This window comes from Paralichthys olivaceus, chromosome 21 (assembly GCF_024713975.1).
Source record: "Paralichthys olivaceus isolate ysfri-2021 chromosome 21, ASM2471397v2, whole genome shotgun sequence".
Lineage (NCBI taxonomy): Eukaryota > Metazoa > Chordata > Actinopteri > Pleuronectiformes > Paralichthyidae > Paralichthys > Paralichthys olivaceus.
Genome location: NC_091113.1, coordinates 7,736,234 through 7,808,322, shown reverse-complemented (window position 1 = coordinate 7,808,322; position 72,089 = coordinate 7,736,234). Strand labels below are relative to the sequence as shown.

The following is a 72,089-nucleotide window of genomic DNA, read 5'->3' as shown; positions in this document are numbered from 1 at the left end:
GCAGATTTGAGGCGCAGCCAACAGAGGCGGTCTACGCGGACCGCAGAGTCAGAGGGCACGCCAGCAAACATGTGGTAGGTGCCAAGATGCAGGGTCTGAGAGCTGGACGCCAGGGACGAGAATGATTAGAGATTTATTATAGCTTTTCTGCAATGTCATGCAGTAGGCCATATATGTAGCAAAGGCACGGAGGATCTGTTAGACATCCGAGAATACATAGAGACATGACGCATACACGCAAACTACACCTAAATTCTAACAGGATTAAAATAAACTCGACGACAGCCTTACAGAAGTCCCCCTAGATTGTGTTTGCTTGGCCATCGATTGACCCCCAAGTGAAGGATCTCATCATTCTCTCAGCTGTTCCAACGTTTCATCCAGCTCAATCCATTTACATTTAAGCACAGCTCTGCTCAGCCTAATTAGTTCCACGGCTCCATTAGTCTACATTGTGGTCAATCCATTCATCACTTTGCATGTTAGTTAAAAGCCCATTTCTCTGATCCTGTCACCGTTCTCTGCCTATTACTGTTCTTTTTTCTCTAGAAAGGCAAGTGAGGGGGATTATGGGTAGCTAATTACTAAGAGGACGACATCACTGTATAGGCCCAACCTGACTGGTAACTTGTAGATACTAATAGTATGTCCGATAAAGAGTGTAATTCATTTAATTTACATATAACTGGTTTAAAATTGTTTAGATAACACGCATAAAAAGAAGAAGGGTTCATATAGATTTAAGAAAGAAAGAAAATCAAGAGTTGAATAGAAAATGAGGGAGAGAGAGAGAAAGAGAGAGTGGGGGTGTTAATGATCCCTGCATTGAGAGACTTGGCTCACCCAGTGGCATACTGGCACATATGGTCCACTGGCTCCAAACTTGCTGAGGTCTAAAACTCACATTACGTCTCAAAAAAAGGCAGGCAACCAGGACCTCGACACAATGGAGCTAATTAATTCTCAGACATAATGAGACATTATCATGTTTGATGTATAGTTTACATACTCTCAGGGTGCTCTCTGCTATCAGGACAAAAACACTTTGAGGGAACTTGCTCTGACAAAGAGGAAACAATCTGCTGGAGGTGGATTCCAAAACTCATTTGCAAGATAAAGTTGCTATGTCAAACGATGTGAAAGTGACCTCAGCGAGGAATATGATTTTTTTTTTTTTCCATTTTGTTGTTGACTTGCAAATCCAAGTTCAGAAGCAAAATGGTGCCAGCTTCATTAGGTATAGATTCCTGGAGAGGTTCTCATTGTGTTCCTATGCTGTTTCCTTGGTTGCTGCTTATATCCCATTGCTATTCACTTTACCATTGCCAGGTCACCAAGTCTTTACGTCTGCTATCTTCTGAAGACAAGAGAGAGGAGGATACCTCTCAGGATGGTTCAATGTCTAGTACAGTCCCCGAGAGCAGAACTAATTTCCAGGCCAAGCTACTCCGGAGTCCCAGCAGGGAGACACAAGGCAATCTAAGGCCTGTGATGTCCCCCCACAGAACCCGCTGCCCTTTCACTCCCACATCCTTCTCTTTTATCCAGAATCTATTTTCTCTCTTCCCTTTTGTAAGGTTACTCCATCTGAAATTTACACACCCCATATATATATATATACATGCACATATAGTTTCCTCTTCCCTCTCCCCATAATGGATGAGCTCCACTCTGTGGAGTCTGCCTGTCCATCATGCCCTGCGATTAGGAATTAAAAATTGCAAACGTTTCGCAATAGCCACCCCCATTTTTCCTCCAACACCCCCCTCCCCACTCTCTGCCATGCACAACCCCGCCCCTCATCTAACCACACCTGCCACACCATCACCACCGCTGCCATAACCAAACGCCTCATCGCCACCATCACCATCACATCCATATGCAGCCTAACACACGTTCCCCAATCCAGATGCACCAAACACTTCCATTCATCTAAGTTGAAAAAAAAAACATAATTTATTTTGTACTTCCCAGATAATTTACTTTTTTTTCTTTCCTTTCTACAGGAATTCTCCATTTCCCTATAAAATGAAAATTCATCTAGAATTACATCTTATGTCATCATTATGTTTATTAAGCGTGGATGATGTATATGAACTGCGCTGGCTTGCCGCTGAGTGCTTAATGATGCATAAGATTAAGCCGAGGCTCTCAGCTGCGCTGTGACTCCCCTCTGGTACCCATACTGCCGAGGCATGCTGGGAGTACAAGCTCCAAACGGCCATCAGGTGAAAGGAACTAACATCTCTCTTTTTGTCTGTGAGTGAGACTGAATGTGTGCGTGTGTGTGTGTACTCGTGTTTTGTGCTTAGTGCTGAATGGGAGTGTGTTTCTTCCTGCACACATGGTAAGGGATGTAGAGGAATGGTACACTATCAGCGTGCTTTATAGTATCTGTCCACCTATATTAGAAATAACTTGTTTTTGCCTTGCTCACTGTGCTGCAATCATGCTGTTTTCTCTCCTCCGTCTCTGCCGCTCTATCCATCCCCTTCTCTCTGTGTCCTTCCTCCCTTCATTTCTCTTCCACCCTTCTCTCCGCCACACCACTGTTTTGCCGCAGCAGTCTATGACAAAAACATTATCCTTCTGCTGCTAAACAATCCAATAAACCTCTCCACAGGGAGGAAGTTAACCTCTTGTCTGTTCGACTGATGCCTTCCAGACCACGTGACGGCTGCCACAGTAAATTCAAATCATTAGTCTCCTTGCACCCTATCAGAGAAAAAAACTTCTATTAGTAATGGAGACCTCGTAAGAGACCTTCCGCGGAGAGCACTGCCTTCCCAATTCCCAGTGGAGAAATCCCGTGCAAAAAACTAATTCTACTTTTAATAATCTGTCATCAAGACCAGAGGCAGTCATAAATTATGTGGGGACCATGTGCGAGAGCAAGCCACAAGAGGGAAATCAGGCTGGAAAATCAAAGCCCAACTTTGACAAACTTTCCTGAAGATAAATAATAACTTACAAACCGGATTAGTTGTTAAGTCGCGGCTGAGCGCACAGTCAAGCCGTTCCAATCAGCCAATGCAGATGAAGAATTTATAGGTAGAGCTCATCATTTGTTTTCCCGCTCTCCTCCCTCTTTTTATATGCATCCCACCTTTTCTCATTCCTGTCTCCTTCAAGCTTATTATATTCAGGGCCTGTTGTCACACCCTGGGCTGGCTTTATCATTAACTCTTCGTTTGCCAAACCAAAGACCACGAGTCATGGCATTGTTTTGGGTGACAGATTTTTTTTTTGAACATGACAGAGGATGGAGGCAACGACACTGGAGCCCCCTCAAGAACTGCAGCATTATGATGCTTTGAGACCTTAATTGACCACGAAACAAAGAAAAGCATCATAGGAGACATACTCCAATGGAGAAAGAAACATTTGAAACATGGAGCTTTGAGGGAGTACGAAGGAAAAGACCATCAGCCGCAAGGGTCTGCTCTTTGTTCCTGTGTCAATACCTCTGTAAACTATCGACATGCATCATAATCGCTCCCTTCTATCAAGTGCAGACTAAAGAACAATCTCCATTAGGTGACAGCACCCCGGCAGCTTGATAAATGCTCCCTGACGAAAGGGAAGGAATTGTGTAAAATAAAGAGGCATGTTCCAACAAGTCTTGTCAAAATGGTATTGATTTAATCATCTGCAGAAATACACATTCTTGGTTAGTGTAGCGTGCAGCGGAGATGGCAGCAGCAGCAGAAGCTGGGATACGCTTTACAGTTGTTGACGCGGAGACGCTCTCCCTCATTGGCTTTTCAGGTGATGAAACACATGCTGAGCCGCGCTCTAATTTTTTTTCCCTCTCTCCCTCTGTACCTCTTCAATCAGATGTTATTCTAAGAAAGTGTCTTCAAACCTCCTGTTCTATTTTTATTTAGGGCCAACAAATATAACTTAATGCGAGAGGGGGCGAGTCTATATGTATGCCGCTGTGGCCAGCCGTCTCCTTGGCCTCTCCGCAGAGTGCAGAGGCGATAGATAACAAAAGCCCTCCATCATCTAGACACACCGATGGTATTCCAGTAGCTGGAGTGAGCTGGCCAGAGGTCTGGGAGTGTTTATTTAACATCGCGGTGTTGGAGAGTGTGTCTCACCTTGGGACAAATGGATCCCCTCTCCTTCCTCCTTTGGCAGACTCAGAGTAAACACCATGGCAGAAAACTGGAGGTCTCATTGCTCTGAAGTACAAGTTCATCACGCAGGTGGGCAGGTTCATCATTGGAGTCCTTCTACAGGAGGCCCCTCCTATAAAACACGGACCGTGTGTGAATACCTGCTTCACTTAAATACAGTACCTGTGATGTAAACAGTACAACAAGCAGCTACCACTTTGAAGTCAAATGAAAATCTAGCCTGAAAACATTCACCAAGTGGTGACAGTGGCAGCACAAGCAGCTGTTTTCTTAACAATTGTAATCATTTAGAGGGTTAAAGGGGGTATTATCATCTCTGCACAGCCCATCTGAGCAGTGATGAGGTGAACACAAATAACACGCGTCCCCTACAGAGGGAAGATGTGTGGCTGCAGCCGCTGGGGGTTGGAGACAATCCCACAGTGACCTGACCTTGACATGTCTGAGTGAAATGGTGGCGGAGGCTAATACCTCATCATATTGAGTTTGACTTTGAGCTCACTGTGGTGGGCACCATAAAACAAAGGATAACAGTGTGGACAAACAGTCGTAAACTATGGACAATTAACACTACTATCAAATGAAGTATTTCGTTTACCTTGTTATCTGACTAATAAATCCTTTCTGCCTTTGTCTGTCTTCCTGTCCTTCGATTTTCTCGACAGCTGCTCATCCAATCAACTTCAAACTTGGTGGATGTGTTGCTAAGGACCGCAGGAAGTGCAATGTTGGCTGTGAAGGGTTTCGGATGAGCGGTTTTCAAGACCCCAACCCTGGACCTAACCACCCCATGTATTTTAAACTGCACTTGCTGTGGTTTCACTGTCGAATAACTAACAAACCGGATTTCTTTAGTAGGACATACTAAAAAGACCCTCTAAAAATCCTTAGCTTAATAGAGGACAGAATAAAGGATATACAGCGGAGAGGGTTTTCTATGCCAAAGCTAATAATGTGAATAGGACACTGTTCTTATCCGACAATAAAACCTTAAAGCCAATGAGATGGAATCGTACATGACCGCATCATAAAATGTCTACATTACAAATAAATGAAATGTCCACTCCTCTGAAATCAGGACATAACTCATCGTATCAAGTCAAGAGTGACGCGTCAGACATTATTCAGTCCAGGAGGACAAGTGGAGGCGAGGGAGACACCTCATGTGAGCACAGACCTTTATATATTACCTCCTGCTCCAAAGTAAGGACAAAGGGAATGAAGATGACTATCCCGTCACAGAGAAAAACAGATGAACCAGACAGACCTGACTGAACTGTTCACTAACCGCAACCTGGGCCTCGTACAACCTAACGTACTTTTTTTTATATTTATTTTTTGATCAATGGCCATTCTGGTGGAGCATGTTCACCCAAACCGTGTCTCTGTTTATAAAATAGATTGAGTCAGTCTTTTGTTTTTTGCAGGTTATTGACATAGGGTTTAAATACTTGTTTTATTTTTTTATGTATATTGGTTCTTTGTGAATATTTGGCGATCTTGCTTGTTTATGATAAATCACCAATAGAGGCCCTTTTAACAGAAGGTAGTTTGACATCTACTGAGGATATTGTACTGAATGTATTGTAATACTGACAAAATGTGTCAGGAGCTTTGAGGGTTGGTCCCAATTATTAGCTCTACTTAGTCTTTATACATTCGCATGAAGCAAATAATCACCAGATGTTATTTGTTGGACGATTGACCAGAAAGTGGATTGTTTTGTCCACACTTAACCTCTTCAGGTCACAGAATAAGAAAAGGAAAATTACATATAGTGTGTATACGGTATCCATACATACTTGCATGTATGTGATACGACATGTAGGTAAATAATCTATGGCTTAAACTGAGTTAAAATTCATATTTAATGGATAAAAGATGAATGCATTACGTAGGATTTTGGATTCCTCTAACAGTAACGGCATTCTTAATCTTTATGTCAATAATGAAGATGTGTGCGGTATCAACTAGTCAGAGTAATTAATAGGAATGTCAGTGACATTGTATTAATAGCATCATGCATAGCATCAATTTAGCGTAAATTGTCGTTTTGACAAGCCGCTTTAATTAAAACTATCACACAAGAATTAAAGAACCGTGGTCGTCATTTTGGGAGACGATCAAATAATGTTACCATCTGGTATTTTTTTGCATGTCTTATCCTCGCTAATTATAAGTGATACTCGAAAGGTTAGAGGCACTTTGGCAGATGCAGTGATCACCACCATACTGTCCGTGCAATAACCCACAGGTCGTTACACTATGCATGGTGACGATATGATGGCCGGCTATAATGAAAGACAATAATTATGAATGACCATAGAAGGCCACTTACATTATTCTATTTTTACAGGATTTTCAATATGATATTTGTAGTTTTGTTTACTCACCCAACCAACAAGGTCACGTGATGAACAAGCTCGAACCACAGTGCACTTCAGTCTTCAGTGAGTGGGGATCTAGCCTGAGAATCAATCTTCCTGACCACTCTCTGAGCCCAGGAGTGAGCTCAATATGGGCTCAATTCCTGTGGGCTGCTGTAGGGATGAATTGAAATAGCACTCCAGGATAGTCGTCCTGCAGACAGTCGTTACAGGAAATGTTGCTTTTTATTCATCCACACGCAGCAACTGTGCTTCTCCAGAGAGCGCCGCAGCTCTCTGTACATCAGTGGGACTCACAATCCTGCAGGAGTCGAACCGAAGGCTGAAGAATATAAACCCTGATGGACATTAAGGTTTATTGAAAGCAGTATACAGGTGTTAGATAGAGTGACTCCTTTCCATTCAATGATGCACTTGTCCAGATGAGTAATGGAGCTTACTGTAAATCACTGTGGTACTGTGTCTTCACTGTACTTTTACTTTTAGCAAAATATTCTAAGGTGAAATCAAACTAATGTGCTGTAATAATGTACTGTGATATTTATTTATTTTATATTTGTAATATCCTCTGCTGCTCCTCCTGGTGTTCTTTGCATTTTTTCTCATTCAAAGCTAAAAAAGCCTTTTTGGATGAATTTTCTGATTATAAACAGTGTTATGTGAACTGATTGTTTAATTAAGCCCCTTTCTGCAAATTTGAGCTTTGTATATCATATATTTCCACATTGGGAAATATGAAACTGGCTTGACGTGACTATTTTTGCAAAGATGTTTTATGTGATCATAGATTTTAATCTGAAAGGTTTAGAGCAACCACCAAGTATTTTTCTTTAGCAAGCAATAGCCATGTTTCAAGTTCATTAGGGTTTAGTGAAGGTTTGTGTGGGTCCAGACAAAGTTTGGAAAAAGAAAAAAGAGATGTATGGAAAATGGCCTTTAACTTAAACAGATATTACTTATCTTAGTGGAAATGTTCTAACTCCAAACACTGAAAAGGAGTGACAGCAGTTATTTGATGTGAAGTATTTAACTGTTTTATGGGGATTTGTCAAATTGTCTAATGCAAATCAAAACCACTGAGTGAGCGAGCGAGCGAGCAACTGATCAGTCAGGTGAGAGAGTGATGGAACGAGCAAATGAACGAGTGTAGCGCGTGATTGCCGCAAATGAGAGAGTGAACAGCCTGACCTCTTTGCTGACTTGTGTTTTCAGTCAGTCGTCCTGGTTACTATGCGTCATGCTTTGTTTCATCTGACGTGCAATTATTTTTCTCATTAAATGCACAACATGTATTTCACTTCGTTTTTCTGAATGAAATTTCAATCAGAGGCCATTACACTCTTCAGACAGAGAAAGTTTAGAAAAATAACAAGACGCAACGGAAAAGAAAATAATGCTCTGTCAACGGAGATGGAAAACACAAAAATAATCATTTGCAAGAAGCAGGTGATGCATATGTTAAAGTGTCAAGAAGCAGAGGGGAAATTAATAGCTTTCTGCCATAAGCATTCTCTGATAAATATGATTACATTTGCATACTTCATTTTACTCTTGATCTGCTGTCTCTGTGATTCTTGTGATTCTCGTGCGCTGGTTCCAAAAGGAAGCGTCATTTCCATTACTGCTCGAACATGAAACAAGTATTTCGGGTCTCATTAGGGATTTCCCAGCCGCTCGCCCGTTGACGAAGCAAAACGTCAAAATGCAGCAAACGTATGTCTGCGAGACCATGTTGGACAAGTGTGGATCAACAGGGAAGGAAATGGTTACTCGCTCACGTGGATGTTGTTAAATTACCCGGAGTACCTCTGAAAAACAACATGTGAATAGTGTGCAGATCAACGGTCTGAGGAGATGGTTGTGGGGAGGGTGGTGAATGGGTCTACTCTACTGCATCATTAACTTATCAATAAGGCCATCCGACATTGTCTTCTATTCGCCCTGATGAGGAACACCAGCCATTCCAATGCAAAGTATCAAGTCCTGCAGAATTAATAGATAAACTTGATAGCATAATCTTTTACATTACGTAAGAGCAAAAGCGTTATCTTAACAAGGTGACCTCTCTCCAGTCCTATAATGGACCTGATTACTATGCTGCATCTTAAAGAGTGAGCTCTACAGGATCAAGTACTTATTGTCCTTTTTATACATGATGAAAAGACTGTTTTACTCTTTATAAACCATATATTTCAAAACTCTGAGAATCTCTTGGAGTTCAGTGACATTCAATAGGTCTTGTAATATGTGCTAATAATTAAAAGCCAAATTAAAAAAAAGCTCAAATATTAGGAATTTCATAAAACATTATTAACCTTTTTACAAACTACACATCAATACAGTTAACATTTCATGTCTTTGTCGAGGATTGGAATCGACACACATATTCATGTGGTTCGTATGGAGAGTCTCTGGGCGACGATATTTGCACTTTTCCCCGCTGTTTTCCAGTTCAGGATTCCAATTAACCTGTGCAAAGCGTGACGCCAATCACAGGACGCTGTATCGACAACGGGCATGAAAAGAATAATGCTGTTAGGATGATGTAGCTTACTGTGGGGGACTCCTCCCTCACTGGTGACAGAGAAGTTTGCTCCAGTCATTTATCAAGTCCTCTCTGGCCACCAAGGGGCTGGCGAGTCCCAGGGCCGCCTGCTGCTTGGGGGGCCAGCATGCAATATGTGCATTTTAGGCCTCTAGTGGGCTGGCAAAAACTGCTGATGTGCTCACTGCTGCTAAGTTTGATGGATTTGTTGTTGTCATTTGCTTTGGTTCTGTTCCCCGCAACAAAACAAAGGGAATCATTAACTCTTTTGTGCTGCATGGGACTTTTATGGGTTCGGGATAATGCAAAACGAGATGGGGTACAGATGGGGTCAGCTGGAGCGTTCTGTCGCCGGAGCTCTCCAGAATGGGGCGTTGAACATGCATGGATGATCCTGCATAGAGAGCTGATTACAGAATGATTTAGTGACCACTGATATCCCCTTTCTTCTCAAGCTCCCATCATCAGGCTCATTTCAGCCGCAAGAGTGCAACTGGCAGTGTTCACCACTTATATTTATAGCCGGTCGCTGTTTAGCACCTCATGCGATGTTCTGGCCGGACTCAAGACCAGGCCATTACAGTGCATCACCGTTAGAGGCTTGCAGTGTTTACTGATGTGGGCTTGGCAGAGGGCTGCTCTCATTTAGGGCTGCTGATATGATTTGGATACGCTGGAAAGCAAAGTGCATTCAATTTGAAAAGTCAGCACTTGTTTAACTGATAGGAAAAAACCCAGTTTCAGTAGAATATCTATATTAATTATTAATATTATTAAGACATTGATCAGCAAATATTTTGATAATCGAAAAAAGAATTTCAGTTACTTTCATGCAAAAATGTCAAATATTCACCTGATGCCTTTCTCTGCTATATTGTATAATATATTGTGATAAGTTACGTCATTATAAACGGAATAGTCTTGAATTCAGAAAACTGTAATGGATATTTGTTTTTTATTTATTTTTACATTTCTAACTATGTACACATGAATTTCGAGATAAGACGTTCCTGATGTGTTAACAGAGGTGAGGCTGTAGTGAACACATGTATAAACAATGCATTTTAATTATGTTTACAATGCTTAAACATTTACTGCAAATAATCAAGCTGTATTTCTAAAAATGTTCCCGAAAGTGAGTATAATCGAAGGAAATACTGTATAAATTAAAGATGGAAAAGTTTAAATTGTACACAGCTCATATCATCAACTTATAAAATAGATATGTTATCATATAAATAGTTGTGGATAAGTGCGATAGTTCAGGCCAAATGCATTTTGTTTGTGAAATCTCCAGGACCATGACAGATGAGGGCACATGTTTGGAATAGAGCAGGCGGCCGTGCAGTTGCTAAACTTCAAGGTGAGGACTTACTTCCTCAAGGGAGAGTTGAAGATCAAGACAAATCCTCTTATTTTTCTCTGTCAAGTCATCACAGTCTGAGACCAAATACAAATTGAGATAGTAGCGACGGGGCTGCGGGGGTCCGCTGTTGACTGCAAGGGTTACAGGGGTGATTGAGTGTGTGTTTGACTGCCCGAGGCCGAGGGCTAACAGTACTGTTACACAGACAAGGTCGTCTCAGAGAGAGAGAGAGAGAGAGACAGAGTAGCCTCAGTACATAATCCCAGTGTTCCTGACTACTATGAACACAGGTCGACCACAAAATTGATTAAGCTGGAAGAACATTACTTGGGGAATAAGATCATCAAGACAGATTGAAGTTGGTTTGGGCCAAGAAATGATCTACAGTTGTTCAGCCCCCTCTTGCGTTGAAATGTTTTCACTTTAGATAATCTTGTCGATTGTCGCAGAAACTCAGCGAAACACTTTGACCGATGTTGACTCGTGTCGGCTATTGAGGGGTCAGCAGTCAGGAAAATAATTCGATTAAGCTTAATGTCACATGAGCATCCAAGAAAAACGGCTACGCTATACAGTAGCAATATTTTATCGATATTGACCAGAGGCTCAAGCCAACCTTGATGTGCCCCCCCTCACTTTCATCAATAACGCAAAAGAGGGAAATATTTTCCCACATAAACCTAATCTTTCCTTTTTATTGTATTTTAATGAAACAGACTTGGTACTAAGGCAGTAATTCATTCCATTTGTTATGTTTGGACAACTCATTAACATTGTCATCTATTTTCATTAGACGGAAATTTTAAGCTTCTTCTCCCTCGAGATGCAGTGCGTTTCTCCTCTTCAGTTTGCATTAAAACAAATGTGGACCTGCTGATGCATTAGATTAATGTGCTCACTCACTGCCTGCTACCAAGCCCCAGTCCAGCTCGAAAACTAGACCAAGTTTGTATCTCCGATCATCCACAAAGCAAACATGTATTGTGTGATTTTTTATTCTTCTGTTTCCTACACCTGGACTTTGCGTATTGGCAGATATCAAGTACCGATCTGTTATCAGTGCATTTTAAAAAAAAATTACAACTTATATATCGTATTTTAACAGCAATATGCAACCTACCCTGTATGGAAGTGATGATTGCTTTTGATGTTGTATGGCCTGGCTCAGGTTAAACCCTCTAAAAACAAAGATAGAGAAAGAATGTCATAAAGCTCTCTTATTATCTATGACAGTCATATCTGAAAAAGAACAAAAGTAAATAAACCTAGGAATGCACAACAATGACTTCCTTTAAATAGGAAAGTCTTTCATAGAACTTTGCAGTGTGAAATATTGCCAAACTGCTGACATTTAAACTAGCTCTGGCTAATCTTACACAAAGAGAAATGACTTCTTCAACGCCGCTCTAAATACAGTACTTGCCTGTTCAGTGAAGAAGAACTGATTTCCGAGAAAGGAAAACTGCAGTTTCATCTGGGTGAAACTACTTTAATAATGTGGAATCAGATCTGTACATAGATTTGCATACTTGCTGATGCCTGACCCGGTATTTTTATCCGTATCTGAGGCATTTTCGATGCTGGTATAAAACATCTCTGGTCATTTATTGTTCTTTTTGTAAAGTAACGGTTGCATATAAATATTACTATCTGATGAGGCAGTATTCATAAATACCACATTATAGAATTATTAGTTTGTCTGTTAATTTAGGGGCTAATATAATCATCCACATGCTCACTTTCTGCCTGACTTTATGTAACTCCTACTGTATCATCATGCTAATGAGTAATTCAGATTTCCCAGCTCAAATTTAAGGCTCCTCATTCTCGCTGAGTCTGCTGCAACAGATCAAGACATTTGCTAATTGCGAAGTTTGCTCCTTTTTCTGAATAAATAATGTTGATTAATTAGCAAGTCAAAGGAAGTGAAGATGATCTATGCAGTATACATCACTGTCACCAAACTTACTGAAACGTTTCATTTACATTGCCTGACTTCCTAATTAGATGCATCCAAACTTTGCACATTTGATGGAAAATTAATAACGTGTAAGGTGAAAGGTTTGGTGGGAAACTTGCCATCTACGAATAATCAAGATGTTGGAGTGATTAAATTATCTAAATAAAGCAGTAAAGCCATTAAATATATTACTTTAGCAAAATGTCCACTTCATCTCTCAGGTAAGTGGACCTGTTTTATTATTTACACATCTGAATTCTGTGAAGGAATAAATAAGGTTTACGTGTTAATATTAATGTCTCTGAGATAGTTTCACCTCATGCAGTGACAGGATTTGCAAAGGAGGTAACCATGGGCGTGGGGTAGACAGTTTGTATTCATAATTTAACACCATTACAAACTGATGGCCTCCCTCCACCGCTCCAACACTCAAAAACTGAATATTCTCATAAGCAACACGCAGGTGAGGTTTATAACAGGACTGCTGGTAAAGGTCCTTATTTGGCAAACAAGTCATGATATCATCCTCACAAACCATATAACAAAATGTCATAAATAAACTGTCATATGTCTAGTTTCTTGTCTTTTCTGCTGTTAACAAAAATAATAATATTGAACATACATAAACTGAACATCATCTATATTCCTGAAGGTTATAAACTTCTTCTAGTCCTCATAGCTGATGATGAAAAGTAAAGTACATTAACTCAAGCTATGTACCCTTTTCAGGTGTTATTAGTTCACGTTAGTATTTCCTACTTCTATTACTTCACTGCAAACATTTCTAATCTACAGACTCTGATTAATAATACACAATATATTGCAATGACAAATAAACTGTGATGTAGTATTGTAGGTCAAGACTGTATTGATTCCTGGGAGAGTCATTAACCACCCAGCAGCATAAGCTGTAACATTAAATTCATAATGAATCAGTAATTTCATGATAACAATTAAAATCCAGCAATACAACATGCATCATTCTGGAATGGGCTACTCTGCATCATGAGCACTTTTACTTATAGAGGTCTATACATAATCTATATTTCAAGATAGAACAATTACACAAGCTGGATCCCGATCTTCATAGCACATTTTGATATATGGTATTAATCTACTTTATTTCTATTTTTATTCATAATTTTATTCTTAGTATATTTTCCTCTTGCTGCTACTTCTTTGTTCTGCTGCGTCATTTGGGAATTTCCTCTATGTAGGATCAGCAACTTATCTTATCTTTTGATGTGAGTACTTTAAAGACTCTTAATTGGAATATTTCTAATCTGTGATACTGCAATTTCCACTGCACTAGTTAATATCTAATCCTAATACTGTTGGCGTGAATAACATGTTTGACTTGCTAACAACACAATAATACAGATATCAAGCACTGTTGTTATGCTTATAGCCTATAGCATAGTACTTTTATGCTAACGTTATCTCATATATAGAGAGTCTCATATATTTTTTCATTTCTGTTGTGACGTGAGTGTTTGATAGAGATTTTGGTTGAGATGTGGGTGTCCAATAATAATAATAATTTATGTTGTATCAAGATCTATTGTCCAATCTTATAATTTTATATGATTGTATATTTTTTAATAATCATCTAATTTAATAATGATAAAGCACTTTTAGATTGAAAGAAAGAAAGAAAAAGATTAAATGAATAAAGCAGTTGAATGTTAAGCAATCATTACTCAAGTAAAATAAAAGAAAGACAAAAAGAAAGAAAGAATATTACTATATGAACAAATCAATTCCAGGTTATAGAATTTATAAGCACAAACTGTAAATATAAAATAATACGGGATGTCCTGTGATAGTACTCGCTACAGATATGTCTATTGTAATTTGATATTGAAAATATAAATTAAATAATCTCCATTACATGATTGTCCTGAGATATATACACATCATAAATGCAACACCACCACTGATTCTATAATCCACGATGAATCATTTGGGGACTAACTCAGACAAATTAAAATTTTCTAACTGTTTTGATGTCCGAAAGGTGAGAGTGACACAGAGACAGCTAATTATCTTCAAGTTGTACCCATGGCTTACAATCACTATATCACCGTCAGTGACACCTCCTCCAAGACACCTTCTTCCTATTCAGCACCATTACATTGCAATTGATATTTAGGTAATTGATAATCCCTGTGTGAGTAATGTTGTCAATTTGGCACCTAAATCCTATTTTGGTGGCCATCTGGGCTCCTGGAATTGCTCCCTGGAGAGCAGAGGTTCTAGGTGGTAATTATTCAGAAGTCATTTACTTTTAGAGGTGTTTAGTACTTAAATGCCCCGCAGTTAAAATGCTGACATAAAGCCCAAAGACTGTGAGGTTTTCCCAAAATAAAGTTGGGCCTGAAGCATACAGCATACAGAAGACATACTTTACCTTTTAACACAAACTGATCCATTTTATTTTGGTATTTAAGTGTGATTTAATCGGAGGAACAAAAGTGTGATCGTCTCTCAGGTTAAATTCAGATATCTGACTCGTTCGGGTTCATTTCTGAGGAACAAACACTGCGACGAAAGGAAATCAAAACTTTCCAGGCTCTTCCTCCACGCAGATTACATTTGTGAACCGTGTGACAAATGTTAGCCTTGCACGAGCTTATCCGACGCGCGCTGTCTGTGCATTTCACTCACTTATTGCTGAGGCACTCCGTCAAATTGATTATCCAGTCAACTAATTCCCAGTCTATGTTTAGCTAAAGTATGATAGAATCATTGGGTCCCACGGGTGCAATTCTCATTTGTGTGTCTGTCTGTGTGAGTGAGAGTTTATGCGAAAGAGGCTAACTAAACTGGGCCAGAAGCTGAATATTGAGCAATCTGGGGCAGTTGTGGTTTTACGCTTTCAGGCTCATCACCACCAAAATCCTGGGATGTTGACGGACAATAGCTATAAAGCACAATGGTCGTAGAGCTGTTGTTCGGCTGTTTTGTCTAAATCTGACCATCACATAATGTGGGATTTTCACACTACATGAACACTGTGGAATAAAGAACTTCCAGAGAGGTTCATGATAATGGAGCAAATTTTATTTTATGCATTTATGAAGTGTTTTAAACAGTCCTCGCTTTATTTACGCTGCAAAATGAAGTTTATTATTTCCCCTTGTTGTATGTTACTCACACAATGACTTTATGTTTTTAGCCCCATTTGGTTTGTTTGCCCACTTTTTGGCAGAATGTCTCAAAAACCATAATGTTATTTTCTTCTCTTTTTTAGTTAATTATGCCTAAACCATGGGAGTAGAGGCAATAATCTTTTTCACTGGAAACTGATGCAGAAAGAATATCACACTTTAATGTGTCTGATCATTTATATATGTATTGATTAATTGATATTCCACAACATGAACATAAAAGCTTTCCCACAGTGGAAGAAATAAATATCATCAACATCTATTTTCACATATAATTGTACTGCATCTAAGATACTGGAATCAGCTTCCGACAAGATATCTACCAATTGTTCATCTTTAACAGAGGAACAAGTCTGGAGAATGAAAAACCACAGATTTTCTCTTTTTTCCATCAATATTTTTCTGCCATTTCCATTTAATCAGCTGACAAATTGTCATTAATGTGCAGCTTTTTGACATTTAGTGACTTTTAATGACTCTTGCACATTAACTCTTGCAACAGAAAACCAAATAACATACACAAATCTGACTGAGATAATTCTGCATAGTCTTTTTGACTTACACAAGAAAAAAAGATAATCAGCAGAATTAAAACATTCAAATGATTATTTCTTCCAATAATCACTAAATATTATCGTCATCTTAGTCAAGATGTTTATTCTCAAAGTGAAGTGCTTCCTGTTGCAGAATTGACTTGAAAATAATTTCATTATTTGCACATCATACTGTACCTAACTATCCAGTCATGCTGCACTGTAGCCTGTAGCATGAACCACAACCTCCTGAGCAGGTCCACATAAGAGCACAGTTCAATACCGGTCGGTCACACAAGGACACTTTCTTTTATTTCCTATTGGAGCAGAAATATCTTTATTACATTTTCTGGTGCGTCTGGTCGAGCCGAGTCCGTGGAGAGGAGAGCGGAGGGTGAGAGAGGTCATGTAGAACCAGACAGAGACACTGGCATGACACTGTGACATGTTAAGATCCCCTCCACTGAGCTGTGCCGTGCACAACAACATGAAACAAGGAAATGAACCACAAACATTTTCCTGACCCCTCCTCTCCACTCCCCTCCACTCCAGCCACTCAACCACGTGCACACACACAAGTACACATGCACAGACACCATGCAAACACACAAATGGGAACATAAGACAACTGTAAATATGAATGGTTTGTCTTCTAAAAGTCTCAATTTAAGATCAGTTGGATGTTTTACCAGGGAACAATATGATGCCATGTCTTCTGCAGAGTTGTTCAACGAGACAGCAGCTCTACAGCCATGTGCTCATCTTGTTTAGTGCACAGAGCTGAGAAGACTCCACTGAAAGGGAATTATATGTCCTCCGCTGGGTCTCCTCTCTAAATGAGAGCCATTGCCCCTATTAGATAAAGGTTAATAGTCATTTGGTGAAGAAAACAGCTGATTTTTATGTCGGATCCAGCACACAAACACAACCAAGTAATGGCAACATTTGTTGTCCACCTCATGAGACCCATCTCGCTCTTGAAAAGGCCCTAAATATTTTAATTTTGACCATAGTGAAAAGATTTTATGTTCATTTGTTTCTGCCCCGCAGGCAGGAATCAATGACATTTGAAATAATTGTTGTTACAGGGGAAATCTCTGGAGGGGGAACGGGGCAAAACTGTAGAGAAGATTTGAGTAAATTACTGTGTCAGCTTCTATTTATTTGCGACCGGATTGCCAGAGGCAGCACTTCAAGATAGCCATTAGGAGTCGGGGCAATAAAGACAGAGCGTGTAGCCATTGTCGAAAAGTTAGCGTGTAATGCAGCAAGTTATCATCAAAGTGCTCCCTGTGGAGCGAGCAGGGCGCACACTGGGGAGAGTACATGTGAGGAGAACCAATTATGGCTCCTCAAATCTCTCTTTCACAGAGGGAGAGGTCATAAATAGGTTGCTATAGTTGTGTACGCTCACTGTATATCACTCCATATGGGGATTTGTGTGTCTGTATCATTATAGGTAGCAGCGATCCTTACACAGAGCACACATGCTGTACTGTGGGAGAGAACAGTAAAACACTACAAGCAAGAAAAAAGCCATCAAAGTTCTGTGATGGAAAAAACGTTCTAATGTGTGTGTTTGAATTAAATGACTTGAAAAGTATATCTGTAAAAGGTCATGTGTGATGAAGGGAAATCCTGAAATAATTAACTTTAATGTGGAAAAGTAATTAAAAGTAGTAGTAATATCATTTATAAATACTCTGTATACATGTAAAAAAGTATATTCAAACCAATAAATGAATGGTGAAAATATACAAAGTTAAGAAAAACGAGTTGCAAAAAAAAGTTGCAATCTCAAGACTCATGACCCCAAATCCCTTCTGCAGCTCCTTCCCTCTTAGAAACACTTTTCTCTCCATGTGTCTCTTTTTATTTGCTTATTCTGTTGGTGATCTCTCTGAATGTGTCATTATGTAACACATATCTATCTGTTTCAGGCACATCGTCTCAGAATATAACTGCTTCTCTTGGGACATCCTAATTAAAATGCTAATGTCATGAACAATGTGAAAGCACAAAATTAGCTGCAAATTAAATCACACGAAGCCGCTTCAAATAACAGACTGAACTGGTTAATCCTTTTTCCCTCTGTTTAAAATGAGTCCCGGCCTCTTTAGCTGCATTTCTGACGATATTAACAGAAGTAATGGTAAAACAATGAATATGTAAGAAAGTCATAATCCACAGACAAGACACCTTTTTAATCCTCAGCCACTCAAATGCTATGGTATCATAACCGGTGGGGGCATTGACTTTTAAATCTGGGACTTAAGAGAGGAGGGAAGGGGGGGGAGGATCAAACAATAAACAGGAAGTGGAGATGAAAAGGGAGGCTGCATTAATTAGATGACGACGATGGGCTACAGCGGCGGAGACAAGGCCGGGGAGAGAGAGAAAGGGATTGAAACTGTTTGTAGGGTCTGCCAAACAAATGGTGCAGGTCCCTGCGGGAAAGAGATTATTATGGGCTCTGTGTCTGTCAAACATGTGAACACAATACAAAAAAGGAAGGGGGTGGGTGGGTGAGGGGTTGGGGGGGGGGGGGGGGGGGGGGGGGGGGGGGCCTGAGGCTTGAGGGCCCGCAAAGGACCCGGGCTCTCCGCAGCAACACTGGCCCTGCCAAAGAATGTCTGTAATCCGCGGGCTGACTGAGGGTGATCCCGTGGCTCTCCCCGGCAGTGCAGCAGGCTTCCCTATTGTCAGCGGCGCTCAAAGAGGAGAGGGAGGAGGCCGGGGAGAGGGCAGGGATGGGGGAGGCGGCGGCAGGGGCGCTGGTGTGGGGGGGGGGTGTCCTTTTCTCAGCCGGGCCTTATGAGAGCTCCCCGCCATTGTCCGAAAATTACAATTGCACTTTTCTGATCTTTTGTGCACTCCTGTTGACAGTGGTTATTGACTAAGCAGTTGGACATGGAAAGGATATGACCCCCCACCCTTACCCTTCCTCCATCCCTACCACCCTCCTCCTGTGATTTTTTTTTTTTTGCGTCTTTGGGGGGCCTCAGTGAACAAGAGAGGAAGCAGGTCCGAGGTTTACATGTAGCATTAGACTTAAAAAGGGGTTTGTGGAGGCTTATGCGAAAAGGGGAGACAGAGAGGGGCGGAGGCCTTTGGCTCGGACAAAGACGGTGGAAGATACAATGAGCGAAGAAGTTAGACGAAGAAGAGAAGGAAGAAGAAGAAGAAGAAGAAAGAGCAGACTTTTTCCCTCAGTGTGAAGATTTCCCCCCCTGTCTCTCCTCTCAAACAGATGCCAAGGCAGATGGCGGTGAATTAGCAGAAAATGGGCAAAGAAGAAATGAGACAGTATATTAGAGGTCCGGGGAGGACGGACATGACGAAATAAAGATTGAATCGCCGCTGCAGAGGGGAGGAAATCTCACCCAGGGGTTGTGGGAGGTCCGAGGTGTCATCTCAGACATATAATGTATAACGGCTCCGATGATGAGCGATATGCTCTGGGCCTCGCGTTGCAAAAGACTCATCATACAGTAGCAGCAGGACCCTGCGTCTCTCAGTGTGGGACTCACAGGGTGAAAAACATCTTATTAATGTAATGATGGGGTTAAATTAGATTGGATCCACAAGGGAGACACAGACTCAGCAGATGGATGTGGATGGAAATTTTACTTTTAAATGATAGAATGACTTAAAAGGTAAGAAATATTATTTTGCACTAGAAATAGAAAAAGACAGTTTTGGGAAAATTTGACAACATAAACTTGATTCTATAAATCTATAAACAGAAATTTCGTCTCCAGTTATTTCTGCAGAGCGTTTATTAGTTTGAGAGACAGAAATAGTGAAAGAGCCGACTAGGTTAAGACTACACAACATTACAACCAGTAATTCGTGCTGCCTATTAGATTTATCTGTTGCAGGCTGAGGGAAAAACATGCACTTTGTCTTCAGACATGAAAACAGCATCTCTAGTGTTACGATTCCAGAGGGGGTAAAGTGGAATTGCTGTTTTTACATTTCTATATCATCTTTTTTTTTTGCCCATAAGGAATATGGATAACAAATGAAATATTCAGCCCCAATGTCTGATTTATTTCTTTTATTATCTGCAAATATCACCCCAGCAATTTAAAGGATAGCTCGCTCCATTCTGGGCCTTTTTCGCTGGGGGCCTGACAGCCTATCAACTTTATACTGCATAAACAGGTCAGGACTGTGTGAGCGTTCTTATATGTTGTACTTTAAGGTTTGAAGCTTGCAGAATTCCTAAATAGAAATTGAAAAAAAGGATCCTTGAGGGGATGCTACAGAGCCCTTTAGCCAAGAAATGATAAATTTGCACTGCGTCCGTTTTTGAAACGGGGGAACAAAATGTTATTAATTTCAAACCAACTGGAGACCCTCCGTATCACAGTTCCTCAGACTGTAAGTAATATAGGACTCTCCTGGAGAGGATGATTGACTGACAGCCGCTCCAGCTCGGCTTTTTGTGCGGGCTGAGTGTTCTGGAGCATCCCTGCGCTCCAGTTTGTCTTGAAGCAGTCAAACGGTATAATAAGCCTCGGTTCTTGTCCTCTGAAGGGCCACAGGAACTATTAGCGCTCCTTATCTGACCAGAGATGCACAATTAAGAGGCTCCATCCAGGCTGAAGAGCTCTGCATTCGAAGAAATGAAGGATGTCATTGGAAGGCCTGGGAAAACCAACCTGACATATTGGAATTGGATGCTGGTTGGATGTCATATATTCTGCACAGTTGTTATTAAATGAGTTGATTTTGCAAAAAGAAACAACTTCGTAGAATCATTGTATGTCTGCACATCTGTTGCTGAAAAAGATTTGAGGTATACAAATTAAATGTTATATTGGAGCTTGTTACATATAGTCATGTTGCTCATAACATAAATCACTTCAGGTTCTTTTTTTAGGTTTTGTCTGGAGACACAAGGACGGATCTTTGACTGCTCTTTGACTGGAAGACTCACCCTGCATGGATTGTAACTTAGAGGCAATAAAGCTGCGTGCATGAATGTATGATATTGAAAAAAAAACACTCATTACTTTTCTTAATTGTTTTAAATATAAACATGACTTTGGATCTCAGATGAAACATATTTTCTCTGGGGTCAGATAGCAAAATGTCTGTGAATTACTTTTTCATACAAAATGGGAGAATACATTTGTTGGATATGGATACATATACATAATGTGTTTTATTAAGTAAAATGACAAGAAACGAAAAACTAGAAAAGCACTCAGCAGAGCACATTCCTCCACGAAGGCTTCTTACATTGAACCGGGCTGCACCACATTTCAACCACTCATAGATCAGTTCCATAAACGTGGCAGATTTTTTTTCATCAAGATCTATAAATGATTCCCTGGGAAAAATGTAAAACTATTCCTGGATCTGCTCCCTGATCCTGATTCCAAAGCAAAATTCATTTTTCCCTGACCCTTCCCACTTCTTTCCACCAAGTTTCATGGTAATCCTAAACATACAAACCAACCAAGCAACCAACAGACAGGGCTGATAACGTAACCTCCATTAAGGTGATTACATTTTGCAGTTATTTCTATTTTTACACTTACAACAGCAAGGACAGCAAACACCAACTGCAACACAAGGGTTTTTTCAAATTTGTCATATCTGTAGCCAGAAGACTTGAAATGTTGTCTCTGAAAAATAACCATTAACAGTTTCATTGATGTTGAGCAATAACTGAGTCAACAAATCTATGACCTGCATCTCAACAAATAAGTAGAAGGTAAAATATGTGTGATAAACTTGGCTGAGCATGGTTTTGCCCTACGACCTTGAGAGAGCGACGCTGCTGCAGGTTGCTGCATCTCTCCGCTCCTTCCAGGTATTCTCTGTCCCTCCTGTCTCCGCATTTCCAAACACGCTGCATGGCTAAAGATAGTTATTCCACCTTGAACCGATCTACATCACCTCCCCGGAGAGAACGAGCGCGAGTCCCTCTTGTGAAACCTTATACAGTAGAGCATTTCTCACCCTCCTAAAAGAGGAATCGAGTGGCAGGGGGGAGAATATTCAGCAAGCCTCACTTTAAATCAAGATAAAAGACTGAAATGGAAAATAATAGGAGGAACAAACCCCTGGATGGCCCAGGGCCCCTAATGGAAACACATGGCTGAAGGCTGAGGTGTTGTCAGCCGCCCACACTGTGACGTTCCTTTTTGATAATCTGGCCTGCCATGAAATTAGAATCGCAAATACCTCCTGACAAAGATGCATGTTCCCTCTCTATTGTGCCATCATAAAAAGAAAGGAAAAAAAAAAAACTGACTCCAGTGGCGACTCTGAACACCGCAAACTTCAATTTAAATTTACAGCGCTGCGAAAAGAGAAGTGATATGCACTCAAAAATTTTAATAACCTATTAAGTTATGACTTCAATTTCATTTTATGAATATTTTCCTTGGGGAGGACAGCCATCAGCAGAGAAAGATAGAAATTTAAAAAAGATAAATAGTGCCATTAATCTACAACATTTCTCTTTCATTATCCCTGAAAATGAGGAGTTATTTTTGCTCAGATCCTCACGTAATTAGCTCCTTACACTTGATTCACTAGCCAGAAAATGACCATGTTCAGAAAATTAAAAATTTGTCATTAAGTGGGATTTAACATAATATCATTTATCTTTATATATTCCTCGGCTGACAAGCGGCAGCTCTGGGTGTTGATCAGGCTTTTGTGTGCGAGGAGTTAACGTTACGAGAGGAGGACTGTTAACGTGCTCTGGGTTAGCAGGTGAATACTGCAGCTTTCAGCACTCACAGTATTTATCCTACTAATGCTGCTGTCATTTGAAATAGGGAGTTGCCATTCGTGATAAAACGAGGACTGAAACAACACGTTACACTGTTCCACTCTGTTATGAAGACAGATGTAAACATTCAGTTATGTGTCTGCTTTGGTTTAAAGAGGCACATTATGTTCTAGGGGATCTGTGGAATTCCTTTATTTACACTTCTCATGGGAAGATTTTTGAATTCAATATTGTACATGAAGTAAATAAATGGCAAAAACCATGTCATTTTAGTTTGATCGTTTCACACTGATTTCCAACTGTTTATCTAAAATGGGGCTTGTAATAGTCTATTTACATTTTGCCGCCGCTTTACGCTATGTCACATGTTACGTTGCTCTGATTGGTAACTCCATCCCAGGATCGTTACGGCAAAGACTGGCTCCAAATACACAAGATAACGGTATTTGTACCACAGATGTTTTGGCTTCGTTTCTAGATAGTGGGAGGAATACGCAGATGGAAAAATTTAGCAAATGTCTAACAATACACAGAACGAGGCTAATGGAAAAAAAGAATGTTTCTAATGCCTCGGCTGTGTGCGATATGGAAGCCACAAGAAAGTTGAATGTCAGTTAACTGTTGCAATAGAAAACAGACACCAAGGGACGTCTCTTAGCAACAAATGCCCAAATCTGTCTTCCATGGGAATCCAAAGATCTCGAGTTTCCAAAAACTATCCAAAGACAAATAATTGAAATATAGAAAATTACACACAATAGCTGCAGCAATGTTATAAAGGAAATAAATAATTAAAACGTTTAAAGAAATCGAACAAGTTTCAAATGTTGTAATCACTAACTGAAACACATGGAGACGGATTTGAATGGGAGGTCAGGTTCTGTTGCTGCCGGCTGCTGCGTGTGGTCCTTTCATTTAACAAGTTCAACAGAAAAAACCATGGTGGTCATCATCTCACTGCACAGCAGGCTATCCATTAACATCTAATTGATCATCAGAAGCAATGGAAGGAAGAAATGGAGTTGATAATGGTGAGGGAAACCATTTTGTCTCACTCCCATTACAGAGTAACAACATTCTTGTTTAGTTATTATTCTCCTGTGACTATGAAAACAAGAAGTGAGGAGACACATGCTGCAAAAAAAAACTTTCTACAATAACCATGTGCATTGAATTATATTATAATCCTTGGTTTCCTTGATAAAGACATTAAAGAACTGCATTGAGACAATTGCAAGAATTCAAAATGCTTATTGGAAACAAAACTCGTAATTATTCACGACTTCAGCTCATAGTCGTGCACCACAGCTGAATTCTTTTGCATTGTGCATGATGTCACGGTGCTGAACCAAATTAGGGCTACATGTCGTACAATGGAGCCCTCACGTCAAGTGGCTAATGCAGGCTCTCGTCACCCATGCCTGCTCCCCTAAAGCAAGAGCACATTACTGCGAGCTTTAAAACTAATAAACTCATTTCATAATAATATGTGCAGCTGGGCTGGTAATAAATCATTATGGGACTCCTTGTTCCCCTGATACAGTATCGAGGCACTGACCCCGATCAAGTGCTTGCAACAAATATTTGGAATTACAGAGTGGAGCTGATTCATTTTCACCAGATTCTGAGATTCTTTGAGGAGATCAGTTACAAAACGGGTATAGAAAGTATAAAACAAATAGAAAGAGCATGTTCCTCACAGGTAGGAAGTTAAGAGCGGTTGAATGGCACAACTTCTGTCTGGACAAGGATTGAAGAAGACTTTGATTATGATTTTACAAACCTGCAAAAAATATATATTGCCTATAATCCAACTGAGGTGTGTTTTTAAGTTGCAAATTGGGGCTTTGAGAGCAGAGAAACCTTGGTGGTGACCATGTGGACTGAGCTTTTCATATACTGTACTTCAGTGGACAAAAATATTCAATATTTCATTTACTGCCTTGTTGCTAAAATGGAGAATCTTAAGAAACCATAAAAGTCAACAACAGCCATTATCTCCACAGTTTCACTTAAGCTCTCAACTTAGTGGGGTTGAACTTCGGAAAACAGGAAATTAATTGATATATCTCCACCAAGGAGGTTCTGGTTTCATCCCATGGGTTCATTCAATTTTGGTGCAGATCCAGATCAATGAGCGGATCCTAGATCGATAATAATATATAGAAAGATGAATGAATAGTTGATTGATTTGTCCTTTAGGAAATTCATCATGTGCCCCACAGCTTCCAATCATTGGAACATACGCTACATCATTTTATAGAAATGTAGTTTGTGTCATATCATAGAGTTGATAAAGTCCAGTCCTCAGCTGGAATTGAACCACCACACCATTTTACAACTATGATATTTGTCCATGATAATCTTCATTTGAAAACTTCAGGTTACAAAGTGTTAAACTAAAGCGATTTGTTTCCGAGCAGATGTAAAGTTGTAAATATGAACGCTGACTCCTCAGAGTTAAAAAGCAGGATATCAAAGATGACATCTTAAGTGTGGGAACGGGGGGGACTGGTTGACACACGTTGGGGAAAGTGTGAACATGGTAGTCAATCACTAGAAACAGCAATGGAACAAAAGAGCATCCCGAGGATGTGGCAAACTCCAACACACTCGCATTTTTCACGAGCAGCCCCTCCCCTCCGAAACAAAAACCAAGCAACCTTACATGCGACTCACATCCATCCAGCTCCCTGGGGTTCAAACCAATCTCTTTCGTCTGCAGCCGGTCCCCCTGCTTCAACCTGCAACAGCCATCAAACCCATTAATCCATCCGCCGAACATGACTATGACTGATTTAGCCGCCAAACAATCAATTTGTATCTCTCTTCTGGTGCGGATGTACCAAATATCATGAAAAAGCATCAGTGGTAACAGCACCAGTGAAATAATAGAGTAATAAGGCAATCAGCGTTTGACCTTGGAGGACAGCTAATTCTTCTGCCCATCTGTCTTAATTATTTCCTCTGAAATGGATACAAAAGGAAAACAACATTTCATTTTTTTTCTCAGAAGACAATTTCATTTTTTATCTGCTCGTAAAGCCTCAATTTTTTTTGACATGATGCAGCATTTCTTTGTAGAGGCTGGTCAACAAACACAAGTGCAGCATCTCAAGACTTTTTTGCAGCTTTATGAAGAATGCAGCAAATTCAGAATTCTATGATTTTCTAGCTGTGAACTATATGCAAAAATGATGTATATATTGTGCCACAGATTAACCACTTTGATTTTCCATAATTTCCCCAAACGTTTTTCTCCAGCTCATTATTTTTCAGGAACTGCAATGTCCTTCTCTAACTTAACTGGGACAATAATGACAGCGACTCCACCCGTCCTTGAACGCTGAGTCACTCGGGACTGAATCCGTCTCCTGTCGCCTACAATGGGCTGCTGGTGCTGAGCAGCAGTCGGAAGCAGTCCCAGCTTGTCAGTCTCAGTCGGCCTCCGTCAGCGAGACTTCCTGGACAGATGATTCAACATGTGGGTGCGGCACAAGCTGTCGGTCAGCGAGTGCAGAGTGTGACAGCCCCAAATGATGTCTGAGACAGAACAAAGCTTTTAAGAAGATGACTGGTTTACTTTCATCTGTTCACCCACCTCCTTTTATTTACCCCCTGACAGAGGAGATATAATCCCATTCTCTTCTTCTCTGTGTTGATGTTTGACTTGTCATAAATGTCTGTTATTGATTTTGTCTGATCTGACCACATCATGTAGAAATATGAAAATCAGTCTCTTGAAATCTGATATTGTCTTTAAGGATTTGAATGTAGCAAAAGTGTCCAGAGAAACTTGTGGTTTTCGCTCAGTGGATGTTTATTTAACTTACTGTCAAAAAGTTACGTTAACACAACAGCCAACTTTAATTTGAATGAACTTAATTTATTGTTTTTTTTTTTAAGTTGGTATTACGTTTTCTTTTTTCAGTGTTAAAAAGAATAATGACGTGAAGAAAACAGACAATCCAGACAATTCAAACGGATTCGTTTGCTTAATTCTTTGGTTGACTTTAAATGTCTCAAGATATACCATCTTATATTTACAATTACATAAGTAAGTGGGAAATAAACCTCCCAACATCCACCCACATTCACAGTGTAAAAAAAATGATGGATATTAAACATTTTTACTGTAAATGTTATATTTTTTGTAACTTCACTGCAAACATAAAGAGAAGCATCCTCCATTCGTGCCATTTGTAGAAAGTAACTGAGAGAACAGTGCACAGGTTTTGTGTAACAACCCCAGTTAAAAGGCAGAGAGGGAGAAAAGCATTTAGCAGTTTGGATGCAGCCCATAATAACAGTGAGTGTGATATAACCCTGCGTGATGCTGGGCTCCCAGCAGCCGTCGAGATAAAGCAGCTCGTGGCGAGGCCATGCGAGAATGCAAAGCAGGCCATCTGATAGCACGGAGCAGAAGGTAGGAAGGAGGCATGTGTCTGGGAGAGGCAGCCGAGGAGCATTTGTCAGGAGACGGTGACAAAAGGGGGTTGAAGGGGCCTTGCTCAACGCTATTCACAGACAATTTGTAAGCCCGGCTGTTGAAGCCAGGCCAAAGACTCGTGAACAGCTGGAGCCCTGGCGTGATTGATAAATGCGGGCCTCCAAGAACTTCATTTTGATATGAATGAAGACAAAGGCGCGACAACATTCTGTGAGTGTTTAATATTACCGTCATTAAGTGGCGACAGTGGACAAACGCCCCGTCCTCAGCTGGGGATACACAATGCCAAAAGGGAGGTCACTACCCCCTGGTAATTAACATTTTTATGACAAAATACCCCTTTTTGGGGGCAGATTTGTAATTAATTCAGTTTTGGAGCAGAGCGATTAAAAGAACGTTTAATCTGGATTTGAAGGTTTGGATTACACAGGGGAATAATCCACAAACAAATCGCTTTAAACCTTTTGATGATGGAATTGTTTTTTTCTTTTATATATTTATCCAAATCAACAATGTTAACATCTTGCTATATTATACTTTTAGATTTAATAGTTTGATTTTCTTTCTACATGTGCACAAATATATAGTCATTCTTGTATAGTTGCAGCACAGCAAATTTAGAAGAAAGGCACGTCTTTTATCATAGTGACATGTGCAAACGTTAATCTAATTACTCTGCAGGCAGTTTGTCATGCTAATCATGCAATAACCAAATTTCAGCACATATTGACAGCGCGCCGTGACAAGAGTTTCTCAGTCACAGGCTTTTGCAGATGTTTTGACCCATGTGACCATGGGTCATTGAGAGCGACGCTGACCAGCTATGATCCCTTCACTTAACGGGTTCACTGACTTTTAAACCTGCGGGAAACGTCTTTATCAGCAGCTTGTTTGTATTTTAACAGGTTATTGATCAAACTTTGCATCCGGAGTCAAGTTTTTAAATAAAAGAAACGCTACAACGAAGCAGGAAAGAACATGTATCCTTTTTTTTTATTGATTATGCTTTTTCTAAAATAAGCAGCTTTATCAACATAACACAGGATTTCCCATCTTCTTCATAGAATTGAGAGTAAACTATGCACATTCATCCCTGACCTATTTAATGGCTGGATAGTGCCACAGACATACACAGGAAAATTGAAAAGTTTTCCATCATTAAGTGATATATATGGCTGTGACCGGAGTCCATAAAAATTGGGAATTGTTCTATACTAATTTAAAATTCTATTTCAGACGCTCCTCGCGGTGACAAAGGGGAACATCCATCCAGTAATACAGTTGAGAATTTGCTGCCAGGATTCACGATGAATGAGTGAATATTGATGAAGTTGAAAAACTCCACCGGGTCCCTTTTTCCTTTCCTCCTCCACATCACTCCAGTGGAGGATGGGATGTGTGGGGGGGAAGGGCAGGCTCGTACGCTGGGTTTCCATGGCGAGAGGCACCTTTCTCAATATTCAGAATCCCAGTGTTCTGTGCCGAGTCTCAAAAAGGAGATCAATCTCACTTTGAAGCACGGGGGGCTTCATTTGTTTGTGAAGGATGTGAGGTGCTGCCTAAAAGACTACGACGATTCTTCAAAAAGACACTTGCAGCTGACACTCGGTGCCTCTGCGTTCATTGTTTTTGGGGCTCGAGTTCACAGACACATGATTGAGCCCGGCCCATTTTTGGAGAGGCTCGCTCGAGATAAAGATTTAGAAGCCCGGCAGTCATATTTGTTACTTGAGTCCCGATATCTCAAAGATCAGTAAAGTGAACCATAACAGAGCCAAAAGGAGGATTTGTTGAAGTGGAGAGAAGGAAACAGATCTGTGTTGTTTTAAAATCTGCAGACGACAGCATCAGTGTGAGTTTAGAGAATCTTTTTGAGACAAAAGAAATAAGTACAATCAAACCAATATATTGATTTGAATAGGAAGCAGGAGGGTTGCATGTATTTTTCAGGGGGAATTTCTTCAATCCTTCATTTCAAGATCAAATTAAAATCACCACATTTGGATGTGCATGCTTTTAGCTGGACAGTGGAAGTTATGACTTTGGTTTTGAACAGTACTCACTGTGAAGATCAAGCATCAGTCAGGAATACATTAAAATCTGATTTTACATGTTCCTTAATAGTCACATTTTTCTTCCACTTGTCTTGAAATGACATTTCATTTCCTATTTTTCATTTTTGTTTGTTCTTCTTTCCATTTTGTGTGTATGTATTTGTAGTTTATGTCCTTCTTGAAATGCTTTAACATTAATTTAAATATATAAAATGTGTTTTTTCTCTTTTCCACAGAGAAAAAACACAAGAGAACCATAAAAAACAATATGATAGGCCTATTGTGATTTTCTCAAATCTATCTTTCATCCAAAATATCTATGTTTAAAAATGGTCTCTGATAATAAGAAAACCCTTGAAAACAAATTGAGCTTGAAAGCTTGCAGGTGAGTCTCAACTGCATCCCCAGCATATTTACCTCCCACATCTGCAGCACACACCCAAAATTTCACTTTAAGACTTTTCACATCTAATGCATATAGTCATATCAAAGCTTTTTCATGTGTGTTTGGGGAAATGCAAAAACCTCCAGGTGCAGAAAGACAAGGGATATGGGGGAAATGACTGCACCAGAAAAAAACTACACTGTTAAATAAAGTAAATACATTTACTCCATGCACTTTCAAACTATTGAAATTACATTTTCTTTTTTTTCCATCTTTGAATGCACCTGCCTGCAAATATTAAAACAGAAAAACAATAAATCATAAGAGGAAGGAATTCATCTTCTTCATGCATTCGTATTTTGCTCTTTCTTATTTTTCTTCCAGTGAGATGAATCCATCTCCCGTTTTCTTTGAGGAAAACAAAACAACGGAGTGAGTGTGCCAGTGGAGCCCAACATAAATAAGTCCTCCCCTCAGTCACCGGTGCTTAAGTAGCAGCACGTCAAGCCATTCTTCTCCCAGTTTTAGCAGTGCAATGGCCCATGCGGTTCCCTCACAGTGTGTTTAGAAGAGGACCCTCCATGTCTGCTCAGTTGTGCCTGGTTTACCAACACTATTGATTGCAGGTGATGTTCTGGATAGAGTCCATCTGACCTCTGGAGGGGCTTAAATACATCATTGTCCAGCAAGAGACCTCCTGAGACTGTGGTTGTACTGTGTGTGCAGCCTCGCTCCCAGACACGCTGATAAAGTGGCGACAAAAACAGTCAACAAGGACACATGGATAAGCACTTCTCACTCGTTTTCTGCACTCTGCAAAATCTAAAAATACAACAGAGAACCGTCTGCTCCTCAATGAAGCACTGAACTCAACCTTAGGACGTCGTGGCCGAGCTGCATTTATGCACGTCGTGATTCTACCTCGTCGTAACCACGCTGCTCCTCTCGCTGCTTCGCCGTGAATTCTAATTGGCGTTATTAATCAGCAATCATGTTAACACTCTCTCTAATCGGTGCGGCGAGCTTTTTTGTTCCATACACACCTCAGAGCCATTGATGGAAATCCAATGAGACATAGGTTTACCTGCCATGAAAGTGCCGTCGACACATTGTGGGGAGTGAGGGGGGAAGTACACTTTAAATTAATTAACATCAGACCTCTTGTAGCACTTCATTTCTGTAAACAAACATTCTAATATGGCGGTAATTAATTCAATATGCAAAGGTTCCGTCCTCTTCCTCTTGTGCATCTTTCTTCCTGTATATTTCGCTGTTTTTTGTTTATCTCTGGTCGGGATAGGAACCTCCAAAGCTTGTCATCCTCAGACAGGTGATTCAAGATTTGTGCCTCTCCTCGTGTTTAACTAATAGAGGTTTGACATGATACATTAAAATAATGCAAACGCATCCACCAGATGTTAATCTTTGGCAAAACAAGTAGTTTGTAGTTGCAGTGTATTTTAAAATAATGTAGATGTTTCATGAAAGTATTGCAAATATACTATGCTGCATTAAGAGACGATTGATCTGACATGTTGAAATCAATTCTATTACATTATTTCAAATCAAATAATAAGGCTGAAATGTTCTTAATATTAAAGATATATTCTTTGAATCTGACATTTATGTACAATAAATAAAACTTTAAAAGCATCACTAAATAATAATGACTTATAACCTACAACATAATGCAATACTTAATCATCAACTATTAAAGGTTTTGATCCAGCGTCGTGAACTTTGATGCCATGGTGACCATTTCAGCTTTTCCTTTCTCCAGACCGAAATTTGTTTGTGAGTGTCATCCGCTCCCAAAACAGGGCACCACTCTCTGCTTTCCAGATTTCCATTTTCATATCTGCGACACTCACGCGCCCCGGCTCTGCATGAGAGCCGCTCATGGCTGATGATTTTGAATCGATTTGCGATTCTCACAAACGAAGGCCACAAAAGGCTGAGCAATCAGTCCAAGGCTGGCTGCTCTCTGGCCCAGAGAGAGGAGGGATGCTCTGCGAGTAGAGGGCAAGCATGGCTGATCTGAATCATGAAGAATAATGTTTAGCCTGGCAGATGATTAGGGGGATGTTAATTTTTTCTTTTTTTTTCTGGAGAAGGGGGTTGAGGGGGGGCAAAAGGGGGCTGGCACTCAGTGATGTCACTTTGGCTACCCGAGCGATCTGGCACGGCCGATCCTGGCGAAAACGCTGCTCAATTTGCTGGGGCTCCTGCTCCATTTGCCTGTTAATGAGCACTGTTGTTGGAGGTACCCATGTGTGCCATGTCACGAGGCGAGCAGGCAGCACCTTCACCTGACGCTCTGACCACAGAGGAAAATGGCAGCCGCTCTGACAGATGTTTTCACAGTCCTGGGGAGGAAGCCACGGGAGAGCTGTACAGTCAGAGGGCCCGAATATATCTCCGGCAACAACTGCTACAACATGTGTCTGCATCAGCGTACGACCAGCGTGCACGAAAAAACAAGGAGTCAGCTCTTTTCTTTCGAACAATATGAAAATGACAAGAGTGAGAGAACATTAAAGACAAAAAAAGCTTTTGTTCTCTCCTCAGTCGTAGCATTATCTTGTTTTTCATAGTCTGACTATGATGGAAATGAAAAGACAGTATTCTTGTATATATAATATGTATAAATGTTTCATGTCTGTGTTTAAAGAGATAAAGTGCTGTTTGCTGGTGCGTGGTTCAGTGGGAGGAGTTCTCTGTGTCACAGGATGGATGGTTGGAGTCAACTCATTACGTCACAGCATGACAACAGCGCTTAATTACCAAGGAGAGGGTGAGCTCTCCACAGTCCACTTTAGTTGTTCAATTAATCCAGGATTAAAGGTCCAAACCTGTTTATTTTTCCATTCTACTACAAATTACAGTTTAAATCACGGCTGATTATGTAGCTGTAATATTACAGAGTTTTCCCCTTTTTTTGAATTTGGCATTTTAGTGAAAATTTAGAAAAAGAAAGTAAAGATAGACTCGACAAAAATGAGATAACATGGCTATAGATCACTGGCAGAGACAAGAAATGGCGATTATACCTTTTTAAATAAAACAATTATACATTTTAATATTGTTTAGCTCTCGAAGGTCAATGTATCCTGTCGAAATAGATGTTTTTTTCCTGTGACCCCTTGTAGGGCCTTGACCCTCAGTTTGAGAACCACAGCAGCCATTGGTTTCCATTCATTTCTTGCTTGAGTTGAGAAAATCATCACATACAACACACACAACTTATGAAAAGGTAGAGTTTAGAGTTCAGTTGGCCGATGCAAAGAGTTTCAAACTTCCCTTGTGTTGGCATCAAGCTCAAACTCGCTAACACACGGCCGCCACGTGATGCAGGCGAACAAACAAACAAAACAAAGAGGATTGTGGGAGAAGAGGAAGCCTCTGGGCTGAGATGAAAACCGACGGCGGTTATTTATTGACGCCACTGAGTGAAACGTGCCAATAGCAGGGCCATACATTGCAGCACTATAACACAGTGCATCATTAAACAGATCCATAAAACAGACAAGCAACCAGACTAAATTTTAATGACAAAAGCGCTGATCTGAGATAAGTATAAATACGATGTAATTCAGCGAGGTTTTATGCCTGGTTAAGCATGTACATCTTTTGGCGGCCCGCTAACTGATCCTGCTTGGGTGCAATATTTCAGAGTGCATCAACATCCCGGTGAAATTAACTCTGATGTGTGAGTGGTTCCCGGGTCCAGCTCTCCGAACTGTCTCGTGATTATATCGAGATAAATAGAGCAAGTCGTGCACAAAAACTCCTCAAACTGTCTTGACAAATTTAAACGCTGCTCGGAAGAAAAATTGGAGAATCGCTCTCTAATGTTTTTCGCCTCTGGAAAATAAGAAATAGATGCAATGCCTCAAGAGTGTTTTTGGGGGCAGTTGGATTTCCCTCCGTGTGATTACTAAATCTAGGGTTGATCATATACAGATGTAAATATGTTGCTTAGATCCCCCCTCTGCCTCCTCTTCCATCCCTCCCTCCCTCCCTTCTTCCATCTGCCAGACAATAGTTTAAAATTCTTAATCCATGAGCAACCATTGAACATTAGTGAATTGCAAATTACAGATGTTTTACTGTCTCTCCCTCTTCTTTTTTTCCCTGTTTTGATCCGTGCATCCCACTGTCACTCAGTGTCGCACACGCATCCCTCGCTCCCCTGCATTCATTAGACGCCCCGTGCCATCATGGCACCATATGACACTGTCATCATTTGGTAATTAAACCTTTGCTCGTTTAAATATGAAAAGCTGGCAAGGGTGTGATCATAAACAATGTCGCGCAAACCAGATTTTCCAGACTAAATGAGAATTCAAGCGACATCATACCAGAGAGGGATTTTTTCCCCCTCTCTATCTTCACTTGCAGCAAAAACAGAACCGGAAAACAAACATAGGAAGAAGTTGCTCTGGTGCCAAACATATCACACACTGAAATTCATGGAAACAGATACTTTATTTAAAAGACAAAACAGTAGTTAAGAGAGAAGAATAGAGTGAAGATAAGATGAGATTAAATAAAATAACATAAGAGTTGAGATAAGATAAACTGATACCATGAAATTCACTTCAAATGAGGTCGACAAGGGAACACGTGAAAGTATCAAATAAATAAAATACAAAGAATATGTACATTATATACACCTTTCAAACAAAGATGCAAACTGTATTTTTAAGGATATATATATATATATAGACTGTAATATGTAGGTATATGGGCAGGTATGGTATACAAATAAATACAAGTTTTGATATATGTGTGTATTTTCACATGAGTAAGATATAGGTATGTTTAGACATAATATAAAATGGTATGTAAATATGTATATAAATGGGTAAATTACACAAAAACAAGAGGCATGTGTGTGGAATAATACAATTGGTGTATGTATATGTATCTTATAGTCACAAACGTCTCTACTGCTTCATCTCAGAAGTAAACAATGATAATAGACCAAAAGATGACAACTTCAAACGCCAACATGAGCACATGTAATAATGCTGTGATGGCAGAGGGATTTCTAAATTCTACCCTTAAATGATATAAGCACAGGACATAACATCAGTGTTGCACTCTTCTCTCCCCTGAACAGTTATGTGCTTGATCGTGTTGGACCACCAGACGATAAAATCTCCCCCCGGTGCCTGAGGACAGGCGTCAACATCACCCAGACTCTCATCTATATTCACACAGGCCTCCATCACTGAAGATTTAGCCAAATGGCTGTGGAGAGGAGGCATGCCCGAACCATTACAAGCCAAACTCGTGGCTTTTTTTATGACCACTAAACAATCTTCCTCAGAGCCGTCCTTTAGCGCACCTCCGAGCTCGGAGCCGGTGAGGAGAGTGCGTGGGAGGAGGCCATTCAGTCACATTATGGCTTTCCATAGATCAAGGTCACAATTTTCATGATCATTACACCACTGAAGGTGACAGGGAGCATTTACAGAAGTGATCAGGAGCTTATGTGGGAGCTGCTCATCCGTAGATTTCCAGGGAGAGGAATATATGTGTATACACAGCCTCTCTCACACACACACACACACACAAACTAATCAGCAAATCACACTGTGCAGCTGACGTCCCACATCATCATTACAGTGAAAAGAACTCACAAAGACAAAGAGGAAAAATTAGAGAAAACAACAAGACAAAGAGGGAAAATTAAAGAAATCAGCTGATCTGTGGTAACAAAAAAAAGAACATTTGTGAGTTGAAAGGCTGCCACCAGGAGGTGACTGCTACATTATGCATTCACACTGAGGCTAACACATGTCAGCGGCCCACCGGACAGCAGCTCTGTTTCCCATATTGCTGACATGTGAGTGGAAGCTGTTGGCTGTCTGGTTGGGACAGAGGCAGCTGGCGGGACACCTCCGAGCCGCCTCAGGCTGATCTCTGCTGCACACACACACACATCCACACACACACCCACACCCAGCTTCTCCCACAGTGATGAGCCCAGGGCCTTATGGGAGGACTGGCTGGTGCCTGCTGCCTTCACCCACTGGAAGAGGAGCTTCTGTGCAGAGCGGTGGTGGATGCAGGTGAAAGTGTTGATCGTGAGGGTTTTGTTTCATTTGTATTTTGTTGACTTGCATAAAATAATCGCACAAAACAATAAGGGGGACGTCATTAGTTGGATATCAGCGATAATGAGGATGAAGCTTTGCAGAAAAGCTGCGAAGATACTCCCACAATATCCCTGACTTGTTCCCAGTGCCCTCATAATTTCACTGCTCTGTAAAAAGCCCCTCTCCAGTCTTTGTTGAGTTCCAACCAGAGGGGCACACATTTAACTATTCATGTGGAAAGTTTGATGGGGAAGAGAGGGGATTTAGCCCTCGTTCCCAGTACAATACATGCAACATGGAGAATACTTTTTTTTTTGAAAATGACAAGATACAGTCCTATTTTTAATCGAGCACTGCGGGGCATATTTAACAATTACTTGCAAATCTGCATAATGAATGAGGAGCGAGAGAGTGTATTTTAAGACTTTGGTGCTTTAGTCTCCCAACTTAACAGCGTGTTAATGCATGGGAGAGAAAAACGTGTCTGAAATATCTGGAATATTAATGGAAATGTAGAGTTTTTACATGAAACATTTTACATTTAGATAATAATAATAATAATAATAATAATGATATGTTTTTGTAATATAGGGTATTTCCTCTTCAGGTTTTAATGCAAATGAGATGTTAATTTGTCTTAATGATTTGTTGTACCTGAGGCGTGGAAAGCTCAGCAACTCAACTGTCTTGGCTGCTTTTGTGCTCAGGGTATGAAAAGTAATTTAACAAAGTGTTTTCTAATCAGAGTAATGTAACCTGATCCCACTTGCATTTTGGATCTTTTAATATAATACAAAAACCCACTGGAAGCCACACTCAGTGGCTGTGTGTGTGTGTGTGTGTGTGTGGGGGGGGGGGGGGGCTAATGACGGGACACATCAGCAGCTGAACAGTCAACCTGAAAACACTGCACATATAAGCAGACTTTAATTGGAGTTAACATCAGACTGGATGATGGAGCTTTTTTTTATTTTCGTTGTGTGGGTTTTTTTTTTTTACAGTACAAGACTGACGTGCAGCAGCTCAGTGTCCTTCCTGTGTGTGTGTGTGTGTGTGTGTGTGTGTGTGTGTGTGTGTGTGTGTGTGTGTGTGTGTGCTTTATCATCTGATATATGACTCTGTCAGCTGTAAACTTTCGCATTGACTTTTACGCCTATTCTTAATTTTTGATGATTCCCCATCAAAGACAGTAAACGGTTAAATTGTCTGCGTTAAAGTGACGCGTTTATACTTTCTCAGCTCACTTTGAAAAGCAGAGACATGGATTGAGATATTTCAATATATATTCAAAATAAATATCCCCAAAATTGCGTATATTATTCCATTCCCAGTCTGTAACATGTTGGATTAACTCTTTCAAACATCAATTCAACCCTTTAAGTGAAAAAAAGATATTCTTACAAATTAAACTGGGAGTTCAATTAAATGTAAACGTCTCTTAACTTAATGTAAAAAGACGCTTTTTGCTTTTATGTATTTTTATCAACTTATTGATATTGTGCAGCATTGACATATTGTGCTGTGCATGGTTTTGTATAGATTTAATTATTTATTGAATATCAGTTTTTTAATAATCAAGTTTTTTTAATGTTTGGTTTTGGTGCACTTACATGAGCCTCACAGCTGAGAATTTACGAATTAATAACGTTAGAATAAAGCCCATAATAACCCTGTGATGAATTTAGAAATATAAAATGCATTGCTGTAAATCCAAAAGTACATTATGGGATCAGAAAATAAACAAAAGTACAATGTCAGAAAATACAGAGAACAGTTTTTATTTTAAGGTGATTTTTCGTTAAGATAATTTGAAGAGGATGAGTGTGTATTCAAATGAAAAGGCCAAAATCCGACTTTTAGAATGACTCTTAAAACTCTTCGATATTACAATACAGTTGCTTTTTAGAGCTTTGACCAGGAAACATTCGCTCAAATAAGTACATTTAACGATATTCGATGATAAAACATATTATTGTTGCTCCAAATCATAAATAAAAGATAAAAGCAACGAGAGGAAGCATAGATCACGTCCTAATTCAACTTTAGTTTTACATCTAAACGACGGGATCGATGCAAAAACCGCTGTAATGATCCAATTAATTATGGGCAAAATTAAAAGCAAGTGCAAAATCAATCTTTCACGGTGTCGAGGATGGAATCAAATTGATGCTCCATCTGTTCACGCCAGCAGGATTTGTAGCCCGGAGTGGGAGCGTGCGTGGTGGCCTCGATCGCTGCAGGAGCACGGGACACTGTGGAAATCCAATGTAGAGTATTTTACCACAGCTTCAGAGTCAGGGAGGTATTTTAGTTTGTGATAAAGTGGAGAAAACTCCTCATGTTGCATTAAAATACGAAAAGACAAAATTGCATGTTTAAAAGATTTGTTATGATGAATTTGAGCCATAAAATTAATATTATTTCTTCATTATTTAAGCATGCATACAGTCTCGCACTCTTATTATCATGCGTTACTCTCAGGTTTGCAGAATCCCACCCCCCAAATTCACCTATAAACAACCACACGTGCAGCAGACCCCTCCCTTATATCAAAAAGGATTAATATTCAACTTACAACCAGTACTTTCAGCCCCCCCTCCTCCTCCTCCTCACATCGATTGGTGACGTTTGAGTAACAAGGAGACGAGCAGCAGAGAGGAAATGACACATCGTCTCCACCATCACAGTCATCCTCCACACACTTGCCCGAAAGTGAGAGCTGATGTTCGGGCGCGCTTTGAGCTGCTGGACCTTCGGTTCTCCCTCCTTTCCCTCCTCTCCCTCCTCCTCCTGCTCCTCCTGCTCCATGCCACCTCTCTCCTCTCTCCCCTGCACAGGCCATTAGGAAGCGGGGTAAAAGATGAATTGCTCTCTGTCAATACATTACACCTCTCTTAATGGGTGCACGGAGGCTCCAAAAACATTTTGCAAACTCCTGACATGCAGCTGCGCGTCATCTTAAACACTGCAGCTGCGCGTCAGGAGGAAAACAAACAAACTACTCTGGATTTAAATTCTTGCATTTTATTCATTATGGGCTAAAATATCATATGCATGGTTTTAATTGTTGTCAAAAGTCATATTTCATTCATTCTATCGTTTGATTTGTCCTGAATGGCCTTTTAGGAGCTGACCCCATGTTGGAGCAGCTGAATAGAGCGGCCCCCTCCTCTATAAAGGGAGAGTGAGAGGGGTCTTAAGGTCCAATGTTACCACACACAGCACGTGCTGCTCAAACAAAGTGAAAACGGTCCATTCATTTGGATATGTGTTTAACAAAATACAAAAATAACAATTTCAGCATCCCCCAACCATACACTGCTTATTTTTTGCAGTGGGGAGCAGGAGAGGGAGGGAGAGAACTGAGGAAGGGGTTGATGCTGGTGATGGTGGTGGGGGTCTTATAGGGTGAGGTGAAAAAAAGAAAAAAAGAAATGTAGCTTTAAGGGAAATGTGCAGCCGGCTGTGAAATTACAGCCTATAGTGCTACATATTGTACCAGAAGCTCGCTCCAAAAACAGTAAGAGAAAGAGAAATCATCCCCTAACCTGACCAGGAGGCACACCGCGAGATGTGGCCCTCTGCCCCCGAGAGGTGCCCCCGCCTCCCCCACACAGCCCACCTGACAAACCCCCAGCCCCAAAAACTCACCAAATGTGTGAGAGAGAAAAATAAACATGGAAAACCACCATATATGATGTATTTTATTTTGAAATTATTTTATCTTTTTTACATACATTTATTAATATAAAATTATTATTATTATTATTTTGAATTATATCACTATTGTAGCGTTTTTGTCACTTCAGATATATGGAAATAAACGACTTATTGTGTGAAAGTGAAAGATTTATTGAAACGTATTTGTAAAAATAATTTCTATTAAATTTGTATACATTTGTATAGTTTATTATACACACACATATTTATATATATATTATAACATGTATATGTATAACTAATATATATTTTAGTTATACATATACATGTGTAAGGTATAGAAACAGATAATCCACATATCGTGGAAAAAAGAAAAGTAAAAAAATATATGTTTTGCATATTTAAATATATATTTACATATTTAATACAGGCAATTTCTACAAAAGTACATATTGCCTATATTAATTTATTTATACAGGTCTATCGATTTTGGGGGGATTTTCCTCTAATTCAGTTTTTTTAATGAATCCAAGACATATGACTCCATTATGTCATATACATTTGTTTACACTGCAGGTGTAGACCATCAGCTACATGGATCAATAACTCGTCCATAATTTGTTCCTGAAAAATATTTGGACTTCCCAGTTTGACCACAGGCTCTCAAGTGCACCCCAACTTTTACTTTTTAGGGGACTTTGACAGCACCTTCAAATCTGAGAAACTATACAGCGCCATCTACAGAAGCTCGGCGGCACTGCTACGTGCAGATGCAGTCTCACCACTGTACTCGCAGTACGGACCATGCACTGCAATCATCACACCATCAGGAGAACGGAAAGAAAAAGGTAAATACATCTGCGTGACATACAAATGAGCCGCCAGTCTAACACCGGATTCTTAAAGTTAAAGGACGAAATAAAGGAAAGAAAAATATGTATGTGCCTACTTGTAATCCAGTGTGAATATAAAGGCAAAAAAAAAAAAGAATAAGAAAAGAAGGATTGAGCTAAATCCAGGTGCGGATCTGACCACACTGAGATGTCCTGAATATTCCCAGAGACAGGATAGTCCAAGTAATCAGAGGAACACACATTTAAAAAATACTCTCTCATTGATTCAAAACTTCCAGTAAGAGATCTTATAATTCTCAGCAGTTCTAATGTCTAATAAACTCTCAGATTCCTTATTTATCTGCCTCCTCTTCCTTCCTGCCGCTGTGTCAGACCCACAGACCTCCTCGTTTGGACCCTCGTTTCTTTTTTTCCTCTCTTTTTTTCCTCTCTTTTTTTTGGCGTTGGCGAATCACAAAGTGTTGGCATCTATTGCCTTTGTCTGACAAGTCATCCATATAAGCAAAAAAGGGGGGTCTGCAGAGGGGAGGAGAGGGGGGAGAGAGAGAGAGAGGGAGAGAGAGGAGGGGAGGGTTGCAGCTTTTAGAAACCACAGACACAGAGAGAGAGGCTTCATTCCCAACCCCAAAGACCCAGCCTCACGCATCCAGCGCGCAAAAGAGAGAGAAACCCCCGAGAGGTGTGTGTGTGTGTGTGCGGTTTCTCCACCGGTTTCCACGCGTGAATCGAGGCCACCAGGATTGAGGAGATACCCGGGCCCCCCCCCTGCACACTGGACCTGCACGTTTCATTCCGCGGTGTGCTCCTCGGTTCGCTGTTGAGAATTACCTCTGGTCACCCCGGGCTTTGCACAGAAAATACCGACAAACTGCGGGTCGAATTTCGGTCATGCTGCGCACCTGCCAGACCTCCGCTCCTCGACCGGACTGTTGAAGAAGAAGAAAGGCAACTTTTGTGGGGGAAGAAGTTGCCATCAGATCGCATCGTTGGGGGGGCAAACCGAGTCCCTCCATCCAGTAGAATTACCTCTCTTTTTTCTTCACATCTTCATCCTCGATAGGAAGGCGAAACGGCGACTTCAGTTGATTATCTGTCTTTCCTTTGCTATCCAATGGATATTCACTGCAAAGCAGACCCCTTCACTGCGATGCACCGTAAGTACCACAACCTGAGTTTGTCTCCCACTGCAGCTCTCACATGCACGCGGGTGAAAAATACAAATAAGCTGAAGAAACGTGTCGTTTCTTCATAAAATACAAAGGCCCACCGCAGAGGTTCCTGTGCGCAGAACGCGTCTTTGCGCATTAACAGAAAGACAAGTTACGAGCTGTAATAAACTGGCACAAGGAAAACAGAGAGAAACGTGGAAACATAAAGCTGCTGCTGGAATAATCGTCTCCTGACATTGCACACTTCTTCTCCTGCGCGCAAATTGAAGCCAAAATGGTGCGTGGATTTCTTTAGAAGATGCCACAACACTTGTACGCAGAGCAGAGCTGTGCAGAAATTAAACTTGTGATAGTAAACAAAGAACATGCGTTGGCAGGTGCTCAGTCATTTACACGTGCATCAGCCTGCAGCTTCCCGCGCACTGTGTGTTTAGGCCTAATAAGTCAGGACTCACATTAGTTACACATCTATTATTCACATTATCCCAATAACATCCAGCCCCGCAACTCCAATTCAAGTCCACGTGTAAGTGTGGTTTACTTGTAATTCGGTGGATGAATAATTCATGACCTGTTCTTTCACTAAAATAATACGTAATATGAGTAATCAAAGCTCGTTCAATTATTTAAAATGACCGAGTGGGGAAAATGAAGGAGCTTGTAACTTAACACCAAACATGAGGTGCAGCATGGAGAAAATATGAAGTCTGGGTTTTGACTGTGAGAAAGTACTAAAGACTGAATCAAATTCATATTTTTAAAATTATGTATTTAAAAATGATTAGAAATAGGAGTTTTGTGGCACATGTTCATCACTGGATTTAATGTGCTCATTGTTCAAGATGCATAATAAATAATGGGAAATTCAAAAATGTCAATGCTGCATGATTAGGTGCTCAGGGGTTCAGTGTAACATGTTTTATATAGATTTATATAATTTAATAATATCATTATCACAATTACTGAAATATTCCCACTCTATTAATTATTAGTTTAAGGAATTTTGATTAGAAATTTTAAAGTTGAATATAATTTACACTGTTTTATAATAGAGTGGGAGTTTTAAAAAAACAGGACAAAAACGTGCAAATATATATTGTAAATAAAGCTGCAGTGTCAATTATACTTGTTAAGAAAATAAAGATAAAAAATATTTGCAAAAGAGACATTAATCAGTAAAGTAGTTTTGTTGTGATGTGATCATCTCAAGTTTATATTTCCTCAAATTCAATCTCATCCTCATGTATCTATTAATTATTTAGAATAATTAGAAGAAGTACTAAAGACCATTGAAATATTTTAACTTGGTCAATGAAACGCTGAAAACACAGAAAAGTGAAACGTCACAAATATAACAGAGAACAATCACATACAATAACAGGAAGAAATTAAATATTTCAATAAAAAGAATTGAAATAGTAAAATAATATTTTCTATATAGAATCATTCGTGCATTTAAAATAATAAATACATATAAATCCGCCTGCTCCATTAGAATGAGCAGGAGACTGACCTGTCTTTAATATAATATAAAATGGTACTTCACATTAAAAACACAGCCTTCACTCACCTTCTCCGTTACGACCTTATGTAATGTTACGGTTGTGTGTGTGCTGCTGTTGTGTCCCACGTAGGGCACGGAGGTGTGAACCAGCTCGGCGGGGTGTTTGTGAACGGCAGACCCCTCCCGGACGTGGTGCGGCAGCGGATAGTGGAGCTGGCCCACCAGGGGGTTCGGCCCTGCGACATCTCCCGGCAGCTGCGGGTCAGCCACGGCTGCGTCAGCAAGATCCTGGGCAGGTAATGGCGCAAACTCTGCGGACAAAGCATTACGCATAGATGTAGGTGTAGAGCCTGATGGAAGGGAAGCTTGAATCTCCAAAACTCAGCCTTCAATTATCAAATGTTACAGCATTTTTAGAATATGTGTAGAGTGCAGGTGGTGTGATTGTGCATATAAGTCTTTTGGAAAAGAAAAAAAACGCAGCAGACCAGTCTTGAGATTTAGATGTGTGGTGTATTAACGCATGCAGAAATGCGTTTTTTCTTGAATTTGAATTACTCTTTAAGCAAGTTTTTTTTTTTGTTTTTAACGTTTAAAGTAACGATTTTACTCAGGAAACCCGCAGGCTTCATGTTTTGCCCAAGAAAAGTTTAACTTTTGCAGCCTTTTTTGTTTAAACACCTCCAAAGCTTATCGTCTATGTGCGTAATATTAAGTTTGCAACAATATTTAAGGCATGTTGTGTGGGGAGCTCTCCTAAGCAGTGTGCGTTAAATATTTCAAACAATTGCAGCCTGATTGGATTTTACAGATACTATGAGACTGGCAGCATCAAACCAGGGGTGATCGGTGGCTCCAAACCCAAAGTGGCCACGCCAAAGGTGGTGGACAAAATCGCAGACTACAAGAGACAAAATCCCACCATGTTTGCCTGGGAGATCAGAGACAGACTGCTGGCAGAGGGCATCTGCGATAACGACACTGTTCCCAGCGTCTCATCAATTAACAGGTAGGAAATAAAACGTGCAAAATATTTATACGTAATGTGGATATTCTGATTTCTTTTTTTTGCAAATGGTGCAGGGGGTAAACAGTCTTATGCGGAGCGCAGGCTGAGCGCACATTGGTACCCATGCCTCTCAGTGTTATCTGTGCAGAGCGCACCACGCACACCCACCATGCGCACAACAGAATATTATTGTTTGACCAACTTTGTGCTGCCCGGCACGTCGAGGCTGCAGCCCCGCTGGTCTCTGAGGTGCAATTCAATCTCTCACACCAAACTCCCTCAACAATCAGCAGTACATCCAGGACTGAGTGAATCTGTCGAGATGAAAACCGATCAATATTCGGTGACCAGATCCCGTGGCGCTATAAAGCAGGCCAGTTTTCTTTAGCACATCTAATGTGCTGGAGAAAGCTGCTGCACACACAGAGAGAACGATAGAGAGGAGAGAGAAATACATGGCTTTTGTGCAAGATGTAATTTAGAAGAAATGGAGTGAGGAGGATAACTGGAGGGAGATGCACTTTGTTAAATGTTGCATCATGTGAAAATAATCATGACGAAGAAAATGTATATTTTATAATGAGGCCAAAACTGAGCCTTAAAAATCACTTTCTTTTTAAGCTCCTAATTTGAAATCCTTGCTTTATAATTCAAAGAGCTGCGGCCTAATTAATACTGATACATCATTAAGATGCATGAAGGTGCAATTGCAATTTCGCATTAATTGTGCCATTAAAACAATAAAAAAATAATGAAGCTAAATAATCTAAATGTAACATCTTTCAGTTTTCTTAAAGAAAGTCATTGTAGTTTGAGAGTGGCTGCTACAGGAGGACCCAGGACACCCCCTTACTCACCCTCACCCTCCACACTACACACACCCACCAGCGACCCCCCCACCAGAGATCCCTGGTGATGAACTTTGGTTAAGAGGCACTGTTCCATAGAGCCAGCATCAGCATTACATTTTAATGAGCTGATGGGAGAGAGCGCGGACAGCTCTGCACAAGACATCTTTTAAATAGAGAAAGGCTGAAGAAAATTCATTTCATGCTTCGTGGCTGCTTAAAAAGCCCCATTTAAGGAGGCTCAGACACATGTATGTGATAAATTCAAAATGTACATTAATATCATTAAAAGGGACCTTATAATTTTTTTTTTCTCTTCGATTCCAATTAAAGCTTTCTATTTTGGAGCGGGGAGGGAGGGAGGAGGGTAAGAAGAAGAAGCCTTGTGTGTCTTTGTTTATGTGGCAAATTAAATTGTGAACACAAAGAGCTGTAATTCTATCAGCCGAATATGAAAGCTACTTTGAATTTCTATTATGGCTTAATGCTGAATTATTTCTCTCTTTTTTTTTTGGAGCAGAGGAAATGTTAAGACTTCAATGTGGTGCTGTGTAGTCTGGTGACACACACACACACAGTCAGTGACACATACACGCAAATGAGAAGACACTAGCATTTGTTTTGATTTAGCTGGAGCTAAATATTTCAATACATGTTGGAAATCCTAAAGAAGCAGTCTGTGAAAAATCAATGAAAACATCACAGCAGCAGATTTGTCTCCACATTATCTGAAGTGAGGTGAAAAAGTGATTTTTTTTTTGTGGTCTAAAAATAAACAAGAAGTTTCGGAGGGGCTTTCCAACTTAAGACAATTCAGAAAAAAAACAAAAAACCACTGGAGCAGAGTCTTTTCCAGTTGAGTGGTTGTGAGTGGGGCCAGCCGTGGGTTTCTGTGGCAGACTGTCTGACCTCGGGACTGTTGACAAAAGAGGACGCTCCATTTAAACACCTTTCCCCCGCATGCATTATTAAATGCTACCGAGATAGTGTTGTACTACATGTCAGGGCCACCACCAACAACCAACAAGTAACGCTACCCTGCTGCCAGACATAAGAAAAGAGGTCCTCAATGGTGCTTGATATTATTGATTCAGAAGTAAAGCAATTTTAATATTTCTTCAGGGGATTTTCAGCAAGAGCCAAGCCATTAATTCATTCTCCCAAATTGCTTATTCAATATCACGAACATGGATACCAAATAAAGTCTTTGGATTTATGTAGCACGCACAAGTCAAGGGGTCGAATAACTGTTATGGGGAGAAGTGAAAAAAATTAAAACATCAATATGCGCTCTGTGGAAAAGCTTGTTGTTAGGTAGCTTTGCCTCCAAGGGGAGTTCTCTTTTTTCATTTGTGACAGTGTTGGATTTATTCCTCTGCAGCCTCCTGGCACCTTGCACCAGAAACATCAATATCCAAATCATCTCATGTGTTTGGAGGAGGGAAAATAAAAGGAGAGGAGTGTATTTTGTGGTTTAAAATCAGAATTTAGGTGCCAGATATTGTCTGAGCGAGTAAATCCTTTCAGTAAAATCGACAAATAATTAAGACCAATCAAGCGAAATCTGAATCATGTAAAGAAATCAACCATAAAAGGTTCTGGGGTCCTCACCCGACCTCTTCCCCCCCCTGCTCTCTAAAATAGCTCCTGTGGCGTACATGATGAATAGTTTTAAAGTTTACAAATTATTGTGACAGCTCCCTTTCTCCCCAAGTGCCATTCAGATTAAAGGAATCTAATGCTGGCGTAAGCTAGTGCAAGGCAATAAGGAACTATTGCTTTCCTGTCACATATAATTTATAGCTTTCTATTTGCATCTGTTTGCCCGTGTGACTAATCCCCAACTTTTTCTCCCCAAGCCCCGATCAATACAACCTCATCCACACAGGCACACGGGGGCCGCTGGTTCCTACAGAGATGTTTGATCTGGGGAAGCAAAAAGGCTCCTGCAAATGGCCCCCGTGAAACCCCCGTTCACAGAGGGGGAGAGAGGGAGGGAGAGGAGTGTGTGTGTGGGGAGGGGGCTGATTAGTGTGGGCCAGGTAGAGTCAGTGAAGCCGATCATTGAGGTGAATTGATGTGATTTCATGCTTTGTTTGCAAGATCACTCAGACCAAAAGTGCAATGAAGACTTTTCTCCACATCTCACCTTTAAGGTAGAGGCACTGACCAGATCCCTTCCCTCCGCCTATGAGTGGTGCTTGATATCTTCATCACACAGTATCTCCATAGTGAGAAATGGGTCACAGAAAACAGCAGTGACAGTTGTGTTTCCTTTGCCTTTCCCCTGCAGGATCATCCGAACAAAAGTCCAGCAGCCTTTCCATCCATCTCCTGACGGGACGTCCCTGTCAGCGCCAGGCCACACTATAGGTAAATATAAAGCATAGCACATATTTACAAGCATACAGGCTACAAAGTTGTGTGTTTGTGTGCGTTCGTTTGTTAGTTCAAAGGATTACGCAAAATGTAGAGGATGCATTCCTACGAAACTTGGTGGAAGGATGTGCTATGAGAGGGAAAAACACATTTCAGTTTGGTGCGGATGCTAGAATTATTATTTGTGCGATTTTCAGTATTTTCCTTGATTTCTCAGAGAATAATGTCTGGATCTAGATGAAAAAAAATGGTCATATTAGGGAAATATTTGAGTTAATGCAATTTGGTGTAGATCCAAGAAAAATCTGGATTTAGTGAATTTAAATGGGGACTGTTGGGCCTTGGCAGAGGTATGTGCTCTCTACTAAGTGATAGTATACTTATTTTTTGTTTTGTCTCCTCAGTACCAAGCACAGCCTCTCCGCCTGTAACCAGCGCCTCCAATGACCCTGCAGGATCCTACTCCATCAATGGCATTCTGGGTATTCCGCGATCCAACGGTGAAAAGAGGAAAAGAGATGAAGGTAAGAAAGTTTCTTGTCATTAGGCGAGAGAGGAAAAAAACACTGCTTGAGTTCAGTATTAGCATAGAGAATATATCTAAAATCTAAAAAAAAAAAAAAAAAAGAGGGAGCGTTATGCTGCAAAACCCACTTTGCTGAGTTTGCAATTACAACATTAAAAAAACCTGCTTCAGTTCCAGAAGATGACCCTTATAAAACACCTACGTCTGAACTCTGTTACACCGCTGTGTCAATCTGCCAAGGAGTCTTTTGATTTGAAGACACGACCTCCGCTGTTGTCTCCTGCAATTAATCTTTATGGAAGTGATTAAAGGGCTTTAGATAATTACATGTCAAGATGATGTAGCCAACCACCCAGGTCAGTCAAGAGAGCAGCTATATAGCTCTGTGGAGGCCTTCTCTTTTTTTTTTTTCTCCCCTACAAAAGTGGTTCCACTTGTGCTGCTGCAGAAGTAGCAGGTTAGTGGATATAAGGGGGCCTGAGGCGATGTAGATTATTGGTTCTGTAAGCAATAGGCTTCCTTAATGTCACTACATAAGCAGCTGATGAGAATAGCTAAACAGATGCACTCATGTTACGAGGCGTGCGCGGGTATGGAGGGATGATGTGGCTGCTGGAGAAGGGGCAGTTATATCAAACAGGGCCGGGGAATGAGTGCCTTATTTCTGCAGTGCTCCGGAATGAGAGCTAATCAGAGCACGGCAGCAGTTTGCATAGCGTCTTCTTTGTTCTGCCGTTGGTTGAGAAGCGCAGGGGTTTGCGGGATATTGAGTGGAATTGATGTTTTATGTGCGTGCGGGGAGGGAGGGGATGACTAATGACCTGTCAGAGGTAGATTTCCTGGCAAAGATATAAAAACCAGCATGACGTGGACATGGCAAATGACATAATCAAGTCTTTCCCTGTAAGATATGCCATCGCGGCAGCATAATGCAAACGTCTGGTATTTTCAAGGGTTCATTTTCAGTCGTTGGAGGACCTCTCATATTAGCCAGGGTGTAATGTCTAGTCACTGAATGATAGAATGCACACATTTCTATGCAGATTGCTGGTGAAGGGCAAAGAGGTATTAAAGGGCATGGAGAGGACTAAGGTGTGTGTGTGTGTGTGTGTGTGTGTGTGTGCGAGGAGGAGAGGTGGCCTGTTTTGTGGAGGTCTTCCAGGTGACAGCGCCATGTTTCTATGGCTATTCAGTCTCAAATGATTCCCCTGATGTGCTGCCATTTCTGTGATTTAGGTGCTCGGCCGGTATTGCGATGAAAGAGAAGAAAGCTGTGTGTGTGTGCGCGGATGGAGTGTGTGTTCACGTGTGTGTTTATGTCAGGGTAGGACTTGTACTCAGGTTGGAGGGGGTGGAGTGGTTCCTATATACTCTCTCAACATCCAGCTGGAGCCTACCTGCAAAACCACGGGGTCAGGGATACTTTATCTTTCCAAAACATAAACCGCAGGCATTGACCACACACACAAACACAAAAAAACACACACACAAAAAACACACACACAAAAGTGCAAAAGCAATGTCTCGCCTCAAGCCTCAGTTTGTAAGAATAGTATATTATGAACAAAGTTACCCTGTAGACACTGTTGTCCTGTTGCTGTCTTAAAGTGAACCTCACCACAATAAAATGCCAGAATTCCTACATTTGGTAACTGTTGGTCCAAAAATGTCCTCTGCAACTGAGCCATAACATTGTGTGCTATGTATTTAGTGTGTTGGGACAGTAGAGATGTTTGTAATCTTTGCAACCATTAAGTTCTGGTGGAAATTGAGGGTCACCTGGAAAACATTGAGTGCTCTTATTTTGAAATTCAGGTTGCAGTGCCAGGTTGTCATACCCGAATGTGGGCCTAAATTACAATGTAGGATTTTTCTTGTGGGTGTAGTGTGGAAGGAAAATAATCCCAAATAATAGGACTGGTTAATAAAATTAATTCATAAGTGTACATTACAACATTTTCCAAATCTTTGACCATGTTTGAGAAATGTGTCTGGCCGCATCAACCAGGGCCGTAGCATTTAAAACACTGACAGATGTAGACTAATTTAAGTGGAAATTAATTGTCATCAGAAAAGATGGTACTTTTATATCTGTATGTGTCTTAAATCACAGCTTCAGCATCAGGTTGTCATCACCTGTTGTGAGAAATAATGATGCAGGGTTGAAATTGAAAGACAATAATCACTAATAACAGAAATGGTTAATTAGATAAATTCAGTAAAGTAAAACAAAAATTCTTCAGCCACTTTTGTGAAAATCAAGTGTCATCAGTAAAGAAATACTTTTATTTTGAAATGTAGGCCATAGTTTCAGAATGTAATAACCTGTGGCACATATGGCCCCAAAATAACCATGTGTTGTGTGTGTGGGTGTGGGTTACTGAAAACCATTACACTTCCCATATTTGCATCAAACTGTTTTAAGGGGCTGGTTTTCTTAAAATATTTTGGGAAATGATCATACACTATAATCGTTAGCTTACTGGAAAGACTGTGTTTCACCGAACAAAGAGATATTAATTCTCAAATTAAATCATTGAACAGTCAGAAACATGTCTGTGTGCTATCTCACTGTTTCATGGTCTTTTTTTTTTTCCTGTGTTTTGTTGTTGCCTTGTTTGCGTGTTTTGCTTCACTCAGTAGGAAGAAGTCTATAGTCAGTTAATGCTCGGATTAAATTTCCTCACAGCGCAGTAGCTCGCCTGAGTCCTACTTAACTTGGTAAGCCTCATGATGATTATGGCACAAGCAGTCATTACCAAGGCCCGAAAACATGAACAAAAATGAGCGAAGGGAAGGGGAGAGGAATGGAGGGGAAGGGTTAGGGAGGGAGGGGGCTGTGCAACACAAGCTGTGCCGGTGAAATGGATTGGCTGCGTCGCCCAGAGTATTTGTTTTTAGGCAGTGGCTGTGGCTCGCTGCCAAGTCGGGGCAGACAGCTCCTGAGTTTCCAAGTCAGCAGTGCCCTTAAAAAAAGGTCCCCCCCATTACAGGAGGGATGTAGAGATAATGTAGTGTGACACACGTTATGTACACTGGGTCTCAGCGAGAGGAGCTGCGGGGACACAGGTGTCATAAGAGCCATTAATTTGCTACTGTCACGTGTTATTGCAAATTAAAAGTAGCATGTTACACTTGGCAGCCATAGTTGCAGAGGGGCAGAGAGGGAGAGGAAGGGAGAGGGAGAGAGAGACCCCTGGAGATGGTGTCTTCGGTGACCATAGCTGTCCGCGCGTTTTACAACGTGACATACTGTATATTAGAATTTGCAATTCTGCAGAGAAAAGCTATTACCTCACACATTAACATCCAAGTGCCCCGACACCCGCCTCAACCCTGCATCCCAACCCCCAACACCCACCACAGACATGGTGGGCTCCAGAAAAGACAAAGGAGAATCTCATGCTTCTTCTCAGAGGGCGAATTGAGCGTCTTTCATAAAGCATCTCATGTTTAAGTACAAATCTGCTTTCAAGGGTGTTTTTGTTCACCTTCTTGTTAGCAGAGAATGTGCGAGGGAGTTGAATTGACCTGCCTGGAGGTCTGTTGAGAACATGCAGTGTCCATGAAGTGTGTCCGGGCTTTCAAAGTCACACCGCACGTCTTTTCAGAGTGGCCCGCAAACCGCACAATCGGACCGGCAGTCGATTCTTAATTTTCAGCAATTCTGAATCCGAACGCTTCCCTCGCTTTGTGTCGACCTTTCTTCTTGATTTATGGGCGAAACACCGAGAGAGAAATTTCATGTTAAGACGATCATCATATATTTCGAGAGCCAACAACAATAGCTGGTGGCAGCCAGAATGGATGTGATTCTGTGCTTCAGTAGCTGTTGAATTAATTATTTCTCATCTCTGAGCGTCATGAGGGCTGAACGCGCGCACGGATGGAGATGAGTGATGGAGCGAGCCGCCGTCACACCCCGCTCTGTGTATCAGCATCTGTTTTGGGCGAGAGGAAGAATCAACAGAGGAGCTGAGGGTGCATTGAAATGTCACCACCTCACTGCAACGTCCAAATTAGATTAATAAAGCTTTTAAAAGCTTTGAAACATCGGAGCCTAAACTGTCGCTCTCTGACAATTAATTGTTTGGTTAATAAAGTGTCAGAAAAAAAAAAAAAAAACTGTTTTTCAAAGCCAAAGGTGACGTCTTCATGTTTCAAAATCCCCATATTCAATAACTGATTACAAATCTTTGATCACTGACTCTTTTTTCCTTTACCATATAATCCCTTCCAGCGCTAAACACGGCTCCTCTGTGATGCTGATTTCATTTATGTTTACATAATCAAAACATTCAATTAGAAAAACAAAATGCAGCTGAGTTCATCCAATTTGATGCAAATGAGTTTTAATTTGATTTCATTTAGCCAGAAATTGAATCAGGCGGGAAATTATGGAGGTGTATTATTGTGAAATACATAATGTGTTGAGGGAACGAGAGCGTATGTATGTTGACATGTTATTTAAACAAGGGGCAGACTTTTGGGAAGGGAGGGGGGAGCAGACTTTTCCGTGACCTTAAGGCGCTAGCTGAACCCCTCGTGCTTCTAACAAGAACTTAGAAAATCAGTTTTAATTTGCACGGAGGAGTTTAAACTCTTACTCTGAAATCATCCTCCTCAGAGAGAAACTACTATTCATCTTCAATCTACGCTTCATTCATGATGATTCTTCTGTTTTTGTTTGGCGCGCAGTCGATCAGACTCGCTCCCAGACCCCAGAGTTGCGTTGGCTAAAGCCCTCCCGCTGGGGGTCGTAACCCCTGGGTGCCGAACCCGCAGAGAGGAGTCGGCTTTCTCGAGCTGGTTATCTGATCTGATAGAGGCTGCTCCCTCGTTACTGGAGTGTTAATACCGACCGATGTCAAGATGAATACACTCAGCTCCCGTGATGATCAATAAACAACCACAGAGCAGGACAAGCATGTAACGCACCAACAAAAGCCACTGTGGTCAAAGATTAGTATCACCGCTGCACAATGGGCAGATTTGGAAATGTCCAAATATTGCATCTGACTTGTATTGACGACGATGCTAATAGACACTTAAAAGCACATGAAGACGAGTGTTTCTCTTTAACAACACATATATCAATGAGCATTATTAAAATATGATTAGTTCATTCTAATAAAAAATAGAACGTCAGTTGTCGACAGGAAGCAGTTAATTCACAACAATCACCCAAGTCATCATTTCTACAACTGCTAGAGGACGTTGTCACTTGAACCTACACAAGTTTTGTTTTTGAGATTTCTTGGGAACACCAACTAGAAAATGTTCAAAACAAATACTTAAAATTGATTCACGCCCCTTGATTAGGCATAATTAGGCTGCACGGCTACGTAATTGTCGCTAGAATCATCTTCATCCGCAGGACACAGTTGCTGCTGATTTGTCAGGTGGGACTCAGTGGCTGGGAGGGCAGATGGGACTGTCGTCGCTCTGAGTGGGAGGACGAGTGCGTAGGTTGACCCAGGATGGTTTGTCTTGTGTGTGGGAAGTGTATTCTACAGTGGTGAATGAGAAATATGGCGAGGGTGGGTATTGATCAGGTGTTGTGGCTCGGGCTGGCTGATGGAAAGTAATTAATGACTCTATTTGCTTTGGTAGCAAAGACAACAACTGAGTTTGATAAAGTGACAAGTGGCGGCTAAAGGAGGTGAGGGCCATAAAACAAACTGAATATTCAACTGAACGAGCTGAGATATAAACACGAGGAACAGATCTGGCTCAAATTTTTGCCCTAACCAATAAATATAAGAGTAAATGTGTGATTTAAGTATTTATAATGACATAAGGTCTTTACGTCTGGATGTGTTAGGGCCATTTCTGTTGGATGCAAAATATATTTTCACAAAAGTGATAAATCAATGAGCTGATGAAAATTCTTCCAAGTTGAAGTAATTATTTTGGATTTAATTTTCATTTGTTTAGTAAACAAATGAAGACTGGCTGTGATATAGACAGACGGGTTGGGACCGAGCCTCGTGATGTCTCACTAAGCATGTAGGACACATATGAAAGAAAGGGCCATCGACGCAGTCTTTGACCTTACGTTAGACTATATGTCGTTAGTTTGTTTGAAGTTAAAAAGTGGCAAAATTTAAACGGACAAAGTTTAAAACTAAAAGAAAAGGTCTATGATACAAATGTGACAAGAGAGGGCCAAAATGTCCAACTATTCTTTTAGAATCCTCTGCTCTCACCAGTGTCCACCTTCAACATTTTCTTTCAGTTTCCAAGTTCGGCTAAATTTGGGGAAAACTTGTACAGAATGAGGCATAACACATCTGGAATATGTTCATCCTGATGTGAGGGTGCAGCTACTGTCACATTGTGTTTGATTACACTCAGTATCCTGGACCTTCACAGAAAGGTTGTGACTTGGATACTTATAAAAAAAAAAACGTATCTCAACAATATTATCTTTCTAGAAGGTCTGAGAATTTTTTCTGGTTGCACCAAAAAGTCACCAGATTTATATGCTGGTGTGGAAAATATTTTTCTTTACACTAAGAACGTGTAAGAGGAAATTAAAGGGTAAATCAAGAGTTTACTGGGACGTTTTGGGGGCGAAGTGACAGTGATCTCTTCTGTCAGAAATTTCTTCTTTCAAAACTTATAATGCATACACATCACTGTGTGAAACACTGGAATACTTTTTTTGGGAGGTCTTACTGAATGAATGCAAATGGAAACAGAAACCTTTGATTTTTCATTATGACACAGACAAAGAAACTCGTGACCGATTCCCGATCCACTTAATAGGATCATTATCGGCACCGATAACGATTCAGCGTATCGGATCGTGCATTGCTTGTAAATAAGTCCTGACGCAGTCGTCCGTGCTGTGGGTATAGAAAAAAAAATGTTAACAAGATATTGTTAGCAAACTCATAACTTGTTTATTACTGTAACTATCAGCAATATTTGAAATTACACATGACTGCAAGTGCTCGGAGACACACACATGCACACACACACACTCTCTTTTATAGCTCCTCCAGCTCTCCAAGAGAGAGTCGGGTTCATTCTCTGGCCTCAGCCTGTGAAAAAAGGTCAAGCAGCAGAATAGGATGGCAATAACCCTTCCAAATGGTACTATCACACAGACATGATTGATCAATTGAATTCCATGGCAGAGAAAAATGTGGGATTAAGTAGAGTATTATACGCACAATGAGTTGAGGCATGATGTTCATTTCAAGTTCATTTCAGCTCCCTCTTGCCACCAGATCAGGCAATCAATAGGGGCCTTGCATATCATATATCACCACTCTCCCACTGAGGGGAGAACATAATCTGCAGCAAATTTAGAATGACAGATTTGTAAGGGAGCTGAAGCTTTGCAGGATCTGTGGAGGAGACCAAACAGACACAGCCACTGCAGCCAGGAGAGGTGGGGGGGGGTGATGGGAGGATAAAAAAAAAGGGAGGAATAGAGGTATGGAGGTATGGCAGGATGGTCTGTAAGAGGGCTTCAAAGCGTTGCACACAAGCAATACCCAGGAAAAGCTAAGGCGTCCTTCTCCCAACAGTTGGGTAATCAGGTCAGGAGTCGGGAGGAAATTCCCGTGTTTGGAGAGCAGGATGATTGAACTAGACTGTGCGATTTTATTCAGGCTCTTGTCCTCCGCCACTGTTTCCAAATGGAACCGCACACTCGCCGGGAATGAAAGCCGTATTGAATTGTAAAAGGGAAATTGTGCCTTTTAAAAAAAAACCTGTTCTTGATTTCAGTGAGCACAAGGAGAAGAGGAAAAAAAATCCTTTGGATGGAAAGAATAGGCACTAAAACGGAATAGCTGCTGTTTTCATCAGTATACATGGATGCCACAACATGTATATGTTTGCAAGCAATTGTAATCCATCAATTACCAGAGGGCTTTCAGATCATGATGGTGTTAATACTGTGGAGTGGTTCAGGGAAAAGTCTGTATGATGTAGCCAGTGGCTCACTACAGCCATTAAAGGTGCTGAAAAAAAAAAAAAAAAAAAAAAAGCTGCACTCCATCCTTTTCTGTCCTCCTCGGGTCTCCCACAGAGGTGGTAACAGAAAAAACATGAGGAGAATATAAAGTGCATAGCTTGAAGTAAAGGCCAGCTTCCCCGGGGTCAGTGTCTCGATTGTTGCTCTCTCTTCTTGTAGATGGTTCAGATGGTTCTGGCCCAAACAGTGATTCTCAGGGTAGTGTGGAGAGTTTACGGAAACACCTGAGGGCAGATGCCTTCACCCAGCAGCAGCTGGAAGCGTTGGACCGGGTCTTTGAGCGCCCTCCGTACCCTGACGTCTTCCCAACGACGGAGCACATCAAGCCAGAACAGGTTAGTAACTCTGCAGCTCGCCTTTTTTTTTTCTTTTGCCTTCTCATGAATAAAAACAGCGAAATAAAACACAGTAGAGCTCATACCTCTGGCAAGGCCCAACAGTCCCCTTATGTAACCACATTTAAATTCACTAGATGCAGACTCTAGCAGATTTGCAGCACATTGCACACACTGACAAATACCAGTCCCATAAACATTCATCAAGATCCATTCATTATTCTGAGAAATCAATGAAAATTTAAAGAAAATCATTTCTTGACTCGTCCTCTGATATGGATCAGTACCAAAATTGAATGACTTCTTCCCTGCCTTCTACTGCATCCGTCCACCAAGTCTCATGGTTTTCAATTTGATAGTTTTTGCGTAATCCTGCTATCTGACAAACCAACACTGATGAAAACATAACCTCCTTTGCGGAGGTAAAAATGTGCATGTGATGCTGAATCAAGCATTTAAAAAAACCTTTGTCAGAAATATCCCCAAACCGAGAGCTAATTAAACAAACGTCTGAGATGGCCGAGCGCTGGATTAGACGCCAGCATGTATAATGCTACAGGGATCAAAAGGGAAAACTCCCACACACTTTATTGATTTTGTGATGAAAAACACATTCCTTGTATCCCCTATAATTGAGAATAACAGTAAGGCAACACGAAATTAATCAATACCTAGATTTTTCTTCATTCTTGCTGTGTTATTCAGCTGCTGCTTCTCTTACATTTGTTGTTTAATCTACAACCCTGAAAGCCACTGCTATTGGAAGGCATATTCAAGAAATGGATGCATTAAACATTTGCAAACACCCTTTGATATTAAAAGCACAGTCGCCATCCATCCTCATTTCAAAAAAATTAGGAAGCATTGGGGGAACAGCCACCCCCCACACGCCAAAACGACAGCCAGAAACCACTGCTTATTAAAAACTCAAGCTTATTACAATGGATAACCTTTATTTACTTTCATTATACTATTAAACAACAAGAGACTATTAATTTCTCCCACCAAACTACAAGTTGGACCCATAAAGCAAAAGCAGTCGCCTAATTGAGTTCATTTTAATTTCTCTCCAATCGGGGCGAATTACGCAGGTGATAAATCAGTGGGACAGGCCTCACCTCCAGAAGAGGGCCTAATTTGCAGCTAATTACAAAACTGATTTCTACTGGAAGATCAATACCAAAACGAATTGGAAATGACTTGCAATCACAAAGAACGTCAGGGGGAGTATTAAAAGGCACAGGGAAAAGGGTGAGACTAAAAAAAGGGGGCAAGCAAGGAGGAGGGGGGGGAGAAAAGAGGCCAAGAACAGTCCAGAAAAATCAGCTTTAATTTAATGCAATATTAATCAGAGCACTTTCCCTTTCATGGGTGCCTCACATTTTTTCTTTTTCTTCCTCCACTGGAAAATGTGGCCCTATTAGCCAGTGTCTGGGTTCTGTAGCGAGGCATTAAAAACCCATTCTGGAGATGCAAAACTCAATGGATTCACCCCTCCCACACTTCTGCTAGCCATTTGGTCATCCCATTCAGACCTATCTTTTCAGTTTTCCCCCTCCTGCCCTTTATCTGCATGATAAAACGTCTGTTTGGCGTCTGAAGCCTCCGAGAATAGAGGAAAACATCCGACATTGTGCCAGCGAACAGTTGTAGCAGACAATTAGAGTTTATCGGCGATAGTGGCAGACAAGAGCGGGGTCACGGGCGTCCCCCCCGGTGGGAGCGCGGCCCACTGAAACCACTCACGCTCACACTGGGCTTTGGACAAACATTGTCAACACTCAGACTCCGGAAGTCTCATCTCATTAAAAAAAACCTGCTAACATCTGCCATGAGTGTCTTTTAGTGGATTCACAAAAGGAAACATGAGGATGAAAGCAAAGCTGGGAAGGGATTCTTTCTTAAATGAGTGGATTTTTTTAATTAAATGATCAGTTTACCCACATTACAAAAACACCCTGGGTTTTATCTGCTGAGGTTTCCAGAGATGATTTCTGCCTCCACCACAATGTAGTGGAGGTGAATGGGTTTTTATTTGTGGAACTCAGATCACTGAAATTTTAATTAAATGGAAAACAATGGGATTTTGTTAAGAATCTGATAGTAAAGATAATCCACCTACTTTGTCAAAAGGAATATTCCATGTGAAAACAGTAGCCTGCATGTGGGTTATTCAGTGTAACTAACAAGGAAATTGTTTCTGCTAAATTGAGCTTCGCATCAAACTTCGATACTAAAATAGCACCAACTGAAACTAATGTTCACTGGTGTCATCAAACATCTGGATATATACATAGTTTTCATTTACATATTCAGATATTTTGTTATTGAAATCATAATCAAAATTATTTTAGACTTTTTTTAATTTAGATTTGCAACTGAGTGGCTTCTTTTTTAATAAAAAAGAAGGGTTTTGTAGGAAAACAGTAACAAATCTTTAAAACATTCTCAGTCACTTGGGTATTTCAAGTCACACTGTAAGCTACCATTTAATTAAAGTAGCTCAAATAAACACATTTTACTTAACCCCATTTAAAGTCGGGTTAAGATTGATGTTTCAAAAGGAAAATATCTCAAAGCTTTGGCTCAGAAACCCCAAAATGATCTGCATTGCATGATACAGCTTTTCTGTGAGGTTTTTTTTTTGCGATTAGGGTGAACTAGTCCTTTAATACGACATCTGAATGCACACAAGAAGCAAAACCTCAAAGAGTTAAACACTCACAATAAGCCCAAGTTGTACAAGTGACAAAAAGTTATGAAATTTAAAGGTGGTTTTAGACTTTGAATTAAAAGCACAACATCCACAATAAGAAAGGTGAATGGTGTCTCTCAAACAGGACCACATGGTGTGCCTGTAACAAAGCACAACTGCTTTCTCCCTTGGCTGATCAGGGGTAGGACTGCAGTCAAGCACAAAGGGCCAGCTGACGCCTTGGCTTTTCACTCATCTCAAAATCCCACTTCCTCTCAGACAATACCAAAATACATTCATGATATGCTTGAACTGCCACCCTGCAGCTTGAACACACACACACAAGCACGCACGCACACACACACACACACGCACAATGCCCTCATACAAATTTATACTCGCACAGGCCTGTGTGTGCAGGGCTTAATGGAGGAGAAGGGAGGATTTCCATCTAGGTATTGTTTGGTTGTGTAATGATTCAACTGTCCTTTTCCCAGGCTAATGAGTACTCGCTCCCTGCCCTGAATTCCAGCCTGGACGAAGTCAAGCCCAGTTTATCCTCTAGCGCCAACCCAGACCTGGGCCCCAGTGTGTCGCAAAGCTACCCTGTAGGTAAGATCAAGTGCCGCACAGTATACGCCTTTACGCTGCCCGGGCCACAACTTCAGCTGAGGGGATTTGAAGAATAATGTAAAGGAAAACATGCTTGTGCAATTGACGAAAAAAAAAAGGAAAAATGTGTGTAAAATAAAAGCAAAACCAAAAAGTTAAGTGTGAAGACTTTTTTAATAAACCATTTCACTCTGAGCTGAAAAGGTGGTACGATGATGCGATAAAAGCTTAGCAGCTGTCGTCCGTCTGGTGTTTTCTGCTGAGCAAGCAGGGCGATGACAAAGATTAGGGGTGGGGGCGAGCTGTTCAGTCACCGCTGGACAAGGACCTTTGGGTGTCAGCACATCAGAACTATGACTGTGTATCAGAGCAAGGTCTCGCACACACACACGCACGAAAAGGCCACCATGCAGCACTGACTGCTCGTTGGCTGCTGCTGTGTTGCTCCTGTGATTTGTTCGCCGCGAGACAGTTTGTGTGTCTCAAAGCGCGAGTAATGTGCCTCGGTAAATACACTCTGGCATTTCTGCCGCCTAACTCTAACACCATGATCATTTATTTCACCCTCCTCTCTCCCTCCCGCTCCCTCTCCCCCCCTCTTCGTCTCCTCTCCTTGTCACAGTTAATGACTGCCTGGCTAATTGAAATATTGTTTCGTTGTTGCCGTATTACCAAGAAGAAGGTTAAGTTTACTGAAAGTTTACGATGACTGTCGGAGGCCCGAGATTAATATACAGAGCTTTTATTAAAATTCATATAATTATGCAGCAGCCATCAAAGGCAACGAGTTCTGCACGGGGGAGGACAGCGTGATTGAAAATTGCAGCAGCCCCCCTCCTCAAATGATAGCCAAGCAGCCTTACGAGAAAATACAGAGGCCCTTCTCTCATTAATATGTGGGAGGTAGATTTCCTCTGTAAGGCAGGCCTCCTGAGAAGAAAGGTGTGTGTTTGTCCTTTGTGCACTGATGACCCCGTATAGAAAGCAGGCCGGGCTCGGCAGGCGGCTTTGTTTGCACCTGGGATATTTTAGAGGGTCTCTGCAGAGAGGGTCTCCTTACTGCTTTACAGGTGCAAAGAGACATGTAGAAGAAGAAAGATGGGATTGTATGAATGTCAGTGTGTTGCACTGTGTGTGTGTGTGTGTATGTATAAAAAGCACAAGACTTGCTTTTGTATTCGTAAATACGTTAATTCTGTGCCCTTCTCTGTTGCTAGATCTCACTAGAGGCAGAGAAATAAAGCATATAGAGGTCAAACTAATGGAACAAACATCACTCTGACTTCCACTTGGTAATTAGTATTTGGTTAGTGGCTCCTCTGCTTGCCCCCCCTCCACCACCAGTGCCTGCCTGCCTCCCTGTCTGGGTTACATTCAGGTGTGTGGTCCCTCTAATGGCTGAGTATTACAGTTTACTTGCCAACGATAAGCCTACCAGAGGAATTTTAAGCCAGGGAAAAAAAAAAAAAGCAGTAAATTATCTGCAGTATTTAGGCTCAGATCCAATTTAAAATTAATTGTGTCTTTACGGGGGAAAGAACTGGAGATTATGTTCATCCTTAAAATGTTTTCGAACACCAATTAAAATGCCCGAAGTTATTGATCTTGTTGATTTTATGTCCCGGAATTTGCATAATCTATTAAAAATGAATGATTCATGAAGTGCACTTTGCCAGAGATTGGGATTCTCAATGAAGTGAAAGACTTGAGAGATAGAAATCTATTGTGTCCTCTGCTTATCCTATTAAGGCTCAAAAGTACCTGCAAAGCAGGCTCAAATAAGAAAGGGATTTAAGGGCATTGTGCACATCATCGAAATTCAGCAGCAAGAAGCCACTTCCATTAAAAGCGTTTTTTTCTCTCTCCCTCTCCTCCACATTAATGCTGTATTACCTGCTAAATAGTCCCTCTTACCCCATAAAAACACCAAAGGGTTCCATGAATATGTGGATAGGACAATTGCATATTGTGAGGTAATTTCTATTGTTGATATGGGAAGTAATTTCTTTGATGAATTCCCTTCGAGAGATGGATTTCATCTCAAGTGCTTCTTATTCTTGTTCATCTGAACTGCTTAAAATTCAAATAGTGTGGGCCGAGGGTGAATTTATGAATAGCAGAAGGAGGAGTTCAGAACTTTTTTGTGTATTTTGAGAAATAAATGGAGAGATGGCTTTGATACGGACGATTGTCCACTATTTCTATAGAGAGAGTCTCTGTATTTCCTGAAATTAGTCAGAGCCCACCTGTTTTCTTGATGGTACTTCAGAATTCAAGCACCGGGTGTATTCCCTTGAGCATTCAGTGGGAGTTTTACACATCTCCACTCAATGACTGCATACTGAAGACTCTTTAAACGTATTCCCTGCTGGGCCTGTTAATGGAGGTCTCCACAGGCTTAAAGCCCGGCTTGTCAATGACACCTCTCCTCCTCAAGCATCTGCCTTTGTATGCTCCTTTATCTCCTCCTGTTATTCTTCTAAACAAAAGTTCCTCCAGAAATTACAAACACACTCACTTAAAATTCAATTAAGGTGAATGAGAGCTCTCAGGGTGAAGTAGACAGAAAGTGCAGACCTGCCGTTGTCCAGTGAGCAGCGAGCAACGATCAGACAGCAGACCTGCCGTCAGTGACGTGTGGCCTCAAACCGCTCGCTCGTCTCCCCACAGGCGGAGAACGCAGACTGCTGGAATTAATGCTTATTTCGTCTTCACAAAAGCAAACTAACCTTTGAGCACACATTTGATAATGAATGACTTTCAGCCGGTGTTTGGGGAATTAAAGCAATTTGGCTCTCCAAACATTCTTTACTTAGTTGTAATTAATTAGGGTGCTGAGATTTTTTGGCTTGTGATAAATTGCCCCATTCTGCATATAGCCTGGAAAATGGAGGTCAAAGATTTTTGGTTGTTGTTGAAGCAAACATGAAGGTGTCCCTGTCATGCTAAATTTAATACTCTTGCAAGCAAAAACAGTCGTTCACAAACGACTTTGTTCCTGTGCCAGATAAAGAGAAGGTCACCCTGCTTTTCTGTTTGTGTTTTAAGAAACAGCGTTGATGGAAATGCAAAAGCTTCACATCATGTTTCTCGTCACGTCGTGGGGTGAGATAAAACCCATGAATCTCTGTCTGCAGTGTAATCAAGTGTTGAAAACAAGTTTTCAGTCGTAGTTAAACTTCTATGATGATACCAGGAGTATTTAACACCCGCACAAGACTGTGTGAGAAAATAAGATATTTCTGGAAAGACTCAGCAGTGACGGTTACAAGCCACTTTTCAAATTAAGACAGAAATCAACAGGCTTTCGTAACAGCGAACCCAAAAAATCTTTGAATTGATTTTCACAGGGAAAGAAAAAGAGGGCAGGGGGAAAAATAAATAGTCCGTTTAGTTGGCGTTGAATCTGAGGGGACTGTCAAATGAAGCAGACAATATAAAGAGTCCCATCTTTTAATGAGAATCTGGACACACATCGCTGTTGTAAAAACAACAAAGACTAGGAAGCAGCTAATGAGGCTATCATTGCTGTACAGAGAGTTCTCCGAACCGGCGCCTCTCTGAAAGACGGCTTTAAAGGGGACATAAAGCAACAGTCACAGAGCTGCTGGCAGTCACTGCCAACTGTACCCTGGAACATACAAAAACAGGACCCAACAGAGGCAGTTATTATCATCATCAGAGTCAACATGTGAGGGAAAAGACCCGTGGTAGCTTCAGTTGAAACGCTGTGAATACATAAACTGGCATTTACGTTTACGGACTTATTTAATATTGGGTGATGCAAACCCTAAAAAACATTAAAACAGTAACTTTGTTTTGAAACTATAACCTAAATATATGATTGTTACTCAAATGAACAAAAAACACTAAGTTCTGTGTCGCATCGATGCTTCTTAAGGTTAAAATGAAGGTTGAAGTCTCTAATATTCGTTAAATTGAAAGTATCGATGATCTGATGCAGTGGATCAGTACCAGTGATTATATTGATCACGTATTGGCTGGAGGTGACTGACCCACCTTGAGCAAACCCTCCATAAAAGTATCTTTAAAATCTGTACTAATATGAATGAAGTCTGGTGAGAGTGTCTCCACTTAAAGTTAAGAAGTGATAAGTAGTTACAGCCTCAGAATCGATAAACCAGTTAAACCTGGAGATTTTAAACAGAAAACAGAAAGGTGAAAGAATAGAGATAAGGTGAGGTTTATTCCTGTTTTGTCCAGAGCTACAGTCATAGCAGGCTTCAAAAATTTCTGACATTTGGACTATAGAGACTATAGATGTTAAAGTGATTCTGTGCAGAAAAGACATGGATCCTTAGCTCGTGACATATTTCAACTCTTCATGCAGAGTTAATGAAGAGATAAGAGTATTTACTTTTATTACGCATGTACAACTGCTGTAGCTGCTGCAATAATAATGAAGAAAAGACACACACACACACACACACACACACACACACACACACACACACACACACACACACACACACACACACACACACACAATGGCCTCACCCCTGCTGGACCCCCCACCTACGTTAGTCCCACGGCTCCCTTTGACTTATGTGCACTGGCTTGTGGCTAACTAATTCTTATTATAAATGAAAGGTCCGGCATGACCTCACTCTTCTCAGTAAAGCTCTTTAACTCTGCAGCCCTCCAGTCTCAGGGCTTTACCAAAAAGACACATCTCACCAGGCTCTCGTACGACACAGCGATCAGTGCTGACATTTACAAATTAGAGAGAACAGTTGTTCAACGTCGATTGGGGTTTTTCTCTTCAATGTTCAATTTAAGATCAAAAATGAAAATGTTCCAATTTTATGTGTTTATTCATCATATTTTGTGACATATATTGTAAGTAACTGACAAACTTTAGGGATTATGTCACACAGAGACAAATCTGGTAGCTGCTGCACAGACAGGAGATAATATCTCGGCAGGGTGGTGATTTTACTGAATATGTTCTGATGCAGCGCTGCAGTAAAGAGGCCTTTGTAGATAGAATTCCCGATGGTGGAAGTAGAGGTCCAATTTATTCAAATTTTAAAAAAAAAGGAAAAAGATGCATCTCTGCGAAAAGAAGTTATCTCCATCATTAAACCCTTATTCAGAAAGAACCACACTCCACTCAGCCCCACTACCTCCTCCTCTTCCTCCCCTGGCAGGCCTGGGTCTTGTGGACCTCCAGGCCTGCCACCCTGCCTCTTTACCAGATTTAGCAGCTGTTTCACTTCCCGTGCGGGCCCCCCCGTGGCCCCCTCTGCAGCCAGCATGCCTGGCAGCAGGTACTTCATTACCCAGAGGGTTTAATCACTCACCCTTAAATAAATAAGTTGTTCAAAATATTTTGCACATTTATAAAAGAATTACATAGATTAATAGAGTTGTATTCTCAGCATGAAGCATGAAAATGATTTTCTAACATTTTTAAAAAATGTATTTGTTCTGTCATGTAATATTTGTGTAACCCAGATGTGTCACACGCATTTTAGATAAAGTGCAATCTGTTAAACCAAAAGATGTTTAAGAATGGCAAAGTGTTGTTTCAGTGCTTTTCTACCTGTCATAAAAATGCATATTCTGGTATTTTCATTTAATTAATCAGGTAAAAGAAAATTGCTATTTCTGGGAAAGAAAAAAAGATTGTGGACAAAATACACTAAGATCAATTGAATTAGTTTTAACATCAAAAGCAATTACATTAATCCTGATCTAGTGACAAAAAAATATGTACTTGTTTCTACAGTGAGGATGAAATGGTGTTCGTCTAACAAAAGCTCCACCAGGTCACAAATTCATGTGGAGTTAGTTTTTGGTCATGATGATAAAAAAAAGTTACTTAAGTTTTTGATAGTATGTTTCCCTGCACTTCATGGACAACTGCTGCCTTGTGATGATGTTACGATGCATTTTGTTCCTCATTAAAGCTCCAGTGAGACATGGTTTTTCCCTTTTGAGTCCAAGTGGCCCTCATAGCTGACAATGTAGCTGGGGCCTCTCCTACCCCGGCTTACAGATTGGGGTTACGTGCCGTAGTCCAAATGTCCCTGCGGCCAGCGAGGACAACCCAACTGTCACTCTCAATTATGGTGCTGAATATCTGCAAGTGGGCGCCGCTCAGCAGAGGGGCCTGCATGCTCGGCCTTTACAGCCACAGCAGAAGAGAGAGGAGCCTTATGGGATTCTGTAAAAGCCTTTTAGTGCCTGAATAGTTTCCTAAAATTCTCTCTGCGGTGTTAAGTAGCAGCTTTAAAAGACAAAGTGGTCTTTGAAACATTTGGATCGGGCAGATCAAGTAGATAAATAATTGTGCAGACTGACTTGTGGTGGTGGTGATGAGTCATGACGTCTCAGTGAAATCTGGTCTGATGAATATAGTTTGGTTACAGGAGCTCCTTAGCGTTTTGGAACTGAACAGTAGAAGCAGACATGCAAAGTAACTAGGTTTATAAAGTAATTCATATTTCAAAGGAAAGTTCTTTATGAAATTGACTTTTTCAATCCACTTCAATAATTTGAAAATGGTTAGTTATACTTAGCTGGTTCAGATTTTCATATAAAAAACATAAACAGGTTATTAAATATGCTACTTTTATATAGATTGAACTAAAAAAATGAGTATAAAGTAAAATTAGCTTTCATGTGTCAGACACAATTAATGATGTGATAATACCAGTGTATATACATATAATACCCCAAAAAGCACTACTTCTACTCATAGTACTCTGTAAACTTTGAAATATAGGTGTATTTTTAATTTATCTAAGAAAAGGATATTGATATTTCTTCTATCATTGTTTTTCAAAAAGTCATATTTTAATGCAATTTCTAGCTCTGACTTAAGAAAAAGGCCCAAATTAAAATTCTCTAAATCAAGAAGAGGTTTTCCAAGTTATAAACTAAAATTCAGTCGCATGATGATGTGTTTTTTGTTTGCTTTGTTTTGTGTTCGCAGGTCGGGATATGGCCAACACAACTTTACCTGGGTATCCCCCTCACGTCCCCCCCACAGGCCAGGGCAGCTACCCGACCTCCACGCTTGCTGGAATGGTTCCTGGTGAGTGAAAGTCGACCTCAGTGCTTTGCACCGTCATCAGGATCCATTTAACGGGTGGCGTCGCCCTCAAAACCAACAGGTGTAGAAACCAAGAAGCGCAGTGAGGACACTGAAGAGTTGAATTACACAGTGAGGCGATGAATATTGACCTGCAGAGTTGAAGGCGAACACATCCTTATATTAGCTATGTGCGTATGATTGGATTAGACAGGTTGAATAAGTGATCAGAGACAAGGGAGAGGACGCTCGCTCTCCATTTCCTTCCCACTTTCCTCTCGGCCTTATTGGGTCATTATCTCCCCGCATGGCAGTTCTCACCAGCCATCGATATACAGCATCAGCAGCCATCCCCAGCCTCTGAGCTCTAGAGCATATCCCTTTCCCCTGCTCTACTTAACCTGCAGTTCAGGTTCACAGCAAACAGTTAAGGGTCAAAAGGCAGAGGCATGGGAGCCCGGTAAATATTCAAATCGCCGTCTCTCTGAGGAGGTCAGGCTTGTGTTTCACTGCCAGGATACATGGCAGGGATGCAGTTTTGTAGCTGGGCTCGTACGCCTCTTCAGCTCCAGCATCACCGCGCACATTTTTAACACAACGCAGCCAACGTTTTGTTTTGATGTGATTAAACCACATGGATGGGGGAAACCAGTGGAGTGTGTGCTGTGTTAGCATATCATTTACCAATTACACAACCCATCGCAGGCTCGGGCTGTTCCCCTTCTCTCCTGTGTAAAGGGCTGCCATGACACATGTCGTTATCTCCTCAGCCAGAAAGGTCATATTTACAGTCACATTGGTATTTTATGAAAATCTGAAAATCTGGTCAATGACAGAAACAAGTGTATTTGTAAATAATTTTCAAAGGATTGTTTTCAAAGGATACGTTTACCCCCAAAAATGTTTCGTCATACTTCTACTTTACTTTATTTTACTTACTTTATCTTATTTGACCAGACAGTTGCCCAAACCTCAGTAAATGAGATTAACAGAATTGAGTTTAAACCGCCTACTGTCCGTGTCTGATCGTGAAGTGAACCTTCCAATGACAAAACAATAATTTTAGCTTTTTTTAAAATCATAAAACACTGCACTTGCAGTAAGATGTGCATGTATCCCATGGTGACTCGTAACTGTGTATTGTGACGCAAATAAAAGCTAGAATAGCTGTTTTCATTTTCTTTTATTTAAATGGGAAATTTAGAGAAGCCTTTCAGTCTTAAATTCATTCTGAAAACTATTCTGCAAATATAGAGGCTTTACTTTTTTGACCTACTTCTTGAGCTGAGTCAATTTAACAGCTACCAGTAAAAAAAAGAACACATGGCAGCCCCCTGGTAGCGGAGCAGTTTGGCTGTATTTTTCAGATTTGGGATTTTGACTAATAAACCTGTTAACTTATGTGGGTGGAAAAGCGTCAAGTCAAACATACTTTTACCTTCCATTTGTTCTTATGTGGCACAAAGCAAAAGATCAGGGCCTTAATCCCATGGCTTGTGGTTTTGTGTTACAAGCCATTCATCCTATACACAACCTCTAAGATTTAGTGACAGGCGCAAAACACTGTTAAAGCAAAGCCATTTCTCACCAGCTTCATATAAAATCTTGCCTTTATTGTCTCGTAAAAAGAAAGAAACGTGTTGAACCAACAGCAGTGCTCACTGACATGCTCCAAGTTACTTCCCCTGCAATGAAATTCTGTAGAAACACCCGAGCTCAGACTTGAGGCGATTCACATTGGAGATGTTAAAATTCCTCCAAGAAAGGCTGCAGGATTTATTGCAGCATATCAAAAATGTATGCATGAAACTGTTTATTACCACTCTGTATTTATTAGGCCAGTTTGGAATATACTGGAGGAAGAAGAATGGGTAGATATCCATAAATGGGACAGGGAAAGCCGCCTTCAGTGTCACATCCTGTATTGTTCAGTGTTGCATAACTTAAGTGAAATGAAAAAGAAATAAATTACTTGCTTGACTGGTCGCACACCGATGACTATCACTTTCCCCCTCAAATTGCATCCTGTTTTGAATGACGAGAAATGGCGGCATGTGACGGGGTAATGGTTTGATGCATTGAGATGCTAATTGATTTGTTGTTTTGTTTTGCAGGGAGCGAGTTTTCGGGGAACCCCTACAGTCATCCACAGTACACAACCTACAATGAAGCCTGGCGATTCAGCAACCCAGCATTATTAAGTGAGTAGAGCGAAGAACCGGACGAGAACAATTCATTGACCGTTTGCTAAAACTGTCCCCTGAACACCTATTGTCCAATTCTAGTCCCAGCAACCTAAACCAGGCTTAGGGTCTCTATCAAGCTCTATCTCTCTACAAAGCACCATGTAAGACGCTTGACAAAGAGCAATACTCAGAGTATTTGGATGGTGCTCGAGTTTCAGAAATTATATACACATGAGCAAAAGTGCAAGTAACTGGGTTAGCCTATTAACACTTAGCAGTACTTCTACAGCCAGCACGCAACCGCTTCCCCATGTAGGTTAGGGGTACTTTGCAAAATACAACTGAATTCTACTATTAACAGAAATGATGACTTTGATAAATTGCAATTAAACATGTGTGTTGTTTCAAACGGTTCGTTCTTCTGTTAACTTTCAGGTTCCCCTTATTATTATAGTGCCGCATCGAGAGGCTCCGCCCCTCCCACTGCTGCCACTGCCTATGACCGTCACTAGTTACCATGGAAACCAAATCAACCTGCAGGACCACGGCCTCAGCCTCCATATTGCCCCCGTGTGAGCGGCATGGTCCACTGGACACTGAGCAACTGCGCATAAAATGTTCCTGGCTCACACAAAGAGACACTTAACGTTTTTTTTTTGGGGGGGGGGGGATTCCGGACGATACCACTCCTCTCTCCTTGCAGCTTTTTTGGACACTCAAAGCCAAAAAAATCTACAAGACGTCATCAGAGACACTTAAAGACGCTACACAGACGAGGAAAATTGTGGCTACTTGCAGCGGTTTAAAAAAATGACACAAAAAAAAAGAGAAAAAGACTGTAAACAAAAATATCCTGAATTTATTTTCCCCCCTGTAGAACTGTCACAGTTTCATCCCATCATGGATCAATACTGTACATTCCTTTTCTTGGCGGCTCTCAGCAGGGACGCCGTCCAGAGCATAAAATGTAGCAGCAGCCTTTTTCCTTCTTTGTCCATTCATCTCCCACTCGATTCAAATGGCAGCGCAGTGAGATCAGAGGAGATTAGCAGCCGCACATGCAGACTGTGACAGGCCAACGCTGTTTCATCCATCTGAACAGTCACCGAGCGAACATCCCGCATGACGAAATCGATCACTTTTGATGCCATGAGAAGATTAGGACATATTCTCTGTGATACACAATCAAGATGTAAAAATGAAAATGAACTAAATAAAGAAACATCCGTTTGAAAATAGTGGAAGCCATGACAATATATCACCATGGCCCGCTATTTGCAAGATTTCAAGAAACTAGTGAATATATTCTTAAAATAATTTTTTTATTTCATTTTTTATAATTCGTAAACTGCAGACTGCTTGGCTAGTGTTACTATTTCTTATTTGTCAGGATACAAGAGGTCATCAGGCAAAACCTTTCTGTGTTTTCTGTTAATTTTTGCACTATTTTCGGAGGTTTGCAACACTGGAGCGTTATTATGCAGAAAAATGATGATGCATATTTGCTTTATTTCATGACTGTATGTCTAATGAGTCTCATTCTGAAAAGGCACTTACAGTTTCACAGTTTCTTTCCCCCTGTACTTCAAAACCCATTATGTCACTGCCTTGACGTGCACTATACTATGTTCTCACATCTTACATTTTCATTTAAGTTGATTAAGTCTTTGGCATTCAACCACAGAAAAAGGATATAACAGCCATCCCGAGTCAAACCAGTGTCATCATTTGTCTAGTTTGGTGCCAGAAGCATCCGGATTCACTCTGATTGGATGATTCTGACGACGATTTCAGCTAAATGCCTTAAACATGTCCCCTCCTGACTTCAACTCCGTCACGTTTCAGGCCGAGTCATTTTACTTTAACTCAAGCTGGAATGACGGTTTCTTCATCTGTCAAGTGAATGTATTCGCATTTGCCAAAGACTTAGTTCTTGTTAATGTTTATTTACAGGCCGCCAATATGCATCATGAGAGCAGTATTATTATTGTTATTATTATTATTGTTAGGAAAAACCCACTTTGTTCATGAGGAAAGTCTATGTATAAATTCTATGCAGTGCAGAGATGGTCATCATATGCATATTCAGCTGTAAACCTAAAGGTAGGTGGAGTTTATTTAATTATGTTATTTACAAATGGTTCATTTTGTAGAAGGTTTGTCGTGTGTGATGTGAAGACACTTCTCTGTAAATACAGTAAGAAAAAATGTCTTTCATGTTTTATGGGTATCATCACTTTCATTACACTGGTCTCACTTGTACAATAATAAAAGTGTCTGAAATCTTTTACGCAAAAAAAGGGCTGCATGGTGTTATTGTAGAGCAAAAAAATGTATACTGGTTTCAGCCTCTCAAAGGTGAAACGTTTCAATCAGACAAAAAACTATGTGAAGACGTCAAATTGTACTCTAGAAAGTTCTTGCATGCATTTTTCACTACTTTCTATAATTTTATTCTTGAGAATTTCAGTTTAACATAATGAGCAGATAAGAAATCTTCATTTGTGGCCCTTATTTAGAACACAATACAACAAAAACTTCTCATCTTTAATTTCCCATTATCAATGCTGATTCTAAGATATATTAAGTGAGGTTGAAGGAAACACTTTATTTTAACTCTCAACTGTTTGTCCATTAAGTTTTACCATTTCCTGTTGGAAATACTGTACTTTTTACCCAGTTGTATTTATTTAACAATACAATAACTTCCCACATAAATATTTTTTATATAAAACATCTCTTGATTTATAAAAATGTACTCGTTAGATTCAGCTATCCCACACTATATGAAGTAGCTAAAAATAGATTCAAACTGACGAACTATAAAATCAAAATTTAAACAATAAATCAATATAAAAACATATATCAGAATTAAAATGCACTATTCCAGGCAAGGATGTCCTATTAGTCCAACCTGTGACCTAAATCTGTTCTAAAGTACACTATAATTAACATGCAGTAAGTTATTTAAAGTATTTGTTAAAATCTATAACTTGTATGAAGCACCTGTGGAGTGTAAACAGCTATAATCTTGTTGTAGGGGGAGTTTTCTCAACTGTCTTGGAGAGCGACGAGAAACACTGTAGAACGATTATATTTAGGTAGATACAGCAATTAAATACGACCCCTGCAATAGGGAAACAATGTAATATAATGAATGAAAACTTTCTAAATAATAATAATATAAAATCACTTTATATTAAGGCAGTTAAAAGCAGGAGGCAGTTTAAACTTTTTTATCTATACATCAGCTACAGATGCTAGAATGTTCTTATATTTGCTATAGTAAGTCATTGTGTGTTATGAACAACATCAGCTGCTTACACACTGTTTATAGGCAGAATAATGAGTTAAACTAAGTGTTACCATGTTAAGAACACATTTGATGTCTGCAATGACAAAT

The 72,089-nt window shown here is 40.6% G+C and overlaps 1 protein-coding gene across 4 annotated transcripts; it reads left to right on the top strand.

Annotated features, from left to right (window-relative positions):
• Positions 1–39,864: 39,864 nt before the first annotated feature.
• Positions 39,865–70,986, top strand: pax2b (paired box 2b). Of its 4 annotated transcripts, none has more exons than XM_069517618.1 (10): positions 39,865–41,524; positions 43,174–43,339; positions 43,837–44,052; positions 47,194–47,273; positions 47,684–47,803; positions 55,958–56,133; positions 59,326–59,440; positions 66,402–66,503; positions 68,615–68,701; positions 69,141–70,986. In XM_069517618.1, the coding sequence occupies exons 1-10, from the start codon at positions 41,482–41,484 to the stop codon at positions 69,260–69,262; spliced, it is 1,227 nt and encodes a 408-aa protein (XP_069373719.1). In that variant the 5' UTR covers positions 39,865–41,481; the 3' UTR covers positions 69,263–70,986. The 4 variants fall into 4 exon arrangements, with proteins under 4 accessions (XP_069373719.1, XP_019939067.1, XP_019939071.1 ...); XM_020083508.2 differs by having other exon boundaries at positions 39,870–41,524; positions 69,122–70,986; XM_020083512.2 differs by having other exon boundaries at positions 39,875–41,524; positions 43,855–44,052.
• Positions 70,987–72,089: the final 1,103 nt, after the last annotated feature.

What these genes read in the sequence shown, in the direction of transcription:
- pax2b (XM_069517618.1), top strand. Translation starts at nt 41,482, where the DNA reads ATGGATATTCACTGCAAAGCAGACCCCTTCACTGCGATGCACC. An exon ending in AAAGAGGAAAAGAGATGAAG is followed by an intron (nt 47,804 to 55,957) that starts GTAAGAAAGTTT and finishes CTCTTCTTGTAG; the next exon opens with ATGGTTCAGATGGTTCTGGC. An exon ending in GTCGCAAAGCTACCCTGTAG is followed by an intron (nt 59,441 to 66,401) that starts GTAAGATCAAGT and finishes TTGTGTTCGCAG; the next exon opens with GTCGGGATATGGCCAACACA.